The 72,089-nt window shown below is 33.7% G+C and overlaps 1 protein-coding gene across 4 annotated transcripts; it reads right to left on the bottom strand.

Annotated features, from left to right (window-relative positions):
• Positions 1 to 9,217: 9,217 nt before the first annotated feature.
• On the bottom strand, positions 9,218 to 35,648 carry RNPC3 (RNA binding region (RNP1, RRM) containing 3). 4 transcript variants are annotated; one of them, XM_061186253.1, is made up of 15 exons: positions 35,381 to 35,648; positions 34,176 to 34,223; positions 29,903 to 30,021; positions 28,952 to 29,035; positions 28,424 to 28,535; positions 27,252 to 27,320; positions 24,226 to 24,368; positions 21,245 to 21,370; positions 18,392 to 18,540; positions 16,276 to 16,437; positions 15,102 to 15,196; positions 14,955 to 15,013; positions 12,743 to 12,875; positions 11,964 to 12,035; positions 9,218 to 9,388 (listed from the first exon to the last, which is right to left on the bottom strand). In XM_061186253.1, the coding sequence occupies exons 1-14, from the start codon at positions 35,570 to 35,572 to the stop codon at positions 11,976 to 11,978; spliced, it is 1,551 nt and encodes a 516-aa protein (XP_061042236.1). In that variant the 5' UTR covers positions 35,573 to 35,648; the 3' UTR covers positions 9,218 to 9,388; positions 11,964 to 11,975. The 4 variants fall into 4 exon arrangements, with proteins under 4 accessions (XP_061042236.1, XP_061042237.1, XP_061042234.1 ...); XM_061186254.1 differs by having other exon boundaries at positions 11,964 to 12,032; positions 18,392 to 18,543; XM_061186251.1 differs by having other exon boundaries at positions 18,392 to 18,543.
• Positions 35,649 to 72,089: the final 36,441 nt, after the last annotated feature.

Consider the following 72,089-nt stretch of genomic DNA (forward strand, 5'->3'; position numbering starts at 1 on the left):
TAAATTGTGTGCCCCTAAACATAGATAACTATTTTTAAATGCATTAGTCCCTTAGATTATGTTGAAAACACATGTAGAATTAGACCACAGTTACAATAATATCAATACTAGCTTATAGACTAACAATTGTCTATTCAATGTATTAGTCTGTTAAATCATGTAGATAACAAGTGTAGTAACAAACCACTGTTACAATAATACTAGCTTTTATAATTGTTCATGTATTTCCCTTTGTTAAGATCCGTATTTCTCCATATGGTTTTGAGTTATGGTCTACTGTCCATTCATTTGACTCTTGCAAGAGTCCCTTGAGCATTTCTCACAGGCAGGTCTAGTGGTAACAAACTCTACTGCTTTGTTTATTTAGGAATGTCAATTTCTCCCTCACTGTTGAAAAATGGTTTTGCCAGATATAGGATTCCTGGTTGAATTTTTCTTCCTTTAGCACTTTGTATATGTCAGTCCACTCCTTCTGGCCTCCAAAGATTCTAATGAAAAATCTGCTGATAATCTTATTGAGAATCCCTTGTATGTGAAAACTCACTTCTCTGTCTTTGTTTTTGTAATAAGTTTTATTATGTCTTGATGTGGCTCTTTGAGTCAATCTTACTTGGAATTCGTTGAACTTCTTGCATATTTATATTCACGACTTTCATCAGACATGGGAAGTTGTCAGCTATTATTTCTTCAAGTATTCTCTGTCTCTTTCCTCCTCTCTTCTGGTACTCCCACAGTGTGCATGTTGGTCTGCTTGATGGTTTCCCATAGAACTCTTATGCTATGTTCAATTTTGTTCAATCTTTTGTCTGTTCCTCAAACTTGATAATTTCCATTGTCCTGTTTTCATTGTCCTATGTTCACTGATTCCTTCTTCTGCATACTCAAATCTTCCTTGGAATTCCTCTAGTGTATTTCTCATTTCAGTTATTGTACTTTCCCAGCTCCAGAAATTTTTGGTTTAATTTTAGATTTCCTATCAATTGATATTTCCATTTTATTCGTAAGTTGTTTTGCTTTTACTTCCTCCACATCTTCTGTTAGTCCCCCGAGCATCTTTAGAATAGTTATTTTAGTCTTTGTCTAGTATAGCTGCCATCAGGTCTTCTTCGGGGATAGTTTCTGTCCATTTAGTTATTTCTCTTTGAATCACCCATATTTTCCTGTTCCTTTGTATGTCTTGTAAATTTTTTCATTGAAAACTAGACATTTGAATTTAACATTATGGTAACTGAAATCCATATTCTCCCCCTTCCACATGGTTTGCTCTTTTTTTTATTGTTTTTGGTTTTTTGATTATTGTATGCTGTACCTGTGCTAAGGACCAGCCTGAGGTGTAAAACCCAAGGTCTTCTCAGACTTTTGAGCCTTTCCCTGGGATTAGTGGGCAATTTCTAATTTTCCCCACATGTGCAGTTGTTTTTGAATATCCTAGTCTTTAAGCATGTCTGGCTCCCCAAAGGGGAAAAGGAAAAATAAAGAGGGAGGGGAAAAGGGGGTGCCTGCCTTATTATTCCCCTGTAAGTCACCTCACTGGGGCAGCGGATAGAAGGGATAGCTTACAAAAATGGGAGGAGGTACAACAACCATGGCTGCCAACCTCTTTGTACCTCTGTGATCAAAAGCAGCAATTAACAATTAGAGCATAGATTCCCCAATATTTAGAGTTCAGGGCCCTTTTGCCCACCCTGACTCCTACCAGCTGCACGCAAGGTGTTCCAGGATACATACATGGCTGCCTGCCACATGGTTGGGGATGGGGGATTGGTAGCTGCTACTATGAGCTGAAATTAACCTAAATTAACTACAATTTATTGCCCAAGGCTTCCCCTGGGAGTTGCAAGCTTTTAATAGACTCCAGAGTTCCAAAATAGTGACATCACGCAGATTCTGCTGGTGCAGCTGTCTAGGTGGGGAGATGGAATACTGGTACTTCCTACTCCACCATCTTCCCAGAAACCTCTTAGGTATAGATTTTCATGTGAACATAGTTTTTTTTTGTTCTTCTTGGATAAATACTTAGAAGTGTGGTGGATAGGTCACATGTAAGTGTTTGTTAACTTTATTACAAACTTCCCCAAACTTTTTCAAAGTAGGTGTACCATTTTGTACTTCCACCAGCAATGTATGAGAGCTGTAGTTGCTCCACATTCTTGACTGCTCTTAGTACTATCAGAATTTATCTTAAGCCTTTCTAATAGGTGTGTGTTCCCATCTTATTATGGTTGTATTTTGCATTTGTCTAATGGCTAATGATGTTTAGCATCATTTCATGTGCTTGCCATCTGCAAATCTTTGGTGAAATGTCTTCAAATTTATTGTTCATTTTTTTGTTTTGGTCTTATTGAGCTTTTCAAGTTCTTTATATATTCTGGATACACTCCTTTGTCAAATATATGTTTCCCAAAGACTTTTCCTAGTCTGTGGCTGCCTTTTCATTCTTCATAGTGTCTTCTAAACAAACAAGATTTTTATTGGACAAAGTCCTATTTAGTTTTTTAATGGATCAAACTGTTGGGTGTTGTATATAAGAACTCCTTGTGTAAGCAAAGTCATACAGATGATTTTGCTAGAAGTTTTATAGTTTTACATTTTACATTTTGGTCTATGATTTATTTTGAATAAATTTGTGTGAAAGAAATGTATTAAGGTTCATCCTTTTTCAGGGTGGGGGGGGCAGATACAGGTGTCCAATTATTCTAGCATCTTATGTTTAAATGACTACCTTTCTCCACTGAATTGTCTTCTCATTTTTGTCTAAAATTAATTTACTATACATGTGGGTCTATTTCTGGACTTTTCTATTCCAGTGATCTATGTATCTATCCTTCTGCCAAATACTGTGTTACTTATTCTAGCTTTATAATAAGTCTTAAAAGTATGTAATCTAAGCCATACAACTGTTTTTCAAAATTGTGCTGGCTATTCTAGTTGTTGCTTTTCCAAAGAAATTTGAAAGTCAGCTTAGCAATATCAACACAAATATCCTGCTAGAATTTTCAATCTGAAATGATTCTATATATCTGAGGTGACAAAATAATCGTGAGTCTTACGAAACATGTACACAGTGTATCTCTCCGTTTATTTAGGTCTTCTTTATTTTTTAACAAATAAAGAATAAAGGTGGAGGGTCTTCAGCATACAGGTCTAGTACACATTTTGGTAGATTTATACCTAATTATTTCATTCTGGAACTATTGCAAATGGTAATTGTAGAAAAAAATTTCAATGTCTAACTGCTCATTGCTAGTGTATAAAAGTATAATTGATTTCTACATATTTACCTTTAATCTTACAATCTTGTTTAACTCGATTGTAGGAACTTTTTAATTCTTTCGGATTTTCTACATAAACAATCATATCATCTCTGTATAGGAATAGTTTAATTTCCAATCTGCATAGCTCGTCTCTTTCTCATTTTAAGCACTGGCTGTCAGTGAGATTTTGAATAGGAGTAGTGAGGGTGCCCTTCCTTGCCTTGTTTCCCCTTTCCTTAGGGAAAAAACATTTAGCCTTTAACCATGGAGTATCAGGATAGCTGGAGGCTGTGCAGACACTTTTCAGCTTAAGGAAGCTCTTTTCCTAGTTTACTGAGTTTTTATTAAGAATAGATATTTAATTTTGTCAAATGCTTTTCTTTCACTTATTAAGATGATCATATGCTTTTTCTTCTTTAGTCTATTGATAGGATAAATTACATTTACTGATTTCCAAAGGTTCAATAGCCTGCATTTTTGAAGATAAACTTCTCTTGGTCATGATTTAAATCCTTTTTACGTGTTTCTTGATTCAACTTGCTCATATTTTGTTGAGGACTTGTGCATCCATATGAGAAACAGGAATACGTGGTTTTCTTGTAACTTTTTTTTACCACCAGGGTAATGCAGGCCTCTTAATATGAATTTGGAAGTGTTCTGTTGTATAGTATTGTTGGTTTTTTCATTTAATGTTTGGCAGAATTCACCAGTGAAGCTATTCAGCCCTCCAGGGAGATTTTTAGCTACAAAGTAAATTTATTAGATATAGAATTGTTCAGGTTACCTACTTAAAAAAGCTTTGGTAGTTTAACACTTTCAGGAAGTTGGCCCATTTCATCCAAGTTGTCAAATTTATGGAAATAAATTTGCTAAAAATATTCCAATATCATCTTCTTACAATTTGAGGGGGAGGAGGGGATGTTTTCCTTGGCAGTAAGGCTAGAACTTTTTCCACTTTATTAATCTTCTCAGGAACTAGTTCTGTTTCCAATGATATTTTCAACTGTTTTCTGTCTATAAGTTCATTGATTTATGATTATTTTTATTATTTCCTTGTTCTGCATGCTATGTACTTAATTTACTCTTCTTTTTCTAGTTCCTTAAGGTAGGTTAAACCTATTACTTTTCTTCTTTTCTAATATATCTAATATAGCCAAATTCTCTTTAAACCCTCCTCTTAGCTGTATCCCCCAAATTCTGACGTTGTATTTTCATTTTCATTCAAATATTTCCTAATTTCTCTTATAAAAAAGTCTGCTTTGATCCATATATTATTTAGAAATGTTATTTAATATCTAGGAACTTGAACATTTTTTCAGATATTTCTTTTACCAATATCTGGTTTTAATCAGCTAAAATCAGAGAATGTACATTGTATGATTTAAAGTTCTGAACTTATTCATGTTTAATGTTTTGTGATACTGAATCATTTGTCTTCTAAATGATTCACTGTTGTTTGGTTCTTGGGGCTGGGTAGGAAGAAAAATCTTACTCTTTTTAAACAAAAGGATGGATACACACAGTTCAAAAAGAGACATAACATCATATTGTGGTATTAAAATTTCATAAAGGATGATTAGGAAAAAAAAAAAAAAGTCTAAAAATCCTCCTGGACGGGGTAGGGCAAAAAAATGGCTAAGAAACACTAGATTAGAGGTGTTTGACTATTTTATTTTATTTTTCATTTAAGATGTAATATATTTGTCATACAGAAAAGTGTAAAAAAATATAACAGACCCCATATCCCAAGCCCCAGATTTAACAGATGTTAACATTTAGACAAAATAGTCTTCAGATATCTTTTTTAAAGAAAAATCCAATATATACAGAACTACCCAAAGTTCAATCTCTTTCCCTTCCACCTTTTTCTTCCATAGCAAGATAGTCAATGTCTTCATAAATAATATATAATATTTTGTGTATCTTATTTAGCTCTGAAAAGGTTTATACAATAAAGAAATTAATCAGTTGCTCGGATTTTCTTCTGGAATTCTTAGATTTTCAAAGATCCTGGTATATAAGTACAATAGAAGTGGTATATTGATGCTACACCATAATTAAAAAAAAATAAAATTTCCTGCGTAGTCAAATACCTTTTACTCATTTCTGATATTTATAAATATACACATATATTTTTAAAAGAATATAATCCCTTTAAATCTTTGTATATTAAATCATAGATACCTCGTTTGATCTCCCAGTTTTTCCCCATGGCATTAAAGCTTATGCTTAGTATGTAAAGGATCTCTCTTTCCTGGTACTTTTTCCGTATTCGGTGAGTCTTTGTTGTTTATTTTAGATTCCCTATACTGGCCTTTGTGTGACTGCTGTATCTCTACTACAGTTTGCTTTCAGGAAATGTCAGAGTAGAATATATAGTAGTTTAAGTTCTTGGGGTGGGAATTCTATTTCTGAGAATCATCAGTTCTATCTTTTATGTGCCTAACACATGTAGTTAGCTCTCATCTCTACTGAACAGTCCTACTGAAGTCTCTATTTTTCGTTTTCATGCATTAGTAAAGGAAATTAAATGTAACAAAGTATCTTACTAATTTTATTAAACTTCTCCATTACTCACAAAGGCAAGTGTTCTCTTCTTATAGGGTGGTAAAGATCAAATTATTATACCTAAGCACTCAGTACTATGCTTTTGAATTTTAGGTACTTAATAGGTATTGATTCTTTTCCCTTACTTCCTTTCAAAGACTTAATCTCTCTTGACGTTGATTTTTGAAGGAGTCTCATTTACACAGCAAATACCTTCCAAATTATCTAAAACAGCAACTTGTATGCTACTACTTTTTATTTGGTGATTTACCTAATCAGAATTATGCTGATTCTGTTCATGACTAGGGTGAAGTTACTCTGAGAGCATATGCCTCCTTAAATTTTACACCCTAGGAGCCTCCCTCCCTATACACTAGTCCCTGCCCTTGTAAAAGGCATAAATGGAAAACAACCACATGGCAATAAGAGTTTTATATACTGTATATTGTAGTAAAACATTTGCTTTTGCCTGCCTAATATCAAAATTTCTCTTTTGATTTCACAGTGCTATGCTTTTCCTTTAGAGAACAAGTCCATTCCCAACTCTCCTTTCATGTGGTTTATATGAAACTTCACTTCTCACCTCAGAGGTGACATATTTGACCCACACTTGGTCAGTGTGCCAAATCCCTCCAGCAAAAAGAAAAAGGTACTTACTGTTTAAAGTAACTGAAAAATTCAATGACAGACTAGCTATTAGGGCTTTTGCTGTGGGATCAAATTATAAGTAGTTCTCCATTTCCATGACAACTTTTTAAAAAACTCATGGGTTGGGGGCAGTTTCTGTACAAGTCCTAGAAATCTTTCTAATTTTACTTACTTGAGGCACATGCTCAGTTTATGAAGTAGTCATGGGGTTGGAATACACGTTATCCATAAAAAGGTTAATTCCTAGACACCAAAGAGCCTAAACTTATCAAAATAGTCTCATGCTCCCTAAGTGTGGCAAGGAAGAATCTGGGCACCTCAGTGATAATCATGGTGGAAAGATGACTGAAGTTTTATCTAAGACCTCGGAATTTTTACATCACCTTCAGGACCAGGTGAGTTGAGAACCACCACAACCACCATCATGACAGCTAATGTTTATTGAAAACTTGATTATATATATAAAATATAAATATCAGATTTTATATATATATTATTATATGAAATATAAATGCCAGATTTTATATATATATTATATATATAAAATATATATATATATACCAGGTTTAAGTATTTTATATTCATCTAATCATCTTTACAACAACCCTGAGGTAGGTATTTTTACTATCCCCCTGGAAACTGAAAAAAAGGTATAGAACTTGCCCAAGGCTGTAAAGCAATTAAGCTATACACACAAGATTTGAATTTAGAACCTATACCTGTAAAACCACTTTAATACACTATTTCTCAGTAAACTAGTTAGGCTGAAATTCCTGTCACTGTGGAAGGATAGGGACTCCAGAGTTTTATTTAGGTTGATTTTAAAAAATATTCTTTTTTGGCATACCTGACAGATCTAAATGTTCTAAGGAATAATTTTTTTAGCTTTTGATTCACTACTCCTGTCGTAATTTTTGATAATTTCAAAATCCACTTAGATGATCCTTTCAATACCTGAGTTTCTCAACTTCTTCAATTCATCTCTTTCCATGACTCTGCTTTCATTCAACTACCATGTTCACGTTCTAGAATGTGAACTTAGTCACTAATTACTGTACTCTAATACTGTCAATTTCAGTCCCTTTCTCTTATTTCAACCTCCCAAATTTCCTATCTCTAGAAATTAACTACAACACATCTTCAACCACACTGCAATCTCAATGTATCATACCATTTCTCCACTGTGCCTCAAACTCCTTCATTTTATTAACTTGCTCGTTACCAGGTTACTTTCCATGTCCCTCCTTTATCATCATTCTCTTGATTATATCAACACCTCTCCCTTTCTCCCTTTTTGTTGTATTCACCTGGGAAAATTCCAACTTTAATCATCTGACTCTGTCTACTCAATGATAGGACCAAGGCTAAACTTAACTGGAGAAAAACACAAAACCATGTTGACTGATCTCACTTAAATTAATAACCATGGACTTCAATTATGCATTTTAAGCAATGTCTAGCAATTCTTCTAAGAGTCTATTCATTCTCTCACTTTCCTAAACATCTATTTTACATCTTCTTTTCTTTCCTCAATCCAACATGTTTTTCCCCAACACTTCTTCCCTCTACTTCATGACCTTGCTTCCTATTTCACTGACAAAATGTAACAAAACTTTTATATGCTCCCACTATATGTACTAAACTGCAAATACCTAAACCTATATAATCTGTCTTTCTTTCCACTGCTATTAATGAGCTGTTTACACACCCATCTTTAAAACTAACCTTTCTTTTTGTACACCATATCTATGGCTCCAGCAATACTTCTCTCCTTCCTCCATCATGTTCTCTACTAGCTTACTCCTATTAACACATAAATCTGCTATATCTTCAATCTTTATAAAATAAAATAAAAATAAAAACCTTCTTGATACCATACCCCCCTATATTAACAGTCCATTTCTCTACTTCCTTAGAGAGCAAGACTTAACAGAGTTGTCTTCAGAACTCATCTTTCTTGCATCATTAACAGACCTGACATATTTAATCACTCCTTCCTAGTTGAGATTTTTTCTTCATTTGGCTCTACCTATTCCTAGTCATTCTTCTTTGATGTTTTCTTACCACTTGACATCTAAACGTTAACATGTTCCAGGGTTCACATTCTCATTCTTCTAATTCCTATCTTTAAGTTTCTCATTTACCTTATTTCACAAAGCTATGAGTAAAAGGGAAGAAGCTGTGATTCACAACATCATTCCAACAAAGATGTGACTCTAAGATAAAACTGTTATTACATACTCACAGGAGAGCATCAATCAGAGCAAATTAAATAAAACATATCAAAGTTTCATACTTAACATAGAGCTGAAGTTAATTTCACTAAGGGAACAGAATAATTTTATGAGAAACATTTACACCACTGACATTCTGATAGACTGGGGGACACAAAACTGGAAGACTAAGTTAGGGCAAGGATACAAATTCCTTAAACTGCAAAAAATCCCCCACTACTAAAAACAAAAACAAAAACAAAATCGACAACAAAAAAAAATCATCAAAACTCATAGCCAATCAAAACCACTCCTAGAATAATTACAAGAAATAAGATTACTATAAAAAAAAAATGTTAAGTGCATTAGTATCCAGGTAAGAAGGAAAAAAGGGCAATATTTGTAATCATAAAAGAAAATTTACATTTAATATAAAACTACATAATAAAAAATTTATGTAATTATCAAATTACACTTTCCTTGATGTATAAAACATAAAGAAAAATTAAGATCATTATTTTATTGGAAAGAAAATAATTTATTATATATGAGGAAGATGATTAAAATACATGTGATATATCTCTAATAAACTGATTTAAATGCATATAGTTTTAATTTTTAAATACACTTTAAAAGCTGTTACGCACAGTTCCATAGTCCAGGTGGTCAATTTCGTCTCCACAAAGTTGGAAAGCAGTTGACAGATATGAAAAATTCAAATGGAACCTAAAATACCATAAAAATTCATTAAAAGTAATCATAATTATAAAACAGTTCACTAGTTTTAAAATAACTAAAAGCTAAAACATTTATATTTAGAAAATTAGTGAATCATGTCAGTACAACAAAATTTTAATTGTCTAAATAAACAGCTTACACAGAAACTGATTTATAACATTAAAAAATAAAACATTTTAACTGTGCCAATAGAAAAAAGTAACAGCAATTTCAGTATCTCTGACTTTTTGTACTCAGAGAGACAATGATTAACAGAAGTTTTCATTGGTTTCATAGTACTATTTATAGCAGGATTTGCAAGAAAGAAATGTAAAGGGCTCCAATGCTTTATTTTCCTACTTATAAAAGTTTAGATGGTTAGGTTGGTGTCTCCGATCCACCTTACCATTTTAATCTAACAAGTAGAATCCAAACTGGTCAGTCCTTAGAACTACTAAGGGACCTTTTTAAACTAGATTCTTGGTCCTGATTCCAGAGATTCTGATTTATTAGCTCTAGGGCAGAGTCCAGGAATCTTTATGTGTAAAAATCCTTCCTCAGTGGTTCTCAACCTTGGTTGCACATTAGAACCAATACTTTGGGAGATCTGAAAATTCTAATATGTATGCTGCAATCCAGACCATTGAATCAAAACTCTGGGGGAGAAACCCAGGGATCAGTATATTTTTTAGTTTATTATTATTGTTTTCTTTAGTCAGTATTTTTTTTAAAAAGTTCCACAAGTCATTCCAATATGCAGCCAAAACTGAGAACCACTGTTCAGGTGGTTCTGGTTATCAACTAGTCTGGAAACCACTGCTCTTACATACCTACCAGAATTTTTCTTTCCACTTATTGAGCTACCCTGAGTCAACATTATGCCTTCTCCTCTCTGTTACTCTTTTCTTATTCCTTTTGTTTTACTTTGCTTAGAAAAAGAAAGAGGAAAAAAGATACTTCTACTTGCTATCTCAATAATAAAACCTCAGATGTAAGGTCTGCTCCTCTTATTTGGAATTTACCTTGAAATCCAGTTATTTAAATTTTCAACAAATGTACTTTTTAATAGGAAAAAAAAAACCCAATCAAATTTTACAACACATTATATATACAGAACACCTAAACTAGATACATCATGAAAAAGAAAACATATATGTTACTGAATTAGGTTTAGAAAATACATAAATAGAAGAAACAAGAATAAAATTTGTGTTAAAGCAAATGTATACCTTGTCCAAGTAAAAAGCTGACCTGATTCACTAACTTTCCCTGGAAAAACTACATAACCTAAAGGACAGCACAGAAAATTCAGCAACAAATCTAAAAACCATATAAAAGATTTGTTCAATCAACACAGATAATTTTAAAAATACTTCATTTCAATACATTTTAAAAAAATTATTGCTTAAACTGGATCAATGGGTTGGGGAGAGACAAAACACTTGCAGGAAAATCCAAAAAGCACTGCCCCAAAAAGGATACGACAAGAAAGGATACACTTTGTATGACAGTATTACAGCAGTATTTACGCAGGAATGCTTCTAAAGAAGAACAGCAGAATGCAATTTAATTTTTTTCTGACTTTTCATGTTAGATTTACAAATAAAATGATTTTTTTAAACATACACTGAAAATGGTTTATTTTTATCTGTTCTTCTAAGCTATTTGTAAGACTTCTGACTATACCAATATAGACACTTCACAACAAAATTCAAATATTCAAGGTGCCTCCCAAAAGGCATAAACATTAGGCAATATTTTCTTTATATAATTTTTTCAGCTTAACCATCAGTAATTCTGGCTCACTTACTTCATGTTCTTCCAGTATACTAAGGCAGAAAGATTTAAAATAATAAAAAACAAAAGAAATATATTTCTACTCATCTTTCTTAAATCAATGTGACATAAAATGCTTAATTCTACCATTTTTAATCATTAAATTACTTAAGTATGAATTAAAATTGCTTATTTGAAAGATGAAATACTTCATTCCAAAAAAATATGTACCTATTTCTGTGAGGTGTACAATTAGTAATTAGCAATGCAAATTCTCAGGTCCCACCAAGGGTAACCAACTTCTCCTGGCATGGCAGACACTTTCCCAGTGTTAGCATTAAAAAGTCCAGTATCCTGGAAAACCCCTTAATCACAGGAAAACTAGGGATGATTGACTACCCAAGGCCCAACCCCCTTGCAGACCGACTGAATCAGAAACTCTGGGTGGGGGTGAGGGGAAACCCAGTAATCTGTGTTTTATCAGGCCCTCTAGGTGATCATAATACATGTTAAAATTTAAGAACTACTGCTTTACTCTATGAAGAAAAAGTAAATAAAGACTAATAAAGATACACTGCCCTTATAAAATTCATTCCCCAAATTTAATTTTTACATACAAATAGGTTTTATTCCATAGTTTTAATTGTGAAGTTTTATGGAAATTAACTGCATAGACAGAAAGAGTCAGAGGGAGGATCCTTTAAAAACGTTAGAAGGTACACGAATTACTATTCTCTCAGGCTTTTATCCTTCCTTAATTTTATCTCAAGAAAGTCTTGTCCTTTTATTACGTTATCTCCACACTTACCTTTACTAATTTTTAACACTTTCTTTTTCCTTCTTTAGAATCTTGTTTTGGTCTAGCAGATCGAGCAAACTGCTAATATTTAAACATTAAGGTTTTCTTCACAAACATGAAAGTAATCTTTTCTAAAGAATTGTCAAGAACTTCCTAATGGGTAGGAGTAGTTTTTAATTTATCTCTATATTTGCCTTCCTACTCAGTCATTCATCAAATATTTGTTGACTGCCTCCTAGCTGTCCATGATCTGGGGAAGAAGTAAAAAATTCACCTTTTCTTTTAGTCATTTTTTACACCTAGACCTTTGCTCGCTCCTTCATTTATCCCACTGATTTCTAGTTTGAAACTGCATTAACTACTGAAAGCAGGATGGTAAATCAATGATATATTTTGTTATTAAAATTCTCAAACATAAATATGAATTATAATACAATAAAATATACGATAATAAAACTACAACGAATCATATCTTTCTTTAACGATTCCAAATGTACTTCTGGATACTGTAGTATCTTAGGCTTAGCATGAGTATGTATATCTTAAGCTGTATTAAGTAAAATGTTTAGACTTGGCTGGATTTTAATAACCTCATGATGCTTATTTTCCAATAAAAATTTAAATAACATTGCCATTTGACTCAACTAAATATATTTATAACTGAGTATTCTCAAGCTAGAATGTCAGCTGTTGAGATGAAGGATAATATAAAAATTGGTTTCAATTATACCCTTACTCCTAAAAACTATTGATCCATAAGTCTTGGAACAGACAGATTTGAAGGATACAACCACCATAGGTTTTCCAAAAAGAATGTATCCATTAGCTTCCTTTAATGCTTTTGCTGCTGCTTTTTCATTTGGAAGTCCAATGAAAGCTTGTCCTTTCATGCGACCTTCTTTCATCAAGCGTATATCAAACCTAGAAGTCATGGAAGAAAGAATGGTTTTGACTCAAAAGAATTGTCAAAGAATTCTGATGAAGTCAATGGGAATGTGTTGAACAATTTAAAAATTTGCGATTTCAGAATAAAAATGACTATACTATCTGATTAGCACATTACTCAGGCTTTCTAAAATTATATTTTATATTCTGTTCTAAAATTGATTCTGTAAGTAGGTAACACTTACAGAATTATTTTGATGATATGCTTATCTTTTTTTAGCTGTTATAAATATATGTGATTTAAAAATCATATTACTAGCAACTATAAAAGCAAACTTTGTGTTTCTTTCATATCTCTATTTTTAAACAGTTTTATTCAGCCAATTTAATACTACTGATATTTACTCAAGTAAAAAAAACAACTATATGACCAAGAATAAAAGGGCTGACAGGAACTACAGAAAAGTAACATGGAATTTCAGAGTAGGAAGGGACTTTACTGATCATCTAGTCAAAAGCCACCATTTTACAGATGATGTGTACAGAGACGGAGTGACTTCTTCAAGGTCACACCGATCGCTAAAGTTAAAGCCAAAAACACAAACCAGAATTTGTATTCCAAGTGTAGTCTTCTATTATTCCCTAGTGTATTCATTTTTCAACATTTTGGGGGAGGAAACTATACTCAAAACTCTTAAAAAAACAGACTAATTTATAACTAAAGTACCTCCTAGCATTTAGTCTATTTGACTAGCAAAAGCATATAAAGAATGCTTAAAGTATCCAAAAATGCAGCTAAATTCTTTTCTAACAAATTCACATGACTAGTCCCACAGGAGACAATTATTAATTCATCATTTTGATGTGTACAGCTTTCTCAATATAGAATTTTCTTTTCCCTTCAAATTCTAATGGCAGGCAATACTGGAAATAGAAAGAATGTATATACATGATATATATATATGTGTGCACGTATATATATACACAGACACACAATACATATATATATATCTATGTGACACATACATATATTTATATATATACACACACACATATTATCTATTTTTAAATTTTTTCCCCTTATAATCGTGATTCAAAGGCGGCAACAAGAAAAAGGGCCAGTATTTTGCATGGCCAGCAACATAAACTTTTGCTATCCTGATAAGATATATCTGTCACTAATGAATATAAAATGGACATGGTTTTTAAGACATGGTGCTCACTGTGCATGCCTATATAAAAAGGTACACAGCCCAGATAAGACTTTAAAAATATTAGTTTCACATGAAGATTTAAGCAAAATTAACTAGAGTCATTTCTCTAATTTACCTCCATTCAAAAGTCTCTCTCCTTACCTTTTCTAATTTTCTTTACTTCTAATTTATATGGCCAAGGTCTTACATACTTTAGAGTTAACCAATTATAAAATTTTAAAGAATGAAATTCTAACTCCAAACATTAGCTTTTATATCATTTACAAATCATATCCTTCTCTTTTGCACTCATAAAACTGGAAGTCTTCCCAACTGAACGAAGAGAAGTTACTGCCATGGTAAGAATCTAAAAAACTCTGCCTGACTGCTATATATTCCTGGATGAGTCATTAAAATGCTAGTTTTCAAAATGTAATCTTTGGACCAGCAGCTTAGTCATCATCCATACAGATTTTAGAAACACAAATTCATGGGCCCTATCTCAACCTAGAATATCAGACTGTCTAGGGATAGACCAAGGAAATGGTTTTAATAAGCTCTTACACAGGTTAAAGTTTGAGAACCACTGCTTTAGAGCTAGGGATTGAGGCCTGTTTCTATAAATAATGCTTTACTGGAACTCAGCCATTAATATTCATTTATGTATTGTTTACAGCTGCTTTAATGCCACAAAGACAAAACTGAGTAGTTGCAACAGATACCATAGTATTTTAGTATAAAAATATTAAATTTTTACTATCTGTCAATTTAAAAAGAAGTTTGCTAACTCTTGCTCTAGATGTCTAAAAGATAAATTTCTTCATATAATTTTAATCTCTAAAGGGGAAATGATGTTTAAAAAAGGGCTAATTCCTAACAGATTAAAAACAAAACACAATTTGAGAATATACATGCCACTTACATTATGCGTTGTGTTTCCGACGAAAAGTCAACGTATCTTCCAAAAATAAATTTAAGGTCCTAGAATTTCAACAAGGAAAAGACTAATAAGGAAAGCCAGGGGAAAAACATGTAAAATAATAAAACCAATTTATAAATTTCAACTTACCTTTTCTTGAACTTGTTTAGCTAAATTCTTTACATAAATTCTACAGTTTGGTTCACCAGGTTCATAACTTCTAAAAACTGAAAATGTTTCCATTTCTCACATAAAAACAAAACAAGGATATAAAATTAAGACAGTTTCATCAATTTTTCGAAGAAAAACTATAATGGCATTCAAATATATCTGTTAAATAGACAAAATAAGCATTAAGAAAATGTTAAAACCATACAAATTAATGGCAATGTTACTAATGGGATAAAAATACCCATTAAAAATCTAAAGTGGTGATATGAAAATAAGTTTATAAATTTCAGGCATCTAGAATAACTAAAATTTATCCAATAAAATATTTCTGTTAAAACTCTGTAAAGCTTAACTTTAAGATGAGTTACTTTATTAAAAAAACTAAAGCAAATAAAGATGCTACCAAATATTTGTGTAATTATTTTGCTTAAAGTCAATCTCCCAAACTACCAGCACCAATATATTCAAATGTAAAAATAAAGTACTCAAATGTAATAATCAAGTATTTCAGGCAAACTGTGGCTTCTGAATATACGGCTACTCCTATTTAGTGACAATAACCATCTTTCCTGACAACTAGATGTTCTAGGCAAAAATATGTCAGTTGGAAGTCTGTTTCCCATTATTATGGGAAAAATTATAATGTGTTACATGTCAATCTAAAACTCCTAAATATTTCCCTAAAATATACTAAAACAAGAAAAATCCGTTAAGAAGTAAAAAACTATCACATTAGGATATAAAATTCATAAACACAGGCTTTTAATCACCAAATAGTTAAAACTATTTTTTTTTAGACAAATAATTGCTCTGCATACATCTCAGATACAGTACTGTGATGGTCTATCAACTGTATCCAGAATACAGAATTCCAGACTGTGGGCCACACTGATTTAACACGTCATATAAGTTTCAGGAATGAAAACATTCTTCCAAATAAATATAGACTGGAAACATTATACTGAGAGATACTTTCCTCCCTATAAAGTATGAGTACTAAAAACCAAAAGTGGTGATTAAAAACATTAACTGGAGAGATGTTTTGAAGCATGTGCTTTGAATAAAGTAAACAACATGAAGAGATTTGTTTTGCTTCTGAAGGGGCAAAGAAATGTAAAATGGAATAAATGCTGGTTTGTTTCATGAAAATTACCTTCTCTAGAAATTCTGCCCTTTTCCAACTCCCTTCTAGAAATACATTCTGATGGCATTTCATCAGAGTCTTCTTTAATCTCCTCTGCGATGCTCAAATTTGGTTTTGGGAAGATTTTTCCAAATCCTATATTGGATGCATCAACTTCAGAAGCAGGTAAGTCTAAGAGTTAACATTGACATCAGCCATTAAAAATCCCTCCCTTCAAAACAGTTTTTCTTTTCCATTTTTAATTTTTAAGATATATTCTAGCACTAAAACTCTTCGGTGTTTTTCTCAATACTCTGAAACAGGGATAAGCAAACTTTTTCTATAAAGGTTCAAACAGTAAATACTTTAGGCTTTGCAGGCCATATGGTTTCTATCATGACTACTCAACTCTGCCACTAGAACATGAAAATCATAAAATAAGACACTTCCATTTGAGGGTACTAAAAAAATATCCATTATACTTCTCACCAAAAAAAAAAAGAGCCAATCCTAATCAAAGTCAGGAAAAAGAAGTATTTGCACACTTAATTACTTATTCAATTAGGAAAATTAAAAACCATTATAAATTTTAAATTTACAACATAGCAACATAATGGATTGCATTCAGAAAACATGAATTTTAGTTTCAGCAAAAATTAAACTGTCTTGGGGAAGAGGGTTGGGAAGGATAGGATTAAACATTCAGTAGAAGAATTCTAGTTATACTACCTAAAAAAACAAACAAAACCCTAAAAAAGCTGTGAAAATGATGCAAATAACATGCTATATTTAGAATTATAAAAGTCTCCTTATAACATAGAAAAGCCGTCATACCAACAGACCTCCTGTGGCCTGAAGGCATCAGTAAGAAAAAAACTTTTAAAACTGTTTTTACTGTTAATTCAGCATTACTCTACGTTGATGCAGAATGGGACGACTGTCCCCCCCTCACAAAGGTCTAAGTCCTTGAGCAAATTAAACTTAAAAAAATAAAAATCTGTGTCAAGGGGTGACTAGCCATGAGATAAGAAAGAAAACCATACAAAAATACAAATATAAATACTGAAACAAACAAAAAAGGAGCTATCTGAAAAGGCAATGCATTCTCACTAACCATCAGAGAGACAGGAATTAAAACCAGTTACAGTTTATCACTCAGTACATTTGCAATACTTACTAGAACTCTATCCTATATTCACACAAGTGCTCAAAGATATATGTACAAAAATGTATATTCCAGAATTTTCTGTAATAATAAAAAAAATGGAAACAACCTCAACTTCTATCAATAGAGTATAATTAAATAAAGATTGTTATAACTATACTATGGAGTGCTATGCAGCCATAAAAAAGTAACCCATGACGGCTATTTAAAAAAAGAAGTAAGGGAAAATAAAATGTTTATACACAAGTATAGGATAAGATCTGGAAGGACTATTTTCATACCAAATTATTAACAATGGTTATCTCTAAGTATTGGGATAGGGAACAGTGGGGTTTGAGGTGTTAACTTTTTAAAACTTTACATGCTCCTGTTTTGATTATATTTTCTATAAGCTGGTATTATTTCTGAAATGTAAAAATTAAAGAACAAAGAAATGCCACTGTAGTATAACATCAAATTAATGTTTAAAATAAGCAGAAAAAAATCTGTAATTTCAATACATTATCTTCAAACTTACAAACAGTATCTTGTAAACAATCTTCCATGTCTTTTGGATTAAAAAAATTTTTTACATGAAATCTACAACTCAAAAAATAATCACAGTTTGTTTCCCTAACCAAAAACACAACTGTACTTATAAAACCAGAGCATCACATATAACAAGCAATGAAAAAATAGATCAATACAAGAAACTTTTATCATATTTTTAGTGTAAACATCAGCAAAAACGAGACTAAACCTCACCCTAGAGTTCATTACTAGCAAAAGGTAACTGTGACAATCTTACCACTAAGCTCCAATTTTAGTTATATAAAAAAGTTTAAAATGGATAGTATTCTAAGACACTAACAAAGACCTAATTTCATATTTTAAATATATTCACAAATACTAAAAAACAAAAACATATAAAATTTAATTCTAATACAAAAAAAACTGACAAGAATTTTTACATAGCATGTTAAAGAACTGGAATACGCTTACCACAATTTTGTTCTTCAAAATTTTGTTCTTTTTCTAAATCTTTCTTAAATGCAGCTGACATGTCGGTAGATATATGGAATTCAATTTTTTTATTACCTACAGGTTGTGGTTGGTCAAATACATCCGAAGGTAACAACACTGGATGTAAACTGCTGTTTACAAACAATCACAGCATTACTTTGTAATTGCAAATAAACTTTTGAGTAAAACATTATTTCATATTTACTTTAAATTTAAAAAGCTAACACTGATAAAACACACTATAGGCATTGAACAAAGTAACTTACATTTAACTTCAATAAATCCTAACAAATGTTCTCATATAGGTATTATTAAATTCCTAGTTTAGACAGATAAGGAGTTTGAGGCTAAAGGATGTTAAGAAATTGCATAAAGTCACTCAGTAAATGACAGAGACAGGACTTTAGGACTATTGATTCTAAACTTCAGGATATTTACCAATAAGCAAAAAAGTTCATTCTATGTTTAATGTAAGCATTTTATGCACTGTATTCTATATACTATATATAATAAACCTATGCAGGTCAATGCAGTAGCCACAAGCCACATGTGGCTAATAAGAATTTGAAATGTTGCTGTACTTATGCTCTAAGTACAAAATATACACCAGTGTTTAACAACTTTGTGTGAAAAAAGAAATATAAAACGTTTTAATAACGTTTTATATTAATTATATGTTAAAATAACATTTCAGATATAATCAGTTGAATAAAATATATTATTAAAATTAATTTTATCTTTTAATGTGGCTACTGGAAAATTTAATTGGTTCACATTACAGCTGACCCTTGAACAACTTAGGGGTTAAGGGCTCCAACCCTGCAGCGGTTGAAAAGCTGTATATAACTTCATCAGCCCTCCATATCCATGGTTCCTCTAGATTATCTATGGATCCATATCTAGGGATTCAACCAACCTCAAATCATGTAGCACTGTAGTATTTATTGAGAAAAAGTCTGCATATAAGTGGACCCACACAGTTCAAACCCGTGCTGTTGAAGGGTCAACTGTATTAATTTTTAATTGTTTGATGCTGCTACAGATCAAAAGCATGGGACTGTGGTGTCAAAACATACATAGGTGGGAAATATGCATCATATTATGTATACTTAACATGAAAGAGTAATTTAAAAAAACCCAAAGACCCATTCCTTTAAAAATGTAAAAAGATCATTTTAACAAACTTCTTCCTCAATTTATAAAGTTACTTACAAGTTCGAGGGAAATTTACCTTGTAGAAAAGCTGAATAAAATTAAAATTGCAATTAACGGCAATTTTCATCTGATTAAGATATTAAAATACTTAGAATTCCATGGCAAAAAGGCAAGTAAAATTTCTGCCATAATTTCAAAGAAAATTTGTTAAGCAAAGTGTCAGATAATCAGTGAAAAAGGAAAAAAAAGGACAATATATTTCAAACGAAATACACAGTAATAAGTACTATTTCATTGGCAATTTCTCTACTCTAACAGAAAGTTTAAGACATCGTCAGAAGTTAATTTATACCTAATAAAATTCTTTCGTACCCATAGCCCAGACCATCACCCAAAATCTACATAATTTTCCTGGAAAGTTTATTACAAGGTGACAAAGTCTGAAAGAAATTCTTAATTGTTTTTAATATCAATGGCATTACAATGGCTCCCTCAATGTATTCAAACAGCATAACTTAACATTTAAGGCAGATATCTCCACATCCTTCTAGCTTTCCCCTTCATCATTTCTATTCCTATGCACCAAATTTTCCTACCTCTGGAAACTCACTTTTTCATTCACACTGGATATCTCTTCCCTGCCTAAGTTTTGCCTCTCATCCTTCAAGCCCAGCTCAAATGTCTCCTCTCTCTTAAAGTCTTTCCAGATTTCTTGACTGGCTGTGACCTCTCCTTCCTCACAACCCTTCATTCTTAGTTACATCTTCTTCTTATGTCATTTATTATAATTGCTAATGCAACAGTCATCTGTGCATATGGCTTACTTACCCATAAGACTATTACCTCACTGTTTGAAAAGATAGCATTGAGCTTTGGAAGAATGTTCCAAACCACATAATATTTAGCAGAGAACTTATCACATATCTGATAAATATTTAAAGGTGGGTCCTGTGTGCTAAGCCATGTGAACTTTTACCAGGTAGGGTACTTTGAAGTAAAATAATGTTTGATATCAGGTAGTGGAGTTAGGAGAAATTAACAAAATTTCATATAAACACACTGGTGATGGATGCCATTATCAAAACTGTGAATGCAGGAGGAGAAAGAGATAATGAAAGGAAAGTAAATGAATTTTGTTTTGGATAATATCTTAAGTGCCTACAAGACACTCTGAGTATGCAAATAGGAAGCTGGAAATGAAGACTTTAGATCTCAGGAGGTTAAATCTAGAGATGGAGATTTGGAATCTATTAGCTGCAACAGGTTAACCATAAAAAAATTAATGATATTAACAAGGAGTATAAATATATGAACAGAAAATGACAATGGACAGGAGTATATGGAATCCAGTATTTTAAAAAAAAAAGCAAGTGAGTGAGTAAGAGAAAGTCACAAAAGAAAAATGTAGGAAGGAAAAGAGGAAGAGAGGAAGTAAGATGAGAAATAAAAAAAGAGAATGTAAAATTAAGGGTGGACAATTTTGAAACCTGGGGTAGTCAATAGTATCAAATGCTGGTCAACTTTGAGAATTAAGGATACTTGTGAATTTGGCAAATAAGCAGTCACTGGTAAACCGGTGGACTGATGAAATAAAAGTCAGAGTGAGGAATGATTTGAGTTAAGCAATCAGACAAAGTACATACAGAACCCTTATCTTATAATCCAAAACAAAATTACCTGTGTGAAGCAGATGATGGTATATTCAACATATCCTTTATTTTTCTCTTTTTTCTCACATGGCGCTGCTTTATTGTTTTTGGTCTTTTGGGCTGAAGATTTGCTAGTTCCATTAGTTTGGTCATTCTACATTGGAGGAAAGAAAAGTAGAAAAGATTTCTTTGTGTAGAAGCATAGCTATTTCCAACTGCTTTTGTTAAACAAATTTGTATTTGAGCTTATAAATTATAAAATGATTTGTATGGCATAAGTATAATTTCTAAGCCATCAAGTAAGATATAATCAATCTGACAAAGCTCAAGTTACAAATCTCCTTGCTCAACTTTCATCTTAGTTTGAAGGAATTGGGAATTTACTTAATTGCAATCTGTCATTTTTAAAGATATGTTTTACTAAAAAAATTATTAGTTGCCCAAATGACTGAACTTTGATGCCAAAAAGTTAAACAAAATACACTAAGTATAATCTATGTAACTTTATTGCTCTTTTCTTGACTAATATTCAAAAGACCTTACGAACATAGTAAAATTATTTTGATTCATATTCTAATTATTAAAGAGAACCTGGACTTAAGTACTTTTACTTAAAAATACTTTGTGCATAATTGTTGGAATGCATCATTATATAAACAAGACACTTAACTTGAGAACAGAGTTTTCAAATACTATACTCTGAGTGGCTTAATCAATCAAGGGGTGACAATTGATACCTTATACATAGCTTATCTCCATTATGATTATGAATAATATTTAGAATAGATCTTGTTTAGGCTTTCTTGGATCTTCCACAGGATCAGATATAGTGCTTCCACAGAGAAAGTTCAAAAACCACTAGTCACAGCTCTACTTCTCCAGAGTTAAGTTTGTGAAATTTGAAAGCAAAACAAGCACAGTAAAATGTAGTGAAGAAGAATTTGGTTAAAATAAGTTTTAAACCTTTTTTCCTTAAGCGAGGAAAAATGAAAACGTATGTTATAAATTTTTAAAGCCTCTTAACAATCACGGTTTACCAAAAATTTTATGAATAAATCCAGTTATACAAAATGTATGTCTATATTCATAGATTGCTCACCCAAAGTATACTAAGGCTCTACACAGTGCAAGGCATATGTTAAGTAAGTAATCAATAGATATTTGCTGACAAATACATAGTGGCATATTTTATAATATTTCCAGAAGATAACAGAGAAGCATGAAACCAGAGGTTACTTCATGCAAAGGCTTTGTTCTCATGACTCAAGATGAATTAGCAGAATTCCTCACTACATCCCTAAATGGAAACCTAAATAAACAAAAACAAAAAAGGTTTTAGCTAGCCTATTAAAGCATTTCTCATGACTATCATTATTTTTATAAAGAAAATAAAATTTACAGGTTAAGTAATTAGCCCATTGCAATGTTCTACATTCTTTATTTAGCAACAAGTTAGTCTATTAAGAACTGCCAGCCTTCCTTATTGTCTCTATTCAAGACAGATACTCTATTCACTCCCATTTTAGTAGTTCCAACATAACTCCTTCCTTAGAAAGAGAATATATATGGAGCCACTACTCAAGTGGATGTTGCCTCAATAGTAGTCAAATTGCTGCTGATTACTTGTATATGTTGCTTAGATTCTCTGCTTGGATTTTGACTCCGGTCAACCACTCCTTCTGTATCTGGCTGCTTCTGTGCATATCTGCCTAAGATTCCCATCATTGGCCTACACAGGTCTTTTAGGCTAGGGGTTGACAAATTACAGCCAAAGGACCAAATCTAGTCAGTGTCTGTTTTTTTTAAATAAAAAGTTTTGTTGGAAGATAGCAACATCCACTCATTTAGGTATCATCTATGGCTGCTTTCCACTACAACAGAACTCTCTGGCTCTATATAGAAAATGTTTAGCAATTCCTGTTTTAGGCTATGCTGTGGATTATATACCTGAACATTATTAACAATTTATTGCTCTTTGCCAGAATCTTTAAACAAAATATATATAGATCATCAAGAGCAACCAATAAAAGAATAATTCATTTGCAGTAATTTTTGTGAATGTTTTTGTATAAAATCCTATAGAATTGCTCTAGAAATTATTCTGAGGTGAATAAAGTCCAGGGGAATAAGCTGACAAAAACAGAAATACAACTTAATTTTGTTCTGTAAAGTCTCCACAAACACTGAATTAGTGAATAATGGATCACTGCCCCTAGGGCAGTGATGTTCCTGCAAGCATGTGCTCACATTTCATCAGTTGATCAATACATACCTAGTTTTATGCGTGTTTCTGTTTAAGAACACCTTATTTAATATATATTGTTGATTCATTAACATTGAACTCAGAGTCAACAGTGCTATAACTCAGGCCTGAACAAAGTTTATCTAACACACAGCATTTTCTCCATAAAGCACATCACAACCTTCTTGATCTTGGAAACACTAGATAGCACTTCAACACTATGCTTGGAGACCATTTTAAACAGCAAAATCAACAACAAACACCACAAAAATGTGCAAAACATGGTACAAATAGACAGTGAAAAAGACACTTGTTTATGGTATGAGAGCTGAAACAAGAAGGCAGAATGTCACCTTGTCTACCTCATCTAGGAATGTGCATGTCAAGAGACTCAAATTTTTCACCATTCTGCACATGCCCATGTCTTCAGAAGACCCTAAAAGCACTGTAATTATTGACGCTGAAGTCATAAATAAATTGTAACAAGTAGGCAAATTTGCAAATACAGAATCAACAAATAATGAGGATCAACTGTATACCATAATCATCAATCCAAAAAATTACTCATAATACAAAAATGTTCCCTTAGGTCTTGATGTCTAGTTTCAGGTCTTAATCTATAGCACGATGGGGAGCTGGGGATGGACAAATTCTAAAGACCTCGAATTATGAGGAAGTATATGCAAAACTTAAGAAGAGCAAGAGAATCTCTCTCCCATATTCTATGTTTCTTAGAATCTAAACAAATATTATTTGACATTGCAAACCTCTGACGGTCTTCATCATCACTGCTTTCATATTCTGATTCTTTACTAGATAATTCCTCATCCTCATCTGGCAAAGGAGGTTCCTCCGGTGGCTGAGGAGATGCAGGTGGAAGAGGAGCATGTAGTGGCATATAGTCTTCATACTAATTAAAAGAACAAAACAAAAATACTACGGTAATCTATGATGTTTAGAAAACCATTTCCATTCAGATACATGATTCTCACATCTCTCTACCTCATGATTTTCTTCTACACATTCAACATATATTGATGAAACACTTGTCTTAGCAGCCTTTAGCTGATCACAAAACTTGTTTCTTCTTCCTTGGCCTCAGCTGGACTAAATTTCCAAACCTCCTTTGCAGTTAGATTTCACCTGAAGTTTAGTCAATGAAATGTTAGCATAAAAAACTCCCACACATGTAATTCTCTCTTTCTTCTTGATCTGCAGGCTGCATGGTGATGTCCTCACCAACTTGGGAATGCACATAATGAAGATAACTTATCTTTTAAGTGACTCAGTAAAGGAGAACACCATTCTGCCCTACTTTTGGAATGAACTTGGCATGAGCAAGAAATAACTTGTATTGTGTTAAATTACTAAGATTTGAGTTTTATTTGTTAATAGCAGCTAGCATAATCTTTGCAATGTGCCAGGAATTGAGGTGTTGGGGTTATAAAGAAAAATTATGCAGCTAATAGTATACACATTAGAAAAGCAACCAATACACAATACGAAAGCAAATTTTCTATTTAAATGTTAGCTCTCAAAATAATTTCTCATTGCTGTCATCTAAAAAAGTACTAAGGGTACATATATATAATGGAATATTACTCAGCCATAAAAAAGAACGATGTAATGCCATTTGCAGCAACATGGATGGACCCAGAGGCTGTCATACTGAGTGAAAGTAAGTCAGAGAAAGATAAATATCATATGATATCACTTTTAAGTGGAATCTAAAAAAATGGTAGAAATGAATTTATTTACAAAACAGAAAGTCACAGATGTAGAAAACAAATTTATGATCACCAACAGGGGGGAAGTGATAAATTGGGAGATTGGGATTGACATATACACACTACTGTATATAAAATAGATAACTAATAAGAACCTACTATGTAGCTCAGGAAACTCAATACTCTGTAATGGCCTATATGGGAAAAGAATCTAAAGAAGAGTGGATATATGCATATGTATAACTGATTCACTTTGTTGTATACACCTGAAACTAACACAACATTGTAAATCAACTATACTCCAATTAATAAAAAATAAATAAATAAAAATAAAAAAATAAAAAAGTACTAAGAGTACTATAGCAAAATATTGGGTTGGCCAAAAGGTTCGTTCGTTTTTTTCCATAAGATGGCTCTATTAGTGGTTAGTTGTCTTTAACTTCATTCGAAACAATTCTGTTAGATTGTATTGTAACAGCTTGTCATATCAACGTGCATTAAAAAAAAAAAAACTTATCAAAACTGGTGAATTTTTGTGTGGCCATTTTAATATCGATGGAAGAAAAAAGCAACATTTTCAGCATATTATGTTTTATTATTTCAAGAAAGGTAAAAACGCAACTGAAATGCAAAAAAAGATTTGTGCAATGTACGGAGAAGGTGCTGTGACTGATCAAACGTGTCAAAAGTGGTTTGCAGAGTTTCGCTGGATGATGCTCCACAGTCGGATAGACCAGTTGAAGTTGACAGCAATCAAATCGAGACATTAATTGAGAACAATCAATGTCATAGCACATGGGAAATAGCCGACATACCCCAAATATCCAAATCGAGCACTGAAAATCATTTGCACCAGCTTGGTTATGTTAATCGCATTGATGTTTGGGTTCCACATAAGTTCAGTGAAAAAAATCCTTCTTGATCATATCTCCGCATGCGATTCTCTACTTAAACGTAATGAAAATGTTCCGTTTTTAAAACAAATTGTGATGGGCAATGAAAAGTGGATACTGTACAATAATGTGGAACGAAAGAGATCATGGGGTAAGCAAAATGAACCACCACCAACCATACCAAAGGCCGGTCTTCATCCAAAGAAGGTGATGTTGTATATATGGTGGGATTGGAAGGGAGTCCTCTATTATGAGCTCCTTCCAGAAAACCAAATGATTAATTCCAACAAGTACTGCTCCCAGTTAGACCAACTGAAAGCAGCACTTGACGAAAAGCACCCGAAATTAGCCAACAGAAAATGCATAACCTTCCATCAGGATAACGCAAGACCACATGTTTCTTTGATGACCAGGCAAAAACTACTACAGCTTGGCTGGGAAGTTCTGATTCATCTGCCGTATTCACCAGACATTGCACCTTCGGATTTCCATTTATTTTGGTCTTTACAAAATTCTCTTAATGGAAAAAGTTTCAGTTCCCTGGAAGACTGTAAAAGGCATCTGGAACAAACAGTTCTTTGCTCAAAAAGATAAAAAGTTTTGGGAAGATGGAATTATGAAGTTGCCTGAAATATGGCAGAAGGTAGTGGAACAAAAGGGTAAATATACACTGTTCAATAAAGTTCTTGGTGAAAATGAAAAATGTGTCTTTTATTTTACTTAAAAATTGAAGGCACTTTTTGGCCAACCCAATAATAACTAAAATTATTCAAGAGCAGACATAGCCTACCATCGAAATTACTGATAGATCTGCACAGTAAATTCTAATAAAAAATCATCAACCTTTTAATAAAACCAGAAAAATGGAAATTTTAGACAATTCAGTTTGTTAAATGTAACTATCCTATAGGATAGCACAACGTCCTAGGTCAAAGGCCTGAACAACAACACTGGCAGAAATGATGGCCTCTATCACCAAAGCATCTCTTTAATGTTCTGGCTTTCTCCCACTTTCAATTCTCCACTGGACTATTATTACGTTAACTTTACACTTGTTCTTCATTTTCAATACAAATTAGAGGTCACTGGCACAACATTTGTAAAATTTAGCCTCAATAATTTCACCTCAGGAAGAGAAATTTTGAATCTTGAAAATTCTAAGAGCTTTCTTACCATGGGAGGCCTTGCAGTAATTGGTCCAAAAGGTGTGGGCAAATTCATTTTATTCATAAGATGAAGCACCTTAATAAAAGTGGTAAAACATTTAAAATAAAATAGAAAAATGATGATTCAACTCCTATCTGATATTTTATGTACTAAAAAACTTTGCAATAACACTATTCATTACTTTAGTGCAAAGGAAGGACCACCTCTTGCCTTTATAATCCCAGGACAGGGCTAAACTAGTATATCTCAGGCACTGGTGTATCTCAGAAGATTAGCCTTCTTAAAATATTTGTCAATTCTACAAATACAATTATTCTCATTATTAAAAATGTCATGTTCTTACAACAGAAAAATTTACTGAACTGTTTTTTTTTCCCTTGATTATTGTGAAATTATGAAACACAGAGACGTACAACAAAGAAAATAAGTATCATCTATATTTTGTACTTAAAAGTATGTTTTATTGTCAGTACTTTCAAGCATTTGCTGAGGGGTCCTCTATGTCCTTTCCTTTAAGAAAGGAAAAGGTGTATGCTAAAGTAACAAAGAAACACCAGAAATTATATTTCCCAAATTAGCTTATGTTTATTAGTATTATTAATACTAAACATGTGAGTATTTTTAAGCTATAGTTTATAAAAGCCTTTACTTGAATGTAGTAATTTTTTATTACCTTTTGCAATGGACTGAATGTTTGTGTCCCCCTCCAAAATTCTTATGTTGAATCCTAACCCACAATGGGATGGTATTAGGACACAAGGCCTTTGGGAAGTAATTAGATCATAAGGGTAGAACCCCCATAAATGGGATTAGCATCCCTTATAAAAAGCACAAGAGAGCTCTCTCACCCTCTTTCAGCTACATGAGGATACAAAGAGAAAACGGCCATCTGCAACCCAGAAGAGGGCCCTCACCAGAACCTAACCATGCTGGCACACTGATCTCCAACTTCTAGCCTCCAGACCGTTAAAAATAATTTTTTATTATTTAAAAGCCACCCAAGCTATGGTACTTAGTTATAGCAGCCCAAACTAAGACACCTTTAAAATACTGAAACATCATTGTCCCTATAGGAATTAGTCTAATACTATTATAAAAAAAAGTTTGAGAATTAGCATGAAAACTAACATATAAGGTTGTACAAGTACTTACTTTGAGGAACATTTTATTCTACTTACCTGTACGTAGAACTTAGGCACACTTGCCAAAGCATTTACTATGTTTGCTAGAATCGTGCTTGAAGGTGGTGGGTACATATACTTGAGGCATGAATTTAGAGGAAAAGTCAGCCTAAAAAAAATATCTTAAAATGCTTATTGTGTTTTAATAAGTTCCATATCAATAACTCATTTTAGGTAACCTATTAACATACAAATTGCTCAAATGATTCAGTAAGAGTACTCTGTTCCTAACAGATCCAATTGATTATATTTAAAAAGAAACTTGCCTTCTGATTGCATTAGAGAAGAATACGGCATTTCTTATCAGAGAATACCTTACAACTTTGAACATTTTAATGGAACCAAATTCAGTGACAAACTCTTAGAGCTCAGTATGTTTAATCAACACATTAAAAATATGCACGATATATAATAAAATGTTCTTTAAAAAATTATCTTATTTGCAATACACACACATCCCACACACACACCACCTATCCAAAACAAAACCAAAAGAACAATGAAATACAAACAAAAAATGCTAACCCATGGTTTGGTGCGATTCCATTTTCTATGGTTAAACAATCAAGTTCTTTCTTTTCTTTATCATCTTCCACAGTATCATCAGACCTAAGAAATACAGAATCAAAGTTGATCTTACCTTTAGAAATAGAATGAAAAATTGCATACAAAAATAACGTATTATCTTTTCAAACAGGGCATTATGAAAACAGTTCCATAAGTAAAACTTTCAACTATTTCTTAAGTAAACACCAATGAAAAAGAGTATCTATTCCAGGTATTATAGAAGGCATGGCACATTTTCATTTACTCTTCACAGCAACCCTATGAAGATGGTATGATAAATCTCACTGACACCCCCGCCCCACCAAAACTGAAGTTCACATGGTATAAATCAGTGGCACACAAATTTCCTCAATGTACATCAATGAGGGTCTGTTAAAACGCAGACTGCTGGGGCCTATCCTCCTCCCCACCCCCAATAACCCAAATTTCTGATTCAGTAGGACTAGGTTAAGGCCTAAGAATCTTTCTTTCAGTCAAGATCTTAGACGATGCAGCTGGTACAGGGATTATACTTTGAGAACCACTGGTGTAAAGCAAATTTATAAAGGTTATATAACTACAAAGAATTACAGCTGGGACCCAAATACCAGGTCATGCCTATTCATGACACCTTGCTATATCTAACACAAGGATTTTATACTAGTTACCTTCCCTCCACTTAAAGTTGAATGCTTTTCACCCTACTCTTTCCCCACTTCACATTGATTAATTCCTAATATTAAATCAATACTCAGGTTCCTAACGCACAATTAGGAATGAACAAATATGTTGCTTTAATGTACTAGATTCAGTAGAGAGATATAACCATTTACTGTTTCAAATTATTTACTTGCTAGTCTGAAAACAATCCAAGAGCAATACAACATTAAAAAAAAAACTTTTAAAATGTACGAAAACCTATCTACATACTTTTTCTTTTTTTCAGTGCTTGAAGAAGGACATGGTGAATGAACTTGATCTTGCTCTTTTGCAAATTCAACAACTAAAGTATGACCTAAAAGCTTCAGTTGATGAAGTCTTGTCAATGCCTTCAGTTGGAAGAGTAAAAAAAAATTAATAACTGTACCAAAGTTATTCGTTAGAGACCATATATAAAATAATTTATACATGTTTTTTGTTAATGCTCTTAACATTTCCTTGGCTATTTCTTACCCACTTCTCATCTCAGGCTGCCAAGGCTTCATTACTTATTAAGCAACTGCTTCCAATCACTTAGGAAAACTAAGATCTGGTTAAATCCAACACTGCCTATACCCAGGCAGCTGAAAATGGTTAGAAAAACAAACATAATGAATTGGGCTAGTCTCACTTTAAATTCACAACCACAAATCTGAGGGTGACCCTTAAGGAAGCCACAGTCACTTATTATATTAGTTCATTTTTTTCTAACAATCTCTAAGACAATATTTTGTACTATTTCCTTCTTCCTCAACCTCACAATACTCCTGTCCCATTCTTTTAGCCTAGGATACTGCTTCCTACTTTGAGAAAACTGAAGCAACAAGATGAGAACTTCAGATTTCCCACCATAACTTCCCATCTACCAGCTTCTGCATCCACATATTCTATCTTCTATCTGTTATCACATGTTAACAATCCATGTTTTTATTTAAATCTAGTTGTTTTACTTGTATACTAAATCCCAGCCTCTCTTCTGCTCTCTGGAACTGTACAGGGTGTGCTCCTACCTACATTGCTAATTTTCTGTCCTCTATTGGATCATCGACATCAGCATACAAACACAGTCTGATTTCTCCCATCCTAAAAAATATTTTTTCTTCATCTGTTGATCCAACTTATCACTCTCCCCCACCCGCCCCCACCCCCCACTCTACTTTAAATTACTCTTGCAGTAAAACTCAAGAATTATCCATGCCCTCTATCTAAAATTCCTCTCTGCCCATCCAGTCTCAAACTCACTCCAGTCAGGTTCATACCTTAATCAGTCCACTGACACTGCTTGTCATAAACAACAAATTCTGTACTGCCACACCAATGGTCAATTCTCAATCTTCATTTTACTGCATTTAACACAATCACTCCACTCCCTCCTTCATACATGTTCTTCACTTGGTGTCTAGACACTATAATTTCCTACAGGTTTCTTGCCAGCTCATTGGTTTCTACTCCTCAATCACTGTGGCTTATGCCGTCTCTAACTCTTAATGTTGTCATACTCCAGAGGTCTATTATTGGTCCTCTCTATCTAATCCAGCACCCTAATTTTAAAAACCATCTCTATGCTGATGATTTCCCAATTTATAATTTCAGCCCAAACCTCTGTCCTTAAATCCAGGAACATATATCCAAACTACTGGAAAGCTTCTCTTAATTTTAAATATTTTAAAATTAAGACTTCAGGAATTGAATCTTCTCTCCCCATCCCCCCTCAAATGTTCTCCATCTGGAACCTTCGGATGGTAACCCCCTTCTTTCATTTACTCATGTCAAAAATCTTGGAACCATCCTTAACACCTCTTTCCCACATTGCATATCCAAGCCACTGAGAAATCCTGTTTGCTTCTACCTACAAAATATATCCAGAATCTGACTATTTCCTACCATTTCCACTGCTACCATCATGGTCCAAGCAACCATCATCTCTGGACTGAATTAACAGTATAACCTTTTAACAGATTTCCCTGTTTCTACTCTTCCCTGCCTTCCATCTACTCTCAACACAAAGTGATACTTTTAAATATAAGTCGAATTATGTTACTGCTTTGCTCACAATACTATAATGGCTCCCAATTTTACTCAGAGTAACATCTACGGTCCTTACAGTACCTACATGATATGGCCCTCTCTTAGTTCTCTGACCTCAAATTCAATATCTCCCCGCATTTTTTTTTGCTTTAGCCACAAGCTAGTGCATGCCAGCTATTCCTCTTACTGGAATGCACTTCCCCAAAATTCCCTTAGCTAACTTCCTTCACTTCCTTTAAAATGTTGCTCAAATATGACCATAACTACCTTAACTGTAGCTTAACCCTCCCAACCCAGCACTCCTGATCTTATTGTTCTTTTTTTATAGCATTTATCATTTTCTAAAATATTAAACTCATTAAGTTTATTATTTATGGTCTGTCTCCCCTTTGAGAATGTGAGCTCCGATGAGGGCATAAATCTGTGTTTTATTCATTGATATATCCCAAGACCTAAAGCAGCATCTAGCACATAGCAGGCACTCAATATTTTTTGAACAAATGGAACTTTAGGCCTTAACAGGGACTATAATTTTATTCTACCATCTTTATGCATCCTTATTTGACTCCATTATACAAAGCAAGTTTCTATATGTTTCAATAATTTTCAAGTCCTTAAATCAGCCTAGACCTCTTACTATCAGTGAGCCTTTGATTATCTGAAATACGGCTGAATTGCTTTAAGTTTCTTCCTCTCAAAATGTATGTCACACATTCTTTTCAAAGTTATGGCTTTTAATTTTTAATGTTAGACAATGACTGGTTCCATGCCCTCTCCTCCAAGTTTATCTTGACTCTAAAACAAGGTGGTTTTCATCACCATATTTTACTAAAAACTTTTTATGCTATATTTCAAAAGGTCTTTTCTGAAAAAAAATTTTTCCTATACTTTAATACATATAATGTGAAAGTCCTCTGTAATCCCATCCTTGGAGAAAGACATTTATTATTCAATTTGGTGTATAGCTCTGCTACATTTTGTTCTATGCATAAAATAACATACACAGTATTGATACTAGTTTTCCAAAATTCCAAGGTTACATATTATATAATGTTTTGCAACTTTATTCATGTACTCTATCTGGGCTACATTCCTTATTAATACATATTCATTTGAGCTCATTCTCTGAGGGTTGTAGTCCAGTGTATGGATATACTACAATTTAAAGTATCCTTTCCTCTTATTGATGAGAATTTGAATCATTTCTATAGTTTCACAATAAAAATACTTTACTAATAGACTGTGTTCATTCTTCACCTTGTGTCATCACAGGATCTTAACTTCTTAAAACTCTCTTCTCCTTGCATCCATGAGAATTTATTTTCTAGTTTTACTTCCTTTTTAACTTCTCCCTCCCAGTCTTCTGCTGGCTCTTCTCCCTTTGGGCAACCATATCCATTTACCTTGTTGAGGAAACTCCATTTTTAACCCTGCCTCAGCTCTAGTCCCATATTTTTAATTGTTTTTAAAATATTTCCACAGAAGTAGCCCACAGACTCCACAAAATTAATAGATAATATGTGAATTCATTACCTACATTTGCAAACATCCTCTGAATCTTGCCCCTCATGTCAACTAATGTAATAACTCATTCCAAAAACTTCCAAGTATTCCCTCTCTCTCAACCACTACATCTACAGGGATCACAGGACCAACAAACACAATCTCTACCAAATGTATATCTACTTCTTCCTTTGTCTTCTTACTGCCTTATTCAGATCCTTTCTCTTGCCTTAGCCATTATAACATTTCTCTTGTCTTCGCTTTCCGTTTGGTCTTTCTAACTCTCATCTTTTTCGATATCCAATCCATTACATGAACTCTACCAGATATCTTTCACAGACCTGACCATATTACTGGTCAGCTCAAATATATCAAGTGCCTTAAGAATAACTACTAAACAAAATTCAATCCCTCCCTCCCTTCCACCCAAATTTAGACTCAACCTATCTTCCAAGTCCTATTTCAATTTCAACCCTTAGTTTTTGCTCCACTTAGAACTTTCCATGCCCCACAGCTTTATTTAGTGTCCTCTAAACCTGGAAGGTCCATCTCCCTTTGTTTTCTTCTCAAAATCTAACTAATCATTAAAGGTCTACCTCAAAGGTCACCTCCTTTGCGAATGATCCCCTAGGATTTTTTTAATATATATATTTTCCATTTAATGCTTAAAACATCTTGTCTTGCAACAGTTACAGAGATAGTTATCAATGTTTGCAATCCTTTAGAACTTGTCATTTTTAATTACATATGAGATTACAATTCAATTTTAATTCATGTTCCAGTTAATCTACTAGTCTTATGTCCAAACATTGGGCAAAATCTGCCAAATGACAAACCAAATGTAGCCTATGGGGCAAACTCTGAAAATACAAACCCTTTTGCTTTTAAAAACTATAGTTTAACATTATGCTCCATTTTTGAACTAAAACTGGATAATAGAAAATTGTTAATAATAGAAAAGAAAAAGTCATACCTTTATAGCTGCTTTTTCATTAGGGAAAGTAGCAAAAGCTGTATGTTTCTGAAAAACAAGGTATAAATTATTTCAAATATAATTTCTCATAAGGAAGTCTGATATTTTACCAGCTGACAGTGATTTGACACATTAATAAAATCACAGAAAAGAACGGGAAATCCAGATCATTTAACTGATTACTAAATTCAGTACACTGCTTTTCAATCAGTTTAGGATCAGACTTCTTTGAGATGAAAGACTTTCTCATATAAAGGGGCACACACACACACACACACAGCATGTTTTACATATATTTTCAAGTAGTTCGACAGTCCATAAGTTTAAAAACCCCTACTATACACAGAGGACCACCCTTAAACCATCCAAAAATATAAAATATCTTACATGTATAACGCATCTAAGATCTAAACTTTCCTCTATATAGCCAAATGCAAAGTTTAAATTGGTCTTTCTCCTAACTCAGTAATTCTCAACCCTGGCTGCATTATTAGAAACACCTGGGGAGCCTTTAACCACTGATGTTTTGCCCCATCACAGACCATATGGCAGAAACTTAACATGACCACTGCTATTTTAATGGAGAGAACTCATCTAAAACATCTTCAGGTATAAAGGAAAATAAAGTAATTGTGTACATCCCAGTGTTGGACTTGGAACAGTCTTAAAATATTGCTCCCTGAAGGATTCCGTTGGAAATTTTTTATGAAGAACATCTTCGTCAAAAACTTAGTAGAAATCCTGTAACTAGTTTACTCAAGTTACCGACTGCTGTAGCTTCTCCTCTATTTTGATGAATGTCTTAACGCTGGCTTATAAGTAAACCAAGATTTTTAAACAGTCCTTCGTTACATATTTCTGAGAGTACTCTTGAGCCTAAGAGAAATACCTCCAAATTCAGAGGAGTTTCGAGATTCCCAGGATGGGAAAATGGAACATAACTAAGCTTCTTTTTTCATTTTTTCTTTTTTGCCTTTCTCACTTGCCCTTTTGCGCAGCGCGGCGACTAACCTAGGCTCTAGCCAATTAAAACTTGACTTGGGACGCAAGATATTTTGATATGAATGAGGAAAGACTGGGAAGCCCTCACTACACAAGCGCATCTCCCTCACTCTTTTCTGTCTTCTTCCTTCTGTCAGAACTTCCCCTGCCCAGGTCAACAGGCAAGGGCCTTCCCCGGAGGCTCGGGACCGGCGCGCCCTTACCAGTCGCCCTTTATCGGACAGGACGCGCACGGACTGCGCCCCGAAATACTTCAGTAAGTCCTCTTTCTCCTCAGCGGTTAGCTCGGCTGGCAGGTGCCTCACTAGAAGGGTTCGGTCGCCCCGCGGCGGAGAAAGCGAAGCAGAACTCTGGCAGCCTCTCGACATCGGCAGCGGCGGTTCTGGAGCCGCCATTTCTCACAGAGAACCAGCAACAGGGAAGCCACTGAAGAAACTGCAGTGATCATAAAAAGCTGAGCTAAATGAGTGTTTTCCCACTTCGCGCTAAGGATTCTGGAAACAAGGAAGTAACGCGAGAGATGGTCGCCTTCTCGCGAGACCTGCACCACGGAAGGGTGCCAGCTCTTCGGAGACACGTTCCTCAGAGTGAAAGGGAAGGTTCCACAGTGATGGGAAAGGAAAATGATTCAAATTCCAGGTAGTTGATGACGGCATTAAAAACAAAAATTCCGCCGAGAGAGGTGTAAGGATTTAAAAAAACTGTCAACGCGTGAGAGACTTCAGCTGCCTTTACGAAAGAGGAAGTAACCTCAAGGCCAGAAGGAGTCACTGCTGCGCATGTGCTAGCTGGGAGCGGGTCTGGGCGTGGCGCCAGGGAAGTCTGGAGTTGCGCTAGCCGGGTTTCTAATCCTGACAGATTGCAAAGTGCGTCTGATTGGCTGGCTTGGACTTGGTGTGGGAATACCGGGTCTGTGTCTACACTCGGGATGATAATGCCTAAAGATTGCACGTTCTTTCTTTGGCTCAATAGCCTTCACGTAGCCAGGCGAACTCAGTTTTAAGGAACAAAAAGTTGAGACAGACACTTGTTTTCTTGAATCATCGAACACGTAGCAGCCTGATACGGTCAGGCCGTGGTTCCCTTTCACGGAATTAGCGGCCTCTAGGGAGAGATGCCCTAATATAAATCCCATCAACAACTCTAAGGTGTAGGTACTCCTCCCCATTTTACAACTGAGCACTCTGATGTACAATACAGGGAAGTGTAAGTCACACAGCTATTAAATGACCGAACTGGGATTTGACCCTGCTAGTGTGACTGGCCTTTACACTATTCTGCCCCCTTTCTGAATGGAGCGAGGCAGAGAAGTCTTCCTTATTCCATACAAAGAGGGCATTGAGGATTCTGGATAGAGGTATTATTTTAGGTGCAGCTACTACAGTCGAGGCCTAAGGTGCCTCTTAACTGTTCTTTTTATTTGCTACTTAATTATATGGTAACTGAATAGCAGTAAACGATATATCAAAGTTTGGCTCCCATGGAAAACGGGTTGGGGAACAAGGGAGGGACAGACATTAATAAAAACTAGAAAAACTATGGAGAACCCCTCCACAAAATGTCATGTATATAGAGCCAGACCATGACGGCCCTGTGGGTTAGTTTGAAGTTTCGATTAACGGAAGAGCAATTGGAAACTGACAGAATTTTTAGTAGAGGTCTGTGTGTATGTGTATATGTATGTAATGATTAAATTTTAGATATGAAAATTTCTCTGGTTGCAGTGTGAAAAATAGAGTAGAAGCAGGAGGACCAGTTGGGCTACTGCAGTAGCCCAGGCAAAAGACACTGCTAGAAATAGTTAAGTAACAGTAGACATGGAGAAAAGAAACAGGAATTGAGATGTATTTTGGAAGTAGAATTGATAGACTTGCAGATGAAGAAGAGTAATTAAGGATAAATTTTGAGGTTTTGGCTTGAGCCCCAACTGTCTACCATCTAGGTGGATGATGATGCCATTTACTGAGCATGAGAAGAGTTAACTAAAGTGTAGCTAGATTAGAGACGGTAGGGGAGGAAGGAACACATTAAAGTATCTATTCAGTATCCATGTTTCAAGTAAGCAGTTGGATGTGTAATTATGGCATTCTGGAGAAACATCAACACTAGATACATATGTAACATCAACACATATAATATTTATATCCAAGGTATAAGAGTGTAGGTAGAGAGAAAGGGGACCAGTATTGATCCATGGGGCATGCCAGTGTTGAGAAATTGAGAGGAGGAAGAACAAGGCAATACTTTTTCTCTTGGCACTTACATTCTAGTAATAAAGACAGACTAAAACATGTAGATAAGTAAGTAAATGACTTCCTTTTGGAGAGTAAATAAGTGCTTTGAGGGAAAAAAAACAAAAATAGACCCAGGGTAGAGGGATAAACTGATTGGAGAGGGCATGCTACTTTAAACACTCCTTTACAGGCTTTTCCCTGCATCTCTTATAATTATTATTATGTATGATTAGCATATAGTAGACATATATAAATATTCAGTGAATGAATGCATGAATGGATTAACTTTAATATTACCACTGCCACCTATGGTCAAGAATTGCTACATGGGTCATCAAGATAAATTTAGTGGTCTTTACTATAATTGAGATACCACAGCTCAGTAAAATAGGAACATGACAGAATTTTATTTTCTCTTAATTACTTTTAGTTGTACTCAATTAAATCCGCCTTATCCTTCCCTTGACAATAGCTCAGGCAGATTTCATAATGTCTTGGTCATGCTCAGTTACTAACAGTTCAAGTCGATTTGAAATGTCAACTTCAAACTCTAATAAGGTGACGCTTTTTACCCTCCCCTCATATAAGGCTTGACCTGAGGGATAGGAAGAAGATGTAATTTGCTTTCATCTCTGCCATGTTTAAGTGGAAGTGGGTGTGGTCTGCTTTGAGTTGCATTTTTCTCATTTCCTTTTCTTGGTATAGCCCAGAGGTTCCCAAACTTTCTCAGCTCCTGGTGCCCTTATTGTCTCAGTAATTTTTTTCACAGCATCCCTAGGTGCCACCTTGTTTCCTGTTAGCCCTTGATTTTTAAGAGGCACTGCCACCTGGGCTGACTCAGTAAGGTTCAGCAATTATTCCATATATTCCTCTACTTTTTCCAACTCTCAAGTTAGGTGCAACCGTGTGATTCATTCTGGTCAGTGGGCTGTAATGAAAGCAACATTTGTCAATTCCAGACTATAGTACAGAAGAGGGGGTGTGAAAGCAGTGATCCTGGAGGCCACATATTGAGGTCAAAGAGCTGTGAGGTAAACACTGCATAGAATACCTGGTCACCACATCAATGACAACTTCCCTACAAAAGTGCTTGACCCCCTCCAAACCTTGCATAAGTAAGAAATAACTTTTATTAACTTTTATTATGTAAATACACTGATAGTTTAGGCTTAATTAATTCTTATTTTTTTAATTTTATTTTTTTTCCATAGCAAAGCCCATTCTTTCACTAGTAAAAATACACTCTGATGGTTCATTTTATGTGTCAATTTGACTGGCCACAAGGTACCCAGATTAAACATTGTTTCTGAGTGTGTCTCTGAGAGTGTTTCTGGATGAGATTAGCATTTGAACTGTTGAACTCATTAAAGTAAATTGCCCTTTCCTATGTGGGTGGGCATCATATATCCATTGAGGGCCAGAATACTACAAAAGGTGGAGAAAGGAAGAATCACCCTTCTTTTCCTGCCTCACTGATTAGGCTGAGACATCTCATCTCATCTTCCACAATCAGACTGGGTTCTACACCATGAATTCCCCTTGGTTCTCAGGCTTTCAAACTTAGGCTGAATTACACAACCAGCTTTCCTGGATCTCCAACTTGCAGATGGCAGATCATGGGACTTTTCAGGCTCCATAATCACATGAGCCAATTCCTCATGATAAATATCCTTTTATTTATATATATATATTTATATTTTAAAAGTATATAAATAAACATATACATGTATAAATAAATATATGATATTTTAATATATAAGTATATAATATTTTATATTTTTTAATAAAAATATAAATATAATATATACTTTTATTTTTATTTATTCATGTATAAAAATTATATACATAAATTAAAATGTAATTGTTATTTATTTTACTTTTATTTATAAATTTTTAGTTTATTATACATGTGTAATACTGTATATATTCTTCAATATGTTTTTATTACCACAGCCAGAATGATTCTATTATGCCCTCAGAACTCTCCAGTGGCTTTTCCTCTCACTTAGACTAAAAGCTAAAATTCTTCCTTTGATTTCTAAGAGCTTATATGATCTGGGTCCACCAATGTATTACTTTTGTGGCTTCATCTATTCTTTCCCCCTCCTTCACACTTCACTATAGACATACTAATCTAGCTGTTCTTAAACTCTTCAGACACATGACTCAGATCTTTGTAGTACTTGCTAAAACTTTGAAAAAATGCTTTTCCCACAGATATCTGCATTTTGGCTCCCTTTCTTCAGGTGCTCAAATGTTATCTTTTAACTAAATTGTTCATTGTCAGTCAACACCATCTCTGCCTCTTCTGTTCTCTGTGTTGCAGCGGCTGAAACACAGGAAACTAGATTTTTCATTATTTTTGTTGTCTATTGCTGTGTAATAAATCACCCCAAAACTTTGTAGTTTAATACAACCACTATCAAAGACTTTTCCTTTTCTCAAGGCAGAATTTGTCTTCATTACATTTATTTTTATACTAGAAATCATCATATATAAATTTGAGTGTGTATATAGTTTCCTTATTACTGGTAAGCTCCTTGAAGATAGGAATTGCTGTATTCATCTCTGTATCCTCCAAGCATTAACATAGTGCCTTAGAAGTAGATTAGTAGTCACTGAATGTTAAAACATGTAAATTAATATTACTCACAAAAAACTAAAATAGATCCTGCTGGCAACTAGCGATTGCATACTCATTGATTTGCATGATGACTTTAAGAAACCAGGCTAAAGAGTTCACTGAAAAATTATCACACTGGTCAAAAACAAAATGTCAGTATTATTCTGTGTTACTTATTGAGTGATGATTATGTGTGGATCTCACGGTTAGTCATTTGTAGATTTACTCCCTGTGTAAAATAAACAATTTACATAGCCATGAAATCTTATGTTGGTGTGCATATGAGGGCAAATTTTTGTCATCAGCTTTCAGAAAAATAATCCTTAATATTTGTTTAAATAACATGTAAACATGCCTTTTAACCCAGCAATTCTGTTTTCAGAATCTGTGTGAGACAGCTGGTGCTGCCATAACAAATACCATAAACTGAGTGGGTTATACAATAGAAATTTATTTTCTCATAGTTCTAGAGGCTGAAAGTCCAAGATCAGAGTGTCAGCATTGTCAAGTTCTTGTGATAGCTCTCTTCCCGGCTTGCCTTGCTGCTGTGTCCTCACATGGTAGAGAGAGAGAGAGAGTGAATGTTCTGGAGTAACTCTTATAAGGGCATTAATTCCATCATGAGGGCCCCACCCTCATGATCTCATCTAAACCTAATTACCTCCCAAAGGCCCCATCTACAAATACCATCATGTTGGGTGTTAGATCTTTAACATATGAAATTTGAGGGAACATAATTTAGTCCATAGCAGAATCTATCTTATACAAATAAAAACATTTGTATGTAACCAGCTGGCTCATTGGTTTAACTTACTCAAATCTCATGGAGCTACCAAATATATAAATATATATATTTTTTTTCTTTTTTTTTGATTTTTAATTAATTTGATTTTCTTTCCTAAGACCCAAATAAAGCTTTCCTTTGAGACCTAACAACTTATACCTGTCACTCTACAGCTGAGTTGACTCGGTGGTAAGTAAGCTAGCTTTCTGCACATGAACCTTATGCATACATAATTCTACCAGTCCCTTTATGGATTTAATATTTCTCTTTTAGGATAAATGAGTTCAAGTCTCTGGAAGTAATGTGGAAGAAAACTGTCACTTAAAAATATATTCATGATCTGTTTTTGCAAAACCTTTGGCTGATATAATCATCTATCTTTGTATTATGAATATGTGGGTACTGACATCTGCTCATAATGTGTAAATCTACCGTAATCCCAGTTCAGTTCTAACACGGTTCTAAATAAATTTTACCTTCAATTTCTTCAAAATATAAATCACAGCAACAAGTATATGTATATTTTACAGCTTCAAACATGTTTTATTGGATCTCCCTTCCCTGACATGTTCCTTAACTTTCCTACTCATTTTGATTTTAAAAACAAACCATTATCTATCATTCAGTCCAATTAAAATACTAAGCTCACTTCTAAGCTTATACCCTTCTCTAAGGAAATCTGTAGTGGACTCAGTACAGATTTCCTCAGAGAAGACTTTGCCACTGCTCTGGAAATAGCGTGCCTCTTCACCTACCCATCACTAATCACTTACTTGCCTTATTAATTTCTTGGCATATAACAGCCTAGAAATTATATATTAATTCTTATGTGTGTTTGTGTGTGCATGCCTGTATGTGTTTATAATATAAGCTCCATGACATTAGAGTGTCTATCTTGTCTTTGTTTTTTTTGCTGCTTTATCTGCAGGCCAAACATAGTATCTGGTACATTGTAGGAGTTTGGTAAATATTTATTGAATGAATGAATGTTGTCCAGTCCTAATATTATCTTGCTTGCATATATCACAGTTTCAGTTTTACATTCAGAGGCAATTAAAAGCACAGATTTGGGAGTGAAACAGTCTGAGTTTTATAATCCTGCTCTACTCTCACACCTAGGGGAAGTTACTTAACCTCTCTTCTTCAGTTTTCTGATATGTAAAATGAAGATAATGTCTTTATCATAGAATTGTTATAAGTATTAAATGAATTATTCTGGCACAGAGTTGGTGCTATGGAAGTGGTTATATTTGTTATTTTTATATTTAATTGGTGATTATTTGAATAATTTCTATCTTTCCCACTACAGTTTTAGGAACCACATTAATTTTTTCCAATCATTGTATCTCCACATCCCAGCTCATAATAGGAACTCTATAAATATTTGTTGGGGGAAAAAAAAAAGAATGGTTGAAGTTTTGAGGCAATGCATGCATGTTTGTGTGCCCTAAGTGAGTTCCCGTATTCTGTAGTTACAAGTCATTGTCACTAGATGGCAAGCTTGTCCTAGGCAAGGCAAATGTTTGCATTAAGCCATCAAACTGAAGAATGAGGGTGCAAGGTAGGGGGAAATGTCACATATGCGTTTCTTAGGTTGGTGAGATGATAGGAAGATGAAAGTTTAAGCATAAAATAAAATTTACCTGTTTTTATTCTGCTTAATTTCTACCCTTCTGACTAGCTCATCTTTTGCATAGTAATGCATTTTAGCATTTCTGTCATTCCACTGACCTCTTATTATTATATTCATAATTTCTGTTAAAAACAATGTTTAAAAAGGTCTCTTATACTATTCATTATTAACAAGAGTTTCCTAATTTTTTCAACCTCAAACCCTTTACCTGCTGTTTTCAAAATCTATTACGATTTTGGCTGGGACATAAGTTTCTCTATATCTTATATCCTCTATTCCTCATTCTTGAACAAGTCTTTCATTTATTTTTTTTCTGATTATTGGTCACTCAACATTCATGGGAAGCACATGTCTTTTTTAAGTATATAAATTTATTATTTTTTTCTCCCAGTTTTATTGAGATATAATTGACATACAGTTCTGTATAAGTTCAAGGTATACAACATAATGAATTGAATTACATACTTCATGAAATCATTACCACAATAAGTTTAGTGACCATCCATCATCTCATATAGGTACAAAATAAAAGAAAAAGAAAAAAACCTTTTTTTCTTGTGATAAAAACTCTTAGAATTTACTCTCTTAGCAACTTTCATATATAACATACATCAGTGTTAATTGTATTCATCATGTTGAACATTACATCCCTAGGACACTTATTTATCTTCTAACTGGAAGTTTGTATCTTTTGACCACCTTTATTCAATTCCCCCTTCCTCAACCCCCTGCTGCTGGTAACCAAAAATCTGATCATTTTTCTATGAGTTTGTTCTTTTGTTGAAGTATAATTGACATCCGACACCATGTTAGTTCCTGGTGCACAGCATAGTGATTCGATATTTCTATACATTACGAAATGATCACCACAATAAGTCTAGTTGCCATCTGTCACCATACAAAGATGTTATATTATTATGACTATATTCCCCACAATATTACCTTTCATCCCTGTGACTCATTTATTTTGTAACTGGAACTTTATACCGCTTAATTTTCCTCACCTATTTCATTCATCTCACCACCCCTCTCCCCTCTGGCACCCACCTATTTGTTCTCTGTATCTGTGACTCTGTTTCTGTTTTGTTATGTTTGTTCATTTGTTTTGCTTTTTAGAATCCACAATAAGTAAAATTATACAGTGTCTTTCTCTGGCTTATTTCACTTAGCATAATACCCTCTAGGTACATCCGTGTGTTGCAAATGGCAAGATTTCATTCTTTCATGGCTCAGTAATATTCCATTGTGTGTGTGTGTGTGTGTGTGTGTGCGTATCACAGCTTCTTTATTCCTTCATCTGTTGATGGGCCTTAGGTTGCTTCCATATATTGGCTATTGTGAATAATTATGCAGTAAACATAAGGTTGCATACATCTTTTTGCATTAGTGTTTTCTTTTTCTTTGCGTAAGTACCCAGAAGTAGAATTGCTGGGTTGTATAATAGTTCTATTTTTAATTTTTTGAGGAAACTTCATACTGTTTTCCATAGTGCCTGCACCAATTTGCATTCCCACCATCAATTTCAAGGATTGCTTTTTCTCCACATTCTGGCCAACACTTGTTATTTATTGTATTTTTGGTAATAGCCATTTTGACACGTGCGAGGTGATATCTCATTGTGGTTTTGATTTGTATTTCCCTGATGATTAGTGATGTTGAACATTTTTTCATATGTCTTTTGGTCATCTGCATGTCTTCTCAGGTCCTCTGCCCATTTTTTAATTGGGTTGTTTGTTTTTTTTTGATGTCAAGTTTTTTTTATGTCTTGTATATTATCCCCTTATCAGATATATTGTTTGCAAATATCTTCTCCCATTCAGTAGGTTACCTTTTCATTTTGTTGATAGTTTCCTTCGCTGTGCAAAAGCTTTTTAGTTTGATGTAGTTCCATTGTTTATTTTTCTTGTGTTGCCCTTGCCTGAGAAGGCATATCCAAAAAATATTGCTAAAACATGTCAGTGAACATACTGCCTATGTTTTCTTCTAAGAGTTTTATGATTTCTGGTCTTACGTTTAAGTCTTTAATCTATTTTGAGTTTCTTTTTATACATGGTGCAAGAAAGTAGTCCAGTTTGATTATTTTGCATGTAGCTGTCTAGTTTTCCCAATACCATTTTTGATCTCTTCCAGTTAGTGTACCATCTTGGGGAAAGAACAAGTTAGGTTCAATGCTATTATGCTTGTCTAACTTTACCTTTGTTTAGCAAAATTATCAATGAGGACCTGGTGGAAAAGAAAGTGTTGAAAAGCCTACAAATTAGATAGTCAACTTCTGAATGATCAATTTTGGGGGGAATTCTAGAAATTAATTTTATAAATATCAATTAATTAAATTGATTAAATGTATGCATATTCTTTGGTAAATTAAATTTGCCCAAATAAATGAAAAATGTGGACATGTAAAAATGAATAATAGTACTTTGAGACGGTAGTAAAAGTTTTCATTATAGTAATATTTAGACAGTATAATTATTTTCTTGTTTATTTTTTGAAAAAATTAACTACTGAAAAAAGTCAACTTTTGTAAAAAATTATAAATGATAATTTATTTCTTTATAATCTTTTCCCTTTGTGCCTTTATGTGATGTATTATTGGCCAAAAGACAGAAAATTTGTGAATTTTCTTTCAACTGCTAAAGGAAAGATTTTTTCCTTCCTGCTCTCTACTTAGTAAGAAAAGTAATTATTGCTTAATTGTCTACTTGATTAGAATGACTTAAAATGAAAGGAATATAAATTATTTAATTGTTAACATTTTTTTTCAAGTTAATTTGGTACAATTAGCAATGTTGGTAGAGATTCATATATACTGATAGTCTTTCTCAGGTTAAATGGTTCAAAGTGGAAAAAAACATTCAGTGATGGTGATTTCCTATACCTTGGGAAGACTTACAGTATAAATTCCAAGTCTTGCATTGACTTAGACCTCCTCTCTATTCCCTCTACCCCATTCCCAACTTCTCTTGCAAACCAGACTCATAAAATTGTTTTACATTCAACTTGAGAGGATTTATGAGTTGACCTATTTTAGTGAGAAGGCATCCTCCAAGTAAATTTTCCAAATATATTACTGTCTCATAAATATCTTAGATTTAGTCAGTCTAAGAACTTACATTTTTAAAAACAACTATAACTTAGTTCAGATTAATATATTACTATTTTCCAAAAGTAGTATATATTTATTGTTGAAACTCTATACTGATTAGCAAATGAAAGAAAGAAAAAGTGTAACCCCACCAACTATTAATAATTTCTGTTAGCATTTTTGTATAATTCCCTCTACTCCTTTATCTACCTATATTATACACATGTATTTGTAAAAATTGAATATTATGATTCATATGAGTTTGTAATTTTAGTAATGTGTTGCAGACTTATTTTTGTGTGATTATACATTGTTCTTCAAATCATGTTTTATAGGATCCCAATGCATTGATTTAACCAATTCCTTTATTATTTGCCTTTATTGTATCTTAAAATACAGTATTAGATGGATACAAAAGAATATACGTGACATAAATGTTTTACAGCCTTATAATAACAAAATGAACACCCATGAACCTACCGCCTCACTCCCAAACTAAAACATTGTCTGACAATGATCATTCTACATTGTTAAGTTTCCCAGTGTAGAATAATAACATGTGAGGAAGTTACGGGTGAACTGTCCAGGTTGGACTCCAGAACTCTTGGTCCTGCCCCATGTGCTTGAGGTCAATTTTTTCCTTCTTGCCTTTATCTAATATCTTGGTTTTATCTATCCCTTATGAGTAACTGTTTGACTAAGGATAGGCAGACACATGGATATCACATCTTCCCCAAATAGTTTTCAGAGAAACATTGTCTTAAATCCAAGTTTACCAAAGATCCATTTTCATGAAGGAAACAATAAACATTAATAAAGCGCCTCTTTTTAAATTTTTCATTCCAGAATAAAACCTTTGCTTTACATTTTTATAATCAAAAGTCCAGGTAATTTTTCTCCACTTCTAGAAAAAAGGAAAGCCTAACTTAAAGATTTCTTCTGCTTCTATCCTATCAAGTTTTAAAAGGATTTATCTATTTTTATCAATAGATACTTTTAGATAGTTTTATCTAGATTGTTTATTACAGTTTATTAAGTCAGAGAAAATATATATTTTTTAAGATCAAAACCAATGTCTTATTCTCTTCTGGGTAATTTTATGGTATACCTAACTAATAGAAGTCTGGCATTTGGTCAACATTTGCTAAATGAATGATTGTGGTCAGTAGAATTATTCAATAATACCTCATCTGAAGCAAATTGACAACCTATTCTATGTAAAATAAAGCTTAGCCACCCCTCAAAAAATATTTGCAAAAGTCTCTTAACACTCATATGGGGAACTTGCATTTCTCAGCCGTGAGGTTTCAGTTGAGTTACCCCTCTCTATTTCAGGGCTAAACTCATTGGCTTGAAGCAATTCTGATCTAGTCACTGAGCTTATTTCAGGGGTGAGCAGAAGTACTGGTCCAATTAAAGTACACTTCAAGACTTCTGCTGTGAATGCCAGAGCAGATCCTCTCTTCAACACTGGTTATGATTATGAGTGGCTTGGAAATAGCGAAGCATTTTTGTTGATTGGAGGGGCATGGCATAAGATCAGGGCCTCCAAAGGGAGTAGAGCCTGAGAATTGATCCTGGTGCAGTTTTGTTTCTGACCTGAAGATAGATCTAACACTATATGTTTTTTCTGTATGTTAGCCAGTATCCCCTCCTTTTTTGCGACTTCCAACTTTATTGGATTTCCTGTCACAACCAAAAGAATTCTAACTGATTGATTTAGTTTATTTATAGGTGATTTATTTAGTTCTTATTTCAGATACATATCTTTAGTTTATGAACAATTTGAAAAATCTCCATTTTGTGGTTTTCAGGCAAATAGTAGAGAAACCAAAATTTGAAGGGGAAAGATGAGCAGGCCCACTGTCATTAGTCAGCCATTCAGTCAGTGCATGTTTGTTAAACCTTTTAGACTAAAAGATTCATGAGAGTAATGGACTATATCATCCTTTTAATGTCTTTGTCCCCAATTCCTATGGTAATTTCTTGCACATTGTAACTGCTCAATTAACATCTAATGAATAAATGAATAAAATAATTAAGGGCATTATAATTTAGTAGGAAAAAATCTGGATTATTGTTGCCAAAAATATTTGATAATTAAAGAAAAGCAGATTTATGTTTAAGATATTAAGCTACAGATAGGCATAAATGGGTAAGGAAAAACTTTTATTATTAGTTTTGTGATCATGAGGAATTACGTCACTTCTCTGAACCTCATCTGTAAAATAATTGTAATATCAAGCTCAAGAATTTCTGTGAGCATTTAATGAATTAATGTATATAAAGTGCCTGTAAGAGCTCAATGAATGCTAGCTGTTAATGGTCACTGTACTTCACTTTAATAAAGCCAGTTTACAAAATTGAGTCCTATGTTACTATGTTTAACAAAATTAAAAAAAAAAAACTATGAAAATTTGTCCTGAGAATTTAATAAAAGTTTTAATTGATGTATCTATATATTTATCTTACAAATTAATTCTGTGAAAATATAGAAAAATGATATAAAAATTATAACTAAATATTAAATCAATGTTATCATTGTTATCATTATGGACCATGGAATCAATGAGCATTCCCAATGCTGTAGGAATTAGTGTGGTGCATATTAATAATAAATATTTATTAATGTCCAAACATATAGTGCCTATCACGTCATATGGGCTAAATCACATGATATGGATTAAATACCTATTTTTATGTATTTATGTCTTTTATATATTTATTTTTTTATTTATTGTAAGATAGCTAGCTAGCTAGCTAGGTCAGTATTTGTAGGAAATTGGGTTTGGGGTGATTCTTTTACTTGTCTGGTAGGTTGAATTATTTGCTTCAATTCTTTCCCCCCTCCCTGTAATCATTTGCCCTGCAACCTCTCAATTTCTACCAGCACACACAAAAAAGGAGTACACTTCCTTCCCTACCCCTCGATGTTGAGCTCAATCATGCGACTTGCTTTTGACAATGGAATTTTAGAAGGTAGAACACCATGTGTTTATGCTGTCCCTCTAGCTCTTTGCCATCACCATGAGAAGAATATACCCTGGCTGCCTACTGGTTCCAAAAGGAGAATGAAGAACACGTAAAGCAGAACCACCCCAGCAAACCCAAAGACATGTGAGTAAAATTCCTCTGAGAGTTTTCTGGGAAGTTTTAATACATCAAAAGATAACTGCTAGAATTTAATTCCCTTTTTTCCACAGGGCTTTTTAAAACATCTCTTCCAGGAAATCTTCTCAATACTTTTCCCTTTTCTCTAGGCTGAAATAGATATCTCTCCTCATGTTTGTGTATTGTCCTCTCCATATCTTTATCACTGAACTTACCACATTATGCTATAATTCTGTTGATTTTGTTATAATATTTCACCAGACTGATTTTCTATAAAGCAGGAGATGTATCTTCAATTTTTTTTGAAAAAAGTCTGTGCCTCATATATAATAGCAGTCAAGTAAGGATTTAATAAATGAATTAGTTTATAGAAATAAGTCTAATACACAAAGTGAAATTACATTCACTTTGGAATGGTACAAAATAACATCTTATGGTAGATTGACTGAGTGGTCCCGATTTTTGCCTCCTTATAATAGTAATATATATCCACACCCTTGCCATGTCTCAAGGTGGGCAGAATGTATTTCATCAGCCCTTAATTTTGGGCGTGACCATTTGACTAGCAATGCCAATGAACTGTTAGCACACATGACACAGTGAGGCCTAAAAAAATAATGCAGCAGTTGGGTTTGCCCTTTTGTGCTTCTGTTATTGTCACGTGAAGAACATGTCCCAGGTAGCCCACTAGTCCCACTGATCCAAGAAAGACATATGGAGCAGACTTGGACCTAACTTACAGCTTGGAGCCAAGTTCAGTTTAAGTCAGCCAACTTCCAGCCAGCACACAGATGTGTGAGCAAGAATAAATGATTGTTATTTTGTACATCAGGGTTGTGGGATGGTTTGTTACAAGCCCAATTGTGGCAATGGTTGGTACTTATTTATGAAGAGATTTTTTCATGTGAATAGTTAATGAATAAACCTCACTGTTTATTTTATACCCACAAAGAAATTTTCTAGTGCTTACAAATTTTCAAAATCAATCAAAATGAATCTAGTATGCCTCATGACATAAAGCAAATTCTTATTGACAGAGTTATATTATATCACCATAATAGCAGATGAGTATTTATAATTTTAATTAATTTCAAGCTATGAATCACACTATTTTTTCCTCTAGATACGTATATATGTATACATGCACAAATACACACATGCATATGTGTATATATATATATATTTGTATCTTTTGACCACTGTGAAAAGGATAATTAGGCTAAAGTAAAGCTCTTAATTATATATATATATATATATATAAATATAAATAATATAATTATATATAAATAATATAAATAACATATATATATATAATTATATACATGTATATAATTAAGCTAATGTTTAGATATGTTGTCAACACTGCTGGTTATTTATGCCCTATTATCCATTTCCCTTCTTCTTCTTATAGAACCGATACGGTCATCTAGACCAAAGAAGATTCCCAGTCTCCCTTCAAGCTAGGTATGTTTGTGTACTCGACAATGGCATGTAAACAGACATAATCTCTGCCTCCTGTAAGTAATACCCTTAAAGAAAAGGGAAATATCTTTCCTTCCCTCTTTCCCCTTTACTTTTGTATAGGTGGTAGTGAGTCATCTAGGAACCTATATGTGGACAAACCACAAGATAGAAGGAAGCTGACCCTGTGATTACTTTGTATAGCACAACTGCCATACCAGCATGGGCCTTTAACTTGTGTGAGAATAAATTTCTGTCTTGTTTGTGCCATTGGTAATACTATATTTGACATGTGTATCATAAATATGCATATTCTGTTCATCTGAGTTATTCCAATTAGATGGCCTACATTTTTACGTATTTTTAAAAATTACAAAATATATGTGTGTTAATGCGCTTGCGCATTGAGTAAGAAATCAGAAATTTTACCCTCTCCACTCTCCTGTCTAGGAATGATCATCTTAAGCATTTGGTGCTGTTATAGCCCTTGCCTGACTGGGCCAGTTGTCATGTCTGCATTCCTTCCTGTGTAAGGTATTAGATGTCAAACACATCTCTCCAGAGCCAGTGATCCCAAGTCCCTGGGCTTAGAGGCTGCCAAAGAGAAGAGGGGAGAGGAGGGAAGCAGAGGAGAGGAGAAGGGGAGTGAGAGGAGGGGAGAAACATAGGACAGGCTACTTACTGCCTCCTTGTGTTTTGAATAAGCCTGATGTAAGACTAACATTGGTGGCTCTTCCAGTAGGCGTAGGGGTTGGGAGGCGGGGGTGGAGATCAAAGACAGGGTGGTGTGCCTTGCAGACAATTTATTTATCTGGAATAGCAGAAGTGATTGAGGTGAGTATGGGCATCTGACAGCTTTCTCCCTGGCAGTGATTTATTACACTCAACTCTATTTCTGACAGGTATGTATCCTTCTAGCTCAATTTTAAAAGTTGCATTAAACTTGACTACAATTAAGAATGGGCAAGGTGACTAATTTTATGGGTCAATTTGGCTGGGCTGTGGTGCCCAAATATGTGGTCAAATATTGTTTTAGATGTTTCTGTGAGGGTGTTTTTTTTTTTGTTTTTTTTTTGTTTTGTTTTTTTTATGTGAGGGTGTTTTTAGTTGAGATTAATATTTAAATTGGTGAACTTTGAGTAAAACAGATTACCCTTCATAATGTGGATGGGCCTCATCCAGTCAGCTGAAGGCTTGAATAGAACAAAAGACAGACCTCCCCCAAGTAAGAGGGAATTCTGCTTTCGACTTGAACTGCAGCATTGACTCTTCCCTGAGTCTCCAGCCTCCTGGCCCACCCTGCAGATTTTGGACTTGTTAACCTCCATAATTAGGTAAGCCAGTTTCTTAAAACAAATCTCTTCATATATTCAGGGAAAACCCTGGCCAATACAAAGGCATAACCAAAATAGTTACTAAATATGAATTATGTTCATATTCATTGTCTAGGAGAAACTTCAGTTCCACATGAAAGTAAAATGATGGTGATGATAATTGCAATATAGCTATACAAATTATATTATCATTCACTTTATTTAAAACCTCACAGTGTTATATTTTCCTTAACATATTACCAACCATCTATCTTGGCCCCTATATTTTATTTATTAATTTATCAAACAAAACTATTGTGTATAGCAAACTAGTTCAACCATAAATCAAATAATTTACCGTGACAAGTAAACAGGAATGTTTACCCAGTAAGCTTTACCTTAGGTTTGGTCTGTAACTAGTGGAAAATGCTCCCTTGTACTAATGAATAGATTCAGTGAAGCTAGCCAAAGCACCTGCCAAAAATACCTTAAAAACATTCCTTTTACAGAACCCCCAAAATTAAGTGTTCAAAATGTTAATTCAGGGTACTAAGGGAACAAGCACATACCTTGTGTTAACCAGGGTGTATATGAAGTGGGAATTCAAATTACTGAGGCTTAATTGTATAAAAATATCTGGGACCTAGCAATAATTTTTGGGTAAGGTGTTTATATAAGGCACTACTCAAGTAGGTAAATATATTTCTCTCAATTTTTTTATTCAATAAGATACCTTTCTAAATTTCCCTTTTTTGTGGGGGAAGGGATGCTTTTATAATACACCAAGGAAAACAAGGAAATTATTATTTTTGTTACTGTTTTCAAACTTGTGGGGTCAAAAATGAATATTCTCCAAGCTTCAGGTGGAAGCCCACTCAAGCTGGGACACACCAAAAAAATATTTTCCTAGATTTGGGTTCTCCATATTGATACCTATCCTTACCTTCTGTGTCACAGGAAAGATCACTGAGATAAATGCCTTGCCCATGCTTTAGAGCCCATCCAGTCCCATTTCTTCAAAAATATTGTTTTACAAATTAATCATCAGTTCTTTTTTCATAGATTCATCTTACCACTCTTCACTATTTCCTTCTCTTCTGAAAATAAATGTATATACTTAATTTCTCCTATCTTGAAACACTCTCCCTTAGCTCTGTGTACCTTGATCACAATCACTCCTTTATTTCACAGCCAGACTTCTTGCAAGGGTTGTTACAGGCTTGCTCTCTCCACCTCTTTACTCAGTAATTCAGAAATATTTCTAAGCCAAAGCTTAGAGCTTGATCTTTGCACATGTTATCAAATTCTTAACTGTCTGAGGAAATATATGTAGATATCCCTATTCTCAATTTATAGATGAGGAAACTGAGATTAAAAGAGGCCAAAGGATTTACTGAAGGTAACCTATATCCAAAACATGTCCACCATGATATAGGTATTGTCATCCTTCCCTAAAATTGTTAACTGGTGTTCACTGATGGAGTGCTTACTCTGTTAATATGTTTAAGGTGCTGGTCAAGCTCTTTACCCACTTTTTCTTGTTTATTGCTTATGACACCTCTGGGAAGTGGATGCTCCCATTCATTCCTCAACCTCCATTCATCTTCCAAATTCAAATGAAATGATTTTTTTACTTAAAAAAAATTTTTTTACTTCCTATTTTATTTTTATTTTTAAATTTTTATTGAAGTATAGTTGATTTACAATGTTGTATTAGTTTCAGGTGTACAGCAAAGTGAATCAGTTATACATATACATATACAACCAATCTTTTTTAGATTCTTTTCCCATATAGGCCATTACAAAGTATTGAGTAGAGTTCCCTGTGCTATACAGGAGGTCCTTATTAGTTATCTATTTTATATATAGTTGTGTGTATATGTCAATCCCAATCTCGCAATTTGTCCTTCCTCTCCCTTACCCACTGGTAACCATAAGATTGTTTTCTACATCTGTAGCTCTATTTCTCTTTTGTAGATAAGTTCATTTGTACCCTTTTTTTAGATTCCACATATAAGCAATATCATATGATATTTATCTTTCTATGACTTACTTCACTCAGTGTGACAATCTCTAGGTCCATCCATGTTGCTGCAAATGGCATTATTTCATTCTTTTTTAGGGCTAATGTTCCATTGCATATATGTACCACATCTTCTTTATCCATTCCTCTGTTGATAAATGAGATGGTTTTTAAATTGTGAAAAATCTATTGAATGCCAGATCAAGTGAACACTTCTTTTTCCTTTTTATTTATTTCTCTGTGGCATTTTAGTATTTCTCAGCACTCTTTGTAGAGGAAGATATCTTCATTAATGTTAAAGTGAAAAAAAAGAAAATGACCCTTGGCTTACACATATTTTTAATAAGAAAATTAGAAAATGTTAATAAAAAGGAGAAAATTATCAATAGTAATTCTATTATTCAAAGATGATTACTATTACCATTTCACTGTATATACTTATAGATTTTTTTTCTGATACACACATACACATTAACATACACAAACAATTTTCTGGCCCCTCCATCATTATCAGTTTGCTTGAATCACTCTTTCTTGGTTCTCTGCCTATTTCCTCAAACACTACTTGTCAATCTCCTTTACTGATAGCCTCTTTCTCTCTGAATCCCTTGTTTCTGTTTCCCAGGGATCTAACTATGCTCTTCTCACTATCCATACTCTTACTGTAATATATTATCAGGCACCTGGTTTCTACTTCTAGCTTCCTGTTGCAGTTTCGTCACCATATTTTCAGCCTTCAATAACAATTTACTCTCTACTTTTCAAGGCTCCACCCTTCACCCAGTCTCCAAGTCAATGCCATTTGCTTTGACCTTTAATACAGCAGTACTTATTTCTATATCAATTATTTACTACCTAACAAATCATCCGAAAATTTGGTGGGTTAAAACATCAAACACTTGTGTGGATCAGCAATTGAGCTAGGCTCAGCTGTGATTCTTATGTGTCTGTAGTCATCTGAATGCTCAACTGGGTATAGATGATCTAAGATAGTATATTAGCTTTCTATTGCTACCATAATAAATTGCTACAGACTTAGAGGCTTAAAACACACAAATTTATTATCGCACAATTCCATAGGTCAGAAGTCTAAATTTACTCAGCTGGTTTCTCTGCTCTGGATTTCACAAGGAACAAAATCAATGTGTTGGGTAGCTGAGTTCTTATGAGAAGGCTCTAGGGAGAATCCACTTCCAAGCTCATTCAGGCTGTTGGCACAATCTAATTCCTTATGGTTGCAGGGCAGAGGTCCTCATTTCCTGTCAGCTGGGGGTTGACATTAACTATTAGGTAGAGGAATTTTTTCTTCTACATATCAGAACCAGCATCAGTGTTTTGAATCCTTCTCATTCTTGGAATCTCTTGGACTTCCCCTCCTGTCAGTCTCTCTGACTCATTTTTCTGCCTTTAAATGAAACTTCAACTAGTCATATAAAAGGAAACATGTTAACTCTGGAACGCAAAATACAATTGAATTTTGTATTCACAGGGACACAATTGAAACTTGTAGTTTTCCAGTTGATATTCCCATTCTATTTTTTCATAAGAAGGGAAGTATATTAAGATGTTCTGCTACATTTTCTTTCATTTATTCTGTCAAATTCTTTTGGTTTCAAGGTACAGAAACCAACTTAAACTAGGTCAAGTAAAAAGTTGTTTATTATAAAGCCACAGATGTCTCAGGATTCCAAAGAATGAAAATAATTAATGTTGGGCTTCATGGAATTTGGATTTGGGATGTCAGGAACTGAGACCACTCTGTTATTTTCAGAAGCCCTATGAACTCTAAAATCTGCTTTCTACCTTTCTATCTGCTGCTGTGCTACTCGGTTTCTCTTTATCTCTTACCAGCTTCTTACTCTTATTGTTCAATGCCCATTAGAACCACCAGCGACAACTCTAAATTATGACTGCTCAGCATCTATTGTTATTAGTAATTGATTATGATCTCTCTGTCTCAGTTCATTTCTTGAAATATTTAGCGTTGGGCTGCCAGTGTGCCTTGACTGGCTTTGGGATAGATGATTATCCATGGTTGGACCTGAGGAGGTGAGTGAAAAGGTCGTAAGGTCTGCCTTTCAAGGGTCTATGGTTACAGTAGATTCTAGAAAATGAGTGTCTAGGAAAGTAAGTGACAGATATGTATACTATACTTGTCAAAAATTTGGAAAGTTAAGAGTTTTAAGGAATATTTAAATAATATATCATTACGCTTCTTAAATATTCGTGAAGAATATTACACTATATTTCTCTCCAGTCTCTGTATATGCATGTATATAGTTGTGATCTTATGTACGTGTGTAGACTTTTTATTTTGTTTTTTTGTTTTGTTATTCTGGATATAGCATAAAGATTTCCTTACATCATTAAAAACATTAAAAGATAAATTATAAATGGCTCCATTTTATTAAATTATTTGGGTATGTGATTCACTTAGCTATTCCTCTGATATTGCAAATGTAGTATGTTTCCAACATTATAAATATTTTGATGAAATTATTTGTTCATAATTTTTTTTCTGTATTTTAGATTTTAATCTTTTTTTTCTTTTCCTTTTTTTGGTAGATTTTTGGTATGTAGTAAGGAAGCTGGGTATGAAAACTTTCAATGCTTTTGAATTTTGCCAAGTTATTGTCAAGTTTCTGAAAGGATTATATCATTTTACAACACTGCTTCTGTTAATCCTTTGTACTCATGATCTAGTGATGCACTAAAGAAATATAATAGTCCTGAGAATATGAGTCTTGTTAAAATTTAATTCCAACTGCAAGGAGAGAGATCTAGGTTTGTACTTTATCCAACTAAAAAACATACATTCTATGAAATAGTGGCAGAGTCATGAAAAGTACTAGCCATTTTTTTTGTGTGAAATATCTGTTATAATTACACTTGTTTGCATCAGTTATCTTCACATCATTGCCTCAACATAGCCTGAGCATAATGTGATGAATTGTTTCAGGTTGGTCACTCTATAGATAATGTTCTTGTGCTTTTTATAGCAGAAAACTATTTATGACCTTTCTCAATCTTTATACTAATATTAAATTGTATTATCTAGCCTAAAATAATGACCTCATCAGTGATTGGCATCATATTCTCTGTGTCCTCATACTGGATGGCCACTCTGATGTCTCATAATCTTAAACACTATGACTGATGATCTTTCTAGAGGAAACTCCTTAGAAAATAAAGTGACAGCATAAAGATTGAGGGCTTGCCTCTGAAGTCAGACAGACATGGTTTCATACCACATATCTTTCTGTTACATATTAGCCTGGATGACCTAAGGTAAATTATGCAACTTGTCTAATTCTTTTTCCTCATCTGTAAAATAAGAATAATGCTAGAACTCATCTCATGTCGTTGTTGCAAGGAGTAAATGAATTAATGCCTGTCTGTTACTTGGCGCATAGTAAGCACTCAAAATGTTAGTTAATATTATCAATTTAATAAGCTAATAAATGTTAGCCATTAACTATTTCTATCCTATTTTCTCTTTATTATTTTCACTTTATGTAAACCTTGATTCTCTGAAGTAAACAAAAAAATCCAGTTCCTACTTCAGCTTTATTTTCTCCATATTTACTTTCAAATCTTTTTAGATTATTAGTTTTAATGATAAAATTTCCCCTACGTAAATCCATAATGTAAATTGGAAGTCCATCCAATATTATTAAAATGGATTTTTTAAAAGATCACATCATTAGTTATAATAAAAACTTAAACTTAATAAAATTAATATTGAGTCACTCCACCCATATTGCTTATTCAGCAGCACATTTGTGTCCACACGTGATGACAAGTGGCCAAAAGTTGCAATCTTCTAGTTATAAGATAAATAAGTACTAGGGATGTAATGTACAATATGATTAATATAATTAACACAGCTGTATATTATATATAAAACTTGTTAAGAGAGTAAATCCTGAGTTCTTATCACAAGGAAAAATTTTTTTATTTTATTTTATATCTATATGAGATGATGGATATTCACTAAACGTCATGGGAATCATCTCATGATGTATGTAAGTCAAATCATCATGCTGTACACCTTAAACTTACATAGTGCTGAATGTAAATTATATCTCAGTAAAACTGGAAGAAAATCATTTAAAAAAATACACATGATGGTATAGTACAGAATTGAGTAAAAACAAAGCCACCACATACATTTTTACTGAGTTAAAATCAACTAATTGTCAAAGAAGAGAAAAAATATCAACTAATTGTCTTTATGAATGAATGATGACAAAGAGAAAAGCCTCCCTTGACATTTGGGAGTTGGCCTGATACTATCAACCAGGCTTTAGTGTTCCTATTAACTACCCTGACATTCCTAGCTAAATGATGGTGTTCTCTTTTTGCACACAGAATAATTTCATAGAATGCCAACATCAGAGAAGGCCACTCTGTGACCATGATAGAGCAAGACAAAAACAAGCCCACTTAATAATCATGTCTGAATACAAACAAAACATCAATAATTGTGGAAGCCACAGATAGCAAACACTTCCCTCTTCTAGATAATATGAGTGACTGTTTCTTCTTTACCAATTATAGCTTTAGCCTCACTCTAGTGTAACTTTCTTATAAATAAGATTTATTGAGATACCCAATTGTAAAATTGTCCCATTTTCTGACAGAACCAAATTCAGGGCATCACCCCTTGTACCCTCCCCCAACTCATCCAACCATAGCCCAGCTATTATAAGTGTTTTGTAACATCCCCTTACTGAAAACTTCCACAGTTCTCCATAGTATACATTCTCTCTCATAGCACCAAGCAGTAAACCTAACTTGTTCAACTATAGGTATGTTCCTTGTGGTCTTTGGCTAGAGGGTATGACAGAACATAAAAGTTGACAACGTACCCAGATTTTCTTTACTTTTACCCAACATTAATTGTTATCCATTTTGTTGAATAGTAAGGCCACTTTTAAAGTGTCATAGTTGGTTCTTTAACATTAAAGTTTGAAAAATTTTGTACAGTTTTTATAGCTTCAAAAAATTCAGTTCAGGGGCTTGCCTGGTGGCGCAGTGGTTGAGAATCTGCCTACCAATGCAGGGGACACGGGTTCGAGCCCTGGTCTGGGAAGATCCCACATGCCGCGGAGCAACTAGGCCCGTGAGCCACAATTACTGAGCCTGCGCGTCTGGAGCCTGAGCTCCGCAACAAGAGAGGCCGCGATAGTGAGAGGCCCGCGCACCGCGATGAAGAGTGGCCCCCACTTGCTGCAACTAGAGAAAGCCCTCGCACAGAAACGAAGACCCAACACAGCCATAAACAAATAAATAAATTAATTAATTAATTTTAAAAAAAAAATTCAGTTCTGCCGATTGGTGGTTGCCAGAGGCAAGGGGTGAGGGTGGGAGAAATGGGTGAAGGTGGTCAAAAGGTACAAACTTCCAGCTATAAAACGTAAGTCTTGGGGATATAATGTAGAGCGTGGTCACTACAGATAAAAATACTATATTGTATATTTGAAAGTTGCTAAGAGAGTAGATCTTAAAAGTTCTCATCACACACACAAAAAAAACTTTGTAAGGTGATAGATGTTAAATTAGTCTTATTGTGGTGACCATTTTGCAACATACACATACATCGCATCATTATCTTGTACACCTGAAAATGTTATATATCACATGTCTCAATACAAATTTTTTTTTAAAATTCCATTCTGTTTCTTCATTTAGTGATTGCCATGCATGTTCTCTTATATTTAATGATATCCCTCAAATGCTATGCTTACCAAACAAATACTCTTGGATAGCATTCAGTTTCTTTAAAGTAAGTTCATTTAAGAGCTAATTAGAGTCACATTCTGAATTAGAATACACCATTTAGTAGCATGCTGAGACAATGGTTGTGATTGCAGAGTACAATGTGAAAACTTTATAATTCTGTATTTTTGGTAGAATAAGATAAGATATAGTTAGTTACACTAATTTTTATATTGAACTACTGCCTAGAAGAATTGTTTAATCACTAGTTCCAAGGACAATAATATTTAACAAGATGAACATTTAAGTAAATGGAGATTTTTTAATACTCTGCTATCAATTGCAAATTCAATTTAATAGGGAAAACTTTCTCATGAATTCTTTTTTCACTATCTCATCTAACCCAATTAAACTAGTTTGGGCATTTTTCCCCCTAATTCTTATAAAATGTCAGGGAGTGGAAAAAGAAATAATATTTCTATTTGTACTCCTTACAAATGCAATGTTTTATCTATCAAAGATTATGTTTAACTCCTACTTTGTCATAAAATATATATGTTATAGCAATATGAGATAATCTTTTTTTTATATTTATAGTAATTAACCATCTAGATGGACAATAATATGTTCAATGGAATTGCAGAAATTTCAAACAAAGCTAAATTTGTATTTAGGTCAACTAGATCTTTTAAATTAACCACTGTAGATCAGCAGTACTAGACCCTATGCAGGGGAAGCATTAGCAAATAGGATAAATACTCTTTTCTTTAAGATTCTTTTAGTATGACTTAGTTATTCTGAGTTAAAGGACAAGAATTTGTATGTGGGAAAAGAATTGAAAATAATAATAATAGACATTTATTGAGGACTTACCATGAATCTCTGATATGTAAAATACTCAGAAGAGTATTACTCCAGAGATAAAATCACTAAAAAAAATTGTACTTAAAAATGTAATTAGAGACCATATTCCTGGAGAATATTTTTCCCCTTTAGTTTATTAAGAACAGAGATGACTTAGTTTGTTAAGGAAGATTGTTAAAGATTTCAATTTGAGATTCAAGTCTTAATCAGAATATTCTTTTTGTTCTTTAATCTCTAGCCTCTATTATCTGTAAGTTGTTTAGCTACTTTAAAAAATTGTATTGACTTTTGGTTCTTTCTCTGTGGTTTATTAAGAGAATAAATAGTATTAAAGTAGAACTTTAAAACTTGGAGCAAAAAAATTAAAGGTACAGATTTTAAAAGGATAAATGTCAAGATCTTAATGGTCTCTCCCCCAAAAAGTATAGTTAATTCCTTTTACACTGGAGATACAAGGGTCCAGTTGAGATCTAATTCTAAACTTTGCCCAAGTCTTTTCAGCAGCTTTTACAGGAAAGAGCAAAGGGTTGATGATGAAATGATCACAGCTTTTGAAATTTGTAAAATATTCCTGAATCTCTGCTTTGAGTCTAACTTGCCATACAGATCTGGACAGAACTGGGCGCATTCTTGTAGTACATTATAGTTCTTCAAAATGTAGGATAATTAACTTTGGTGCGGGATGTAGGTTGGTTTTTGCAGACTAGTTATTAGACTCTATTTCTGTTGGTAAGCCTGTGCCTGGAGGATTGCTATCTCTATTCTAAACTATGAAGTTTAGGGGAAGTTAAAAATGTTCCTGTTGGGTAAGCAAAGAAAGGAAGGATGAGAAAGCTATGGATAGTGAAGTTAGTGACAGTGAGAGTGTGACAGATGTTTATGTGATCAGATGAGCAATATAGTAAATTAAGTTATCACATTTCATCCAATTGAAGATGCATTTTTTTTTCAAATACTAGCATGTCTAAAATTAGAACACATCTTACAATGGCTGTCAAGTGTCAGTAGTGGTATACCAGTTAATGCCTGCACATATGCAAACTAAGCATAACTATTTGTATTTTATTCACCTAACTGAGTTATGTGTGTTTTTGGAAATATATCTATTGTTACTACACTTTAAACTATGCAACCAAAGCAGGAGAGATTACCAAGTCTGTTGAAATAGATAAAACAAATTGTAAAGAGAGGCTAGAATGACCAAATTCATGCATCACACAAGATATTGTTAAAGTATTGAAACATCAATTTGTTTAAAAACTTCCTGTTGTTTTTTAACAGAAGCTGCTTAACTTCCAGCAAAATGTAATTCAACTGAGAAAAAAATAAAACTATGAGCTTTCAAATAGAAAAGCACCAGCACCACAACTTTCAGAATGGATATCAGACACTTGAAAGACAAATCTTGGAGACAACAAAATAGGAGTCTTTTAAGAAATGCTGCATCACCAACAAAATTTGATGAAACAGAGATTAATATTGTGTTGAAAGTCATGGAAAACAATGACTCCAAATTAAAAACAAAATATAGTAGAGTTAGATTTTATGAAGAAGTTTTTAGGAATAAACAAGCCAATTTCCTTAACTAACATTTTCCTCATGTGATATATGTTACAAATCTATACCTAAATAGATATGTTTTCAATAAAAATTAGAAGTGAAAGAGCATTTATCTACATATAATTAGTGTTAGTGCAAGTTCATGTGCCCGAAGCACAGTGAGGCCAAACAAATTGAAACGTCAGGAGTTTGGAGTAGAGAAAGGTTTATTGCAGGGCCATGCAAGGAGACGGGTGGCTCATATCCTAAAAAGCCCTGAGCTGCCCAAAGGGTTTTGGCAAAGCATTTTTAAAAGCCAGGTTGCGGGTGTGGGGTGGGGGTGGGGGTGTCGCAGGGTACGTGATCTGCTCGTGCATGTTCTGTCTGGCTGATGGTGAGGGGACAGGGTGGTGTCACAAGGTTAACATTATCAGTCCTTAGGCTCCAGGAGGCTCATGGTCATCAAGTAGTTAACATCTTCCATTCGGTCAGGGGTTTTCACATCTGTAAAACAATTCAGGAAATGTGCATCAAATATTGTTACCTAGATACTTCAGAGAGGAGCTAAAGCAGAGGATATGGGGGAAGGCCTCATAGGGTCCTGCTTGGTTACATTAGGAGCATTTGCTAATATTGTATCATAAAAGATAGTGGGACATCTTCTAATGTCATAATTTATTATAACTTCCTGATCTAATAGTATAGTATTTTAAAGCACTTTTTTAAAAAGTCTTAAGCCCAGGTTTAAGGATATGTGATATTTAAATGTTAAAATGCCCATGTATTGGTTGATCCCTTTTGCCCGTCTGGTATTACAGAAGTACTAGGCTATCCCTTGTTGAATCTTCCTCACCTGTTTGTCTAATAACAGAGGAAAAGGAAGAGTGACTACATTATCATAATCATGGCTTACAGTGATTGAATACCTCCAGTTATTGAGCTGAGTGTTCTTTGTGGGCTACCTCATATAATCCTGACAAAGATCTGAATAAGACATAATTCTATACACCATTCTAGTATGCAAATGAGGAAACTGAAGCTGAGAGAAATTACGCTCAATGTCACATACTTAGTACGCAGTGGAGTCTGTATTTAAATTCAGGCAATCTGGCTCCAGAGTCTGTGCTCTTCATCTCTGTTCTATGCAGGGAGATTATATTGCATAGTGATTAAAGCATAGACACAGAAGACTGATTGGTTGGGTTAAAATTCCACTCTGTCACTAACCAGTTGTGTGACTTTAGAAAAATGACTTGACCGCTCTGTCTCAATTGTCTCTTCTGCAAAATGGTTATGAAAATAGTAATAATAGTATCTTCCTCAATAGGATGTTTTAAGGATAAATAAGTTAATATATGTAAAGCATTTAGAACAATGTCTGGTATATGACTTGCATTATCTAAATGTTAGCTAATATTATACGATCTCCTTTATATTATGATTGGCCAGAAGGGGGATTATCTGCCCTGAAAGAAACAACCTGATGATCTCAGAAAAATCTATCAGGCATTTTTTTATATTTATCTGCTGTCCACATTCATTGTCAGCAGAATACCAAGTGAGATGACTCTTTTCCAATTGTTCTATTTAATTGAAAAATTAGGATTAAAGGTCAGCATTTTCTTTAATGAGTTTTCCTATAGCCACATTAACCCTACTCTTTAAATTGGTGCTCAGTGGACCTTTGTATTTTCTCATTGATGTCAGCAAATACAAATTTAAAGTCATTGTTTTATTCCCCTCTTTTGGAACTAGATATGAGTACTCTAAAGTTTGCTTCATATTGTTAAATGCTTTTTTTTCCTAAATGTGAGAATGCCAAGAAAGTTTAAAAGGACACCTGAAACATCAAAAGAACAGGTCATATAGGTATACAGATTATTATTGAAATGTACTTAATGTTGTGTTCTTTTTCCAAGAATTGTGTTGTCATAAATCCTTCTTGATAGAACCAAGTATTTGTTTTGGCCCTGAAAGTTACCCATGCTTTAAGAGTACTAGGGAATCATATTATAACATAGAGGGTAGATTACACAGTGACACAGATCTGGATTTTAATCCTTGTTCTGTTAATTACTATGTATGACTTTGTATGACTTTGAGGAAATTGTTTAACTTTTATGAGTCTCTGTTTCTTAGTAAGCATTGAATAAATATCTATTTTATAGGCCAGTTGTGAGGATTAAAAGTAAATTAATATAAAATATCTAATACAGAGACTCAAAAACAATTGTTTACTGTTCTCCCGTTCCCTTACACCCATCCTCTGTCCCAGGCTTTTTCAAAAAGTAGGGCCACTACTAGGATGTATGGGACACCAAGAAAATATTTCTAATGTGTCTCACTGTAGAAATAAGTAAATTGACTTTAAAAACTACAAAATTCATGGGCCCATAGGACACATAGTGATATATTAATGAAGATTTAGAATAGCAGCTAGAGAAGAGGCACATACATATTTATTTATTGCCAATCAGTGCAAATAAAGATTCTTCAAAGTATTCAGACACTATCCCCTCCTGTTTAAGTTTAGGAACCATTTCTTTTCGTTCTTTATTGTCAAAGGTGTGATTCCTGTCTAACGTCATAGCTCCCACCACAAGAATAAGAGAGCAATGCTTATTTTTCACAAGGCCATGGCTCTTTAAAACATATTTTTGTTGGAACAATACTGGTCTTTTTGCCTCTGCATTTCCAATACTATTTATTTAATGCTGGTGTTAAAAACAAACAAACAAACAAAAAACCCCAAAATTCAACTGAGTAAAGATCTAATTGGCTTTATTCAACAATTCAAGTATCAAGCAGCATCCCATCTAGAAAACAGAGAGGAGCTCTGAAGAGCTGTACAAAATGAAAGTCTTTATAGGCATAAGGGGCGGGAAAAGGAAGCTCTAGCAAGGAGTGGATTGTTTCAGGCAAGGTCACCAGCAGTATGTGCAGTTAGGTCCCCATTTCATTTCTAATCCTTTTTATTTGGGCCTTCCCTCTTTTCACTTGATCAATTTTATACATTTTATTGATTATTAATTTTTTTGAAAGATGATTTTTTCTGTATTTGTCCTCTATTTTGTTGTTCCATAGTTTTTGTTTTTATCTTTATTACTTCTTTCCTTCTGCTTTTGTATCTAATTTGCTGTTTCATTTTTCTAAATTATTATGATTATTGATTTCTCATGTTTTTACTATATGCATTTAAGGCTGTAACTATTCTTCTATATATGACTTTGACTATAGCATCCAAGTTTTAATATAGTAATTTTAATCAGTTCAAAAATATTTTCTGATTATAATTAGTATTTCTACCTTGGCCCATGAAGCAATGTGAAGTTTTTCTTGATTTGCAAATGTATAATGATTTTTTAGTTATTTGTGGGTTATTTATTTATTCAGCTTATTTCACTGTGATCAAATAGTGTGGTATGTATGTTATTAATATTTCAAAACTTTTAAGACTAGCTTTAAGGCTCAGTATATGGTTGTATTTCATCAATGTGTGATAAAATCTCTCACTATGATGATAAATTTGATATTTTATGTAGTTCTGTTAAAAGTACTTTTATATATATTTGGACCTATAAAAGTTTAGAAGTGTTGTGTAATCTTGATAAATTAAAACATCGTTTATTGACCTTCTTTAGTTCTAGGGAGATATCTATATCTGTATCTACATTCTTAAATGCAATTTTTTGTTTATAATTACTATAGTTATGTGAGCATTACTTTGTTTAGCATTTGTCTGATTTTTTTCCAAATTGGTTTTCAACCTTTCAGCATCTCCTGCTGATTTTCATCATATTTAGTATAATTAACAAACTAAATATTTTGGCTCTGTGCTTTACCATTTTTCCTTTAATGGGCAAAAGAAAATGAATGGTATCTCTAAAGGGAAAAGTTGGATTTCTGTGATAATTAAATGTATTTCAATTATTTTAATTTTAGTATTTTTAAATTATTTTAATTTTATTTTGTTTATTTTAATTTTTAGTATTTTATTTAATTTTAGTATTTTCAAAACTATTATATAATAGATATATATGAAGTATGTATGTGAAGATATATGAAATAGATATATGTGAAGATATATTATTAGTAAATTAGTCATTCATAATTCAAAGTATGCAAATCTAACTTAGATAAAAAATAAAAGGTTATGCTCATAGAAAGCCCTGTTGTACCTACCCCACCAAAGACTATCCGATGAAATTATTGTATCCAATGAAATTATTGAAGGAACTTCTGTAGTATTAAACACATAACAGTTTGTGAGAACAATTCAATATCAAAAAATTTTAACTGCACTAGATGTTGTAAGATTTTTAGTAATCTGCCATCTTAGAAATGGCTTATAAAAACACTACACACAGCATATGCAATTTTTTTTCTGGGCCTGGATAAAGAGTTTGAGAATTTCCATCCCGTGATTCATGATCCACACCACATGAAATAGAAGAAAAACTGAGGTTTGAGACCATTATCACAGTGATAGGAAAGATATGCTTAATTTGTCTATAGTCCATATAACTGTTTTCCCACATTCATTCCTGACCTCCACGCCACACATCTATGTCCTTAACTTTGTTCTACAGAGAAAGAAAACCAGTGTCAACTCTGGGATATTTTAAAGGTTATCATTATACATCTTCCCCCAATATCTGGAAGTGTACATATGGATACAAGAAGGAAACGTTGTATTTCCAGGAGCACAGTAACTGACACTGAATGCAGCCCATATCAACAAGTAGGGGATGGATAAAGATTTACAGATATATTTTTTTATGATGGCATTCTTCTAGCCTTTTTTGAAATTGTATTGTTCAATTGATAGTTTGATCCTGCAATATTCCTAAGCAGATTGTATGGTTGTTAATATTATAAAATAACATATTTAAATAAATATCCTGGGACTTCCCTGGTGGTCCAGTGGTAAAGAATCCGTGTTCCAATGCAGGGGATGCAGGTTCGATCCCTGGTCGGGGAACTAAGATCCCACATGCCACGGGGCAACTAAGCCTGCATGCCACAACTACTGAGCTCACGTGCCTCAACAAGAGAGCCCGCGTGCCGCAAACTACAGAACCCACATGCTCTGGAGCCTGCGTGCCACAACTAGAGAGAAGCCAGTGGGCCACAACAAAGAACCGCGCTGCAATGAAAGATCCCGCGTGCCTCAACGAAGATCCCGCATGCCTCAACTAAGACCCCATGCAACCAAAAAAATAAATAAAATAAATAAATATTAAATAAGTAAGTAAATAAATATCCTGAGAATTTTAGAAGGCCCCTTAAAATGAGGGGGACCCTTTACAAACATGATTTTAAGACTAATTTTCCTGGCCCTTAGTTTTGAATAGTATTGTTATTTTTTTTACTGGGAAAACCATTTATTTTATAAATCAGGTGCTGGAGTTTAACCTTCGATTTCAATACCCTGGTAACCTTGAATACATTACTTAAATTTGATGAACATCATTTCTCTTTCCCACATAATGTGGCTAATAATACATACATGTGTTCTCTATACCTATTTGCTTTTGAAGTACTATCTTCAAGTCTTTACTGTTTTTTTATTTGCCTTTGTTGACAGAAGGTGAAGATAAGGCTAGTGAATCATGTTTTTTTTTTTTTTTTTTTTTTTTATTTAACAGTATTAAGTAGCATTGTTCTGAATTCTAAAATCTGTCTAGGAAATCCCTGAAGATCAAATGACAATAGAATCTTTTAAGGTAGAAAGGAAGATAAGTGTTATTGGATGAAAGATATATATTTAAAAAATCATGTCCAAAGTCACTTCTTTATACAATTAGGTAAGAGTCCTTTAAGTGCTATTTATAGATACTAACAGATATTTTGTTAATGTGAAATCTCTAGGATATAGAAAAGCTTTTTGAACTTTATCAGTTAGCTTTTACTTCTTGGTAAACTACCCTAAAGTTAGCAGCTTAAAACAGCAACTATGTATTTGCTTATGAATCCGGGCTGGCCTCAACTGGGCAGTTCTGTTCTGGGCCAGGCTTGACTAATCTTGGCAAGATTCATTCATGTGCCTATGATCAGTTGGTGGGTTGGCTGGGGCTGGTTTGCTTATGATGGTATTGACTAGGAAAACTGGGATAACTGGAGTCCCTTTGATATAGTCTCTCAATCCTTTACCAACCTAGGTCAGGCTTATCACATGTTGGTGTCAGAATTTCAAGAGTAAGAGAAGGAGCTACAAAGCTTCTTGAGGCCAATGCTTAGAATTCAACAGCTCAACAGCACTTCTTGCATGTTCTTTTAGTCAAAGTAAGTCATAAGACATGCCCAGATTCAAGAGGTGGAAAAGTACACTCCAATTTTTGATGGAAAGGATTTAAGAACTGTCCATCTTTTAAATCTACTACACCAAGTAAAGTGTCCAAAGAATTTAAATCAGCTATTTATCTCTGATGTCCAAACATTGTGAACAAAAATTGAAAAATTCACTCAACATTTAAATATGTTGTTCACAAATTTTGATAATAGCTGGAAATAAATTATACCACCTTAAATAAATTTTCCTGAATATTGGACATTATAATTCTTCCAGTCTTTGTTAGAGGATGTAAAACTTTAAAAAGTTATTAATATAGGAAATTTTAATATTCCTTATTAGTACTCATAAGTAGTGTGATGGAGAATAGAACATTGGCTGAAACAAGGTTTTGAATTATTTATGGATTCTATTTATCCATTTGTCTCTACCTTTATTATTGCAAAAATTTATGTTCTCTATTGGAATTGATAAGAACATTTGATAACTTGATTTAAGAAATGTTTTATTAAAAATGAAGATTTTTACAGAAACTCCTGAGTATTTAACCTCAGTAGAATTTTACATAAACCAGGAAATAAATGGAAATCCTGATGAACTTGAACCAAACGTGAATTAATCCTTCAGGCTTTTTTGGCAAAACTGCAAACTTAATTCAGGTAATTAAAGGTTTTTCACAGCTGTAGCTTTGTCATCCTCTATTTATAATCCTTAACCTAGCATAAGCACTACATTGGAGGCTTAAAAAAATGAAGTTCTAAAGAATGACAACCTTCAGAAAAATGTGTTTACTGCTAGAGCATAATGAATATATTTTATAGAATTTGTTAAAAATGTGCATTATTTAACTTATTTATAATTTTATCAGCATTGCAAAATCCAAGTATATGTAATTTATATACCTATTCAAGTACAGTTTATAGACGACAAAACTTTAAAAATTTTTATGAACATTAATATTGTACAAAAATAAATTATAATGCATTATATTTTACTAGTTATTGAGCTGTTGGAAAATGAAGGAGTAAAGTGAGGGATTATATTCAAAGATGGCTAGTTCCAATTCACCCAGGAAAATATGGGGTAAGATTACAAAAATGTTGGTGGACAAAACTTTCTAGTTCAGGAAACAGACAAGGAAAGAGATTAAAACCATATAGTTTTGGGGCTTCCCTGGTGGCACAGTGGTTGAGAATCTGCCTGCTAATGCAGGGGACACGGGTTCGAGCCCTGGTCTGGGAAGATCCCACATGCCGCGGAGCAACTACGCCCGTGAGCCACAACTACTGAGCCTGCACGTCTGGAGCCTGTGCTCCGCAACAAGAGAGGCCACGATAGTGAGAGGCCCGCGCACCGCGATGAAGAGTGGCCCCTGCTTGCCGCAACTAGAGAAAGCCCTCAAACAGAAACGAAGACCCAACACAGCCATAAATAAATTAAAAATATATATATATAGTTTTTAGAGAGATTGATGAGACTATTCTTCAGAGTATACATATGAAAACTGAGTCTTGGGCTTATTCAGCGTTGTAAAACTAGCAAGTGTCATTTATTGATTGAAACTCAAATTTTATAACTTTAAGCCCAGTGTTATTTGTTCAGTAACAAAGTATAGAAGGAGGAAGATGAATAAGCTTCAGTGTCTTTGTATCACATTTTAAAATGTTTACCCTACTTAATGACTTTTTGTTATTCTGAAGATTATCAATAAAAAGGGTTTTGATGATTTTTATTTCTAATAATAAATGTCAAAAATCGGGACACTTACAAACCACCTTTTCCCCTGAATATCTACATACCTGTTGGCTCATAATACAAAACATGGGTCAACCTCATTTCTGTCTCCCTCATATACATAAACATAAATGCACACACCCACACACAAGCATACCACCTGAAAATGTTAAAGATAATTTCTCCTTCCTCATCGTTATTGGGGCAAATGGTTTCTCAAGACATACACTTTGAGTTCATTTTAGAACTTCTTTTTTCATTTAATTTCCACATCACAAAGTCCTTCCCTAATAACTCAAAATAAATCTTTCTAAAAATAGCTATTTTCCTTTTTCAGACCTCCTAATGATCTCCCAGTCTGCTTTTGCCCTCTCCCTTGTACTGTCTCCCTAATTCATCTTTATATTCTGGGCCCTATATTCTCCCACAATATTCCAAATTTCAGCTATACTATACCATTTAATCTTTCTCCAACAAACTGTGCTTTCTCATGGCTCCATGCCTTTGCTTATTCCATTCCTATGCCTCCAACACCCTTCTCCACTTCCACTGCCTCATAAAAACGCAGTCATCCTTTAAGACCTGACTCAGATATGTGTTCTTGTGTTCCACAAATGGCTCCTCCAGCAGCAGTAAAACTATCTTCTGGTATACCAGGTGTCCTTATAGGACAGTTAGGTTAAATCAAACTTTATGATAAGCCCTGAAAGCCCCCATGGCTAAAATAAACAAACAAATGTCCCCTGTAGTGCTATGGATTGAGAATAAAATGCTGGTTAGGGAAGGTAGGTTGTATTTCGTTACATTGTGAACAAAGTCTATTTTAGAATCTTTCTATTCCCGTTCCATTCCACTCATATGTGTTGAATTGTATAGATGACAGAAAAATCTCAATATTGTCAAATCACCCAATGCTCAACAGTACCTTTTCTTTTTGGAAACTTCTATCACTATAAAAAACTAAATGTGTTTACCCCAAAGGCTACTACTCCAAAATAATTTTGAAAAATTATGTATAATCGTATATATTTTTAAGATGACTTCTAAATATTTTATAAGCTTGAAGCTTAGTGGATTGCAAATAATATAATTGTTGTATTATAAACATTTCATTTAAAAAAATACCACATTTTTGTTTTTATAAAATAGACCTGAAATGCCTTAGCAATTTAATAATTACTGTCCTGGTTGAATAGTTCCCCTCCCCCCGCCCCCAAATCATATCTGGAATTATCTATAATACTTTGTTTTGACAACCCTAGGGGACTAATGCAGATTTTGGTACTGAGAGTAGGGTGCTATTTTAACAAATATCTAAAAATTTGTGGGTGGTTTTGGAATGGATAATGGGTAGAAGCTGGAAGAGTTTTGAAATGCATAATCAAAAAATCTAGATTGTCTTGAAGAGAGTGTTGGTAGAAATATGGACATTAAAGGCCATTTTGGTGAGGACTCAGAGAGAAATAATGAACATGTTATTGAACACTAGAGGAAAGGAAATCTGTTATAAAGTTATAACAGAAAACTTTGTTATGCAGAAAACTTGGCTAAATTGTGTTCTGCTGTTGAAGGGAAAGTAGAACTGTTCATGATGAATTTGGATATTTGGTTGTGGAGAGCTGATGAATATAGATGCAAATATTCTCAACAAAATGTTAGCACCACATATTGAAGAAACTGTCTTTTCTCCAATGTATATTCTTGCCTCCTTTGTCATAGACTAATTGACCATAGGTGTGTGGTTTATTTCTGGGCTCTCTATTCTGTTCCATTGATCTATGTGTCTGTTTTTGTGCATCATGCTGTTTTGATTACTGTAGTTTTGTAGTATAGTCTGACATACCTCCAGCTTTGTTCTCAAGATTGCTTTGGCAATTTGGTGTCTTTTGTGGTTCCATATGAATTTCAGGATTATTTGTTCTAATTCGGTGAAAAATGTCATGGGCATTTTGATAAGGATTAAACTGAATATGTATATTTCTTTGGGTAGTATGGCCATTTTAACAATATTAATTCTTCCAGTCCAAGAGCATGGGCTATCTTTCCACTTCTTTGTATCATCTTCAATTTCCTTCATCAGTGTTTTATAGTTTTCAGAGTATAGGTTTTTTACCTCCTTGGTTAAGTTTATTCCTAGGTGTTTTAATATTTTTAATGCAATTTTAAACAGGATTTTTTTTTTACTTTCTCTTTCTGATAGTTCATTATTAGTGTGTAGACAAGCAACAGATTTCTGTATATTAATCTTGTATCCTGCAACTTTGCTGAATTCATTTACTGGTTCTAAAAGTTTTAGGGTGGAGACTTTAGGGTTTTCTATATAAAGTATAATATCATCTGCCAATAGTGACAGTTTTACTTCTTCACTTCCAATTTGAATACCTTTTATTTCTTTTTCTTGTAGGATTGCTGTAGCTAGGACTTCCAATACTATGTTAAATAGAAGTGGGAAGAATGGGCATTCTTGTTTTGTTCCTGAAGTTAGAGGAAAGGCT

Source organism: Eubalaena glacialis, chromosome 3, assembly GCF_028564815.1.
Source record: "Eubalaena glacialis isolate mEubGla1 chromosome 3, mEubGla1.1.hap2.+ XY, whole genome shotgun sequence".
Lineage (NCBI taxonomy): Eukaryota > Metazoa > Chordata > Mammalia > Artiodactyla > Balaenidae > Eubalaena > Eubalaena glacialis.

Excerpts from the sequence above, each read along its gene's own strand:
- RNPC3 (XM_061186251.1), bottom strand. The coding sequence starts at position 35,572 with ATGGCGGCTCCAGAACCGCCGCTGCCGATGTCGAGAGGCTGCCAGAGT. Across the intron at positions 28,536-28,951 it reads GGAATCGCACCAAACCATGG|GCTGACTTTTCCTCTAAATT; the intron begins GTTAGCATTTTT and ends TATTTTTTTTAG. Across the intron at positions 12,036-12,742 it reads TTGGAAAACCTATGGTGGTT|CAGTTTGCTCGATCTGCTAG; the intron begins GTATCCTTCAAA and ends TTTAAATATTAG.